Consider the following 67,956-nt stretch of genomic DNA (forward strand, 5'->3'; position numbering starts at 1 on the left):
ACGACTTTCAGAAAAAAAAATGCAGAATAAATTTCTTTTTACTATCAACTTTGCCTAATCAGACTTGATGAATTTAATTATATTAAATTTTGTATTAATTAATGATATTAAAAATAAGACTTATTTTTATTTTACAATTAAAAATATATTTTATTAATATGTAATTAAATTATTTTATAGCAAATGTAATTAATTCTAAAATAATTTATAACTATGCATTAATGACTAACAAATATTAAATCATATATGTGACGTTAATATACTAATGTAGTATTAACTTACAATTTTAAAATTTTATTAAAAAACAAATTTACTGAGTTGGCATCAAAATTTAATAAAAATGATTTCAAAAATGACATAAATAAGTAAATTAAAAAGGGAATTTGAAAAATTATAGGTTTATATATATATATATATATATTAAGATTTTATTATCTTTTATAAAAATAAAGAAAACTAATAATAACTTTGATGCTATTTTTTTACTGCAACTTTGATAACTATAATGATTGCGGTTCAGGCAAAAAGTTTATGAGAAATTTATTAGACCTATGAAAAGTTTATGAGCAATTTATTGGTCGGGAACAACTACTAAGAAAACGCTCATCTCCATAATTTCTCATTCGTTCTTCTTTTCTTTGATCTTCTGTATTCTTTCATTCTTAAAACAAATGTCCATTAAGATAAATGCACCTTATTAATTGATTGCTTCAGGTTCATTTTTTTATATTCAGACGGGTTTTCATTTTCTTATTAATAGGAATTAATATATCATAACGCTCAAATAATAATAATAATCATAAACTCAAATAATTACTTACTGCTTGAACTTTATAAATACTCCCAAACAAGTTATTAATAGAATTTAGTTTCTAACAGATTTTCAATACACATGTGATAGCTTTTTATTCTTTTGACAGAACACCTGAGTTAATAAATAATGACGCAAGAACAATGGCTACTTTCAACAATGATTAAGAAGAACTACTTACAACAATGATCAAGAAACAATAGTTCCAACTAATGAGACATAAAATTTACCAAGAAGAAGAAGAAGATTAAAGTATGGTGTATATAGCAATTTTCAATGCACCTTGAAACTACAATTATGAAATATAACCTTTATGTTTTATACTTCGTTCTTTTATGCTGCAATCGCACGAAGAAAAGTCACAAGCAAAAAAGATCTTTTACAAGTTGAAAATAGGTATAGCAATAAAATCCGTACTCGTGGGTATCCGTCTAAACCCGTATCGATTTTGACGAGAAATATCCAAGTTGACCGAGTACAGGTTTGAGAATTATCCGATTTTTTTAATCAGGGTCGAGGTCAAGGATGAGGATGTCACTACCCGTTCCATACCTATTCTCGTATTCGTCCCGATAATGAAATTATTAAAATTTTATTAATTACTTGTTAATTTTTTTTATAATTTTTACATAATTTAAAATTCTTTTTTGATGATTTTTTGTAGATAAATGTTTTGCAAATACAAATTGTTATAAATAAATATGAAACAATCAAATTTTTTTAAAATCAAATTTTCAATATAATTTTTTTCAAAAATTTTTTTTTTTAGAAATCTAAACCGGGGACGGGGATACCTGATACCCAACGGATACGGAGATGGAGTAACAAATTTTAACTCGTCAGGTATCAAGGACGGATACGGGTATATGTTGGAGAGTCGAGGTCGGGGATTGGGAAGACAATACCTGTCCCCGTCCCGTTGCCATGTCTAGTTGAAAATGAATAAAGATTTTAAAATAAATGAAAGCTCAATTGTTTTGAACTTTGAATTGTCAAAATGAGTTTTAAAAACCAAGATGGTTCCAAATGTATATAGAATAATCAATGTTGTTTTCGATGTTAAACTATAGAATAAGAATTAGATTTGATTTTTACTTTGAAATCTCTCAATTTATTCTCTTCAAAGGCATGACATATATTGTTTTTAAATATTTTTTCAAAAAAAAACAAATTACTTACAAAAAGAAATTTCAAAATTGAATATAAGATTACACAACTACAAAAAAGTCATTTAACGACGGTTCCAAACCATCTTTATAGTCAACGTCATTGAAAGCCAACACCATCAACAATAGTTTTAGGAAAAACCATCGTAGAAAAATCGATGATTCTAAGACGGTTGTTATAACAATCGTCTTAAAATGTATGCTGTCTGAAAGAAATTAATCTTCTAATGAAACATGCATCCTTACACATACGTGTACAACATTACAAAAATAGATCAATGGAATTAGAAGTAGTGGTTGATCGATTGTGTCCTAGGGCTGAAAATTAAACGGGTATCATTTTGTCTGTTGTAACGAATTTGATGTTTCTTATATATAAAATTTGCGTTTAGTTATATATATATATATATATATATATATATATATATATATGACCTTATTTAAAATGTATTTTATAATAAAACCTTAAAATATAACAATTACATATATTAATAAATAATAATCATCACCTAAGAAGAATAAATAATCAAGTTGATCGAGAAAGGGTTTTTTTAATGGTATATAAAATCTTGTATTTTTAATTAAATAAATTTAAAAAATACTTAATTTAATTTATTGAATAAAATAAATATGTTGGCGAGGTTCCCGTGGTGGGCTTACATACATATTCCAATTAGGAGTTCAAAGAATTCCTTGTGGAGATTCTACGGCAAGCTCTGTAGCTTCCTTATACTTGGTCTAAGCAAATAATTCTTGAAACCGCTTGACAACCTAAGAAAAAGGCAGAAACATGACAATCATTGAAGGTAAATTATAAAACCAATAGAAAAACAAACAACAAAAAAGTCATGCTTCCCAGTTTCCACTTTATCAAATCAACTAGGAAGAAAAAAAAGTTCATAAAGATAAATTATATGCTAATACAATTAAAATAAAAATCAGGTACCTTGAACTTAAAGCTGTAAAGTGACCTTTCTAGTAGTCCTGATTTTGAATTTTCTGGAAAAGAGACAAAGTATATCTCATAAGTGTACCAAAAAATTCAGTTTCATGGAAAACTTTCAATTGCACCATACATTAAAAATTAGGCTGAAACAAAAGACAAATGGTATTTAGTATGGAGGTTGGTTCCAGGACAGTGAAACAAACAGGGCACCAAACATAATGGAACTGAATTATGAAAGAAAGATATTTAGTATGTTGACAAATATATGTAGTCTTGAAGACTTGAATAATTTATGCTAGTATGTTGAACAACTGAAGGAACTATATCTCATTCCATGAGAATATACTCAGGCAACTTAGTAAGCATAAAAGATTTTTTTTTCAAATAAGTCATGATCAAACCTTTCACCTTAGCTAGGTACATTACAAAGTGTGAACCCATTTCTAGTTAAATCAAATATGTGCCTGACGTGTCAATCCTGTCAAAGCAACTTAAGTTACTACACAACAAGAGGACAATGAAGAGGCTTAAACATGTTAACCAAAACAAATGAAGAAAGTCAAGAGTACCAATCAGCTCGATACAAATTCACTTTGTAGTTCTTTTCAGGAAAATAGTTGAAGACTCAACAGTAACAAAAACTTCCAGATCTAATCAACCTCTACATATATATAGTTCATAAATAATATATAATCAAGTCCGATAGTCAACTGCCACACTTCACCACTTAAGCCAATTCTACGAAAAATTCCTTAGTGAAGATTAAACCTAGAAAGGTATTTGAATGTAACAAGAAAGAAAGGCTAAACAAAATTTAAATGCCGAACATTAATTTTGGAAACAACTGCATAGCAAAATAACCACCAAAAAAGTAGAAAACAACTTATAGCAACCAGAGAGAGACAGAGACAAAGCAAGCAGTATTTAATAATCTAGCGTTCAAACAAAAGCTTCCAGCTTTCAAAACTTGCAAAGCTGGCACTAGTAAACTTCAATAGGAATACTTTTAAGACCAATTTCAGTCCAAATAAAAATAGGTATGGTTGGCAAAAAGCTTGAATACCTTGCTATTAAAATAGGTATGGTTGGCATCCTCTCCCCCTTTCCATGTCTACATAAAATAAAATTCTCTGCACTAATTCAAAGAATGTAAAATCCAAACTAGTATAATGAAAGTTTTCCAAAATCCAATCATAAACATAATACAACACAATCATCTTCCTCAATGCATCACAATAACTTAGTAACAGAAACATAGACACACAATTCAAACAATCAAAACAATCAAGAAAAAATGAATGAATTAAGAAGCAAACAATTTTTTTTGGTCAAAAAGAAAGAAAAAAAATATCCAAGGTACAACACCACCAAACTCATGCGCAATCTAATATAATATGAATGAACATCAATCGTCTAAAACTCCATAAACAACAAATGCAACAGATTCACCAACAAAAAGAATTTCGATAAATGCAGGACTCGAAATGTGAACAAAGGAGCTAGCGGATCTAAAACAAAGCTTGGGATTTCGGAAACGCACTGACCTAAAAATCATGCACAAACTATTTTCAGCCCTTGAACAATGAAGCAGAAAAAAATGATGAAAGAAAAGAAGCAGGTGAAACTGAAAGTGAGGGTGCAAGAGAACGAGAAAACGCTCCCGAATGCAGAGCTTTCAATCCTTTTATTGGTAGAATAAACAATGAAAAGCGAAAGAGAGAGAGAGAATAAAATCTTGGTAAAGATAATCATCTTGAAGAGACCCTTCATCTGTTTAAATTTATTTCTCTGAAATCCCAAACACATTAGGGTTTCTGATTCGAGAGAGCAGAAGAAAAAGGGGGTAGCTGCGTGACTTATTTTCCTAATGTTTAAAAACAAAGACAGTCCTGTATAAAACCCGTCCTTGTACACAAATACATTCTAAGGCGGTTTTATGAATAACTGTCGTAGAACAGCTCATCGCTTTTGTTTTAAATCTCAATATTTACAAAAATGCCACTGCCATGCTTTCTAAGACGGGCCTATGACAATCGTTGTCAAAACCGTATCATAAAAGGTAGTTTTTTTAGTAGTGTTAATTATCTCAATATATTTGAACAGTTTGTCTTATTCCTTAATTTACTTCATGTAATATCATAACATGTGATGTTTGATTGCTATTTTTTTTTAATTTGAAATTAGCTTTTTCAAATCACACAAAAATGAAAAATCTTAATATCTCCCCCAAATCCAAATATTAATATGAAATATACTTTTTTCCTTAATATCTACAAACAAATTCAGCACACAGTCAATTGTATTTATTGTTGTTATTGAAGAAAAATCAAGGTATGTTCAATTCAACACACAATCTACAGCTGTTTGCCCTAACTTTCTACAATAGTAGTATGAGTAAATAAGCATTTTGGTCCCTGACTTTTGATCCCTTTTGCAAATTAGACCCTATCTTTTTTAAATGTAAAAAATAGTCCCTATCTTTGCATAAGTTTTGCAAAATAGTCTTTGCCGTTAAATTTAAAAGTAACGTCGTTAGTGAGGTGCATTGTTGGCAATTTTAGTGTCACATAAACTATTCAACGTGACAAATTGTCTCAGATTGTGACACGTAGACTGGACTTTGATGCAAAATTTAAAAAGTTATCAAATATTTTCTTCTTCACTTGTTTCTTCTTCCTCAAATTAGGGTTTCTAAAGCTTTTCTCCTCTAATATTATTAGTATGTAAAAGTCTCTAATATTATTTTCAAAAGGGGTAGCGGCTGGCGTAGCGGAGGAGGATGGAGGAGCTCTTCATCGTGATGGCGCGGCACTACTCCTCATCCAGGTAGTCCATGAAGCGTTGCTTTTTCTCAATGTCTCTCTCTCAGATCAACGCCCCATTGTGAGTTACGCTTCTCCATTCCACACTTCATTGTTCATGTTCATTCATTCTTAATCAAAACCAAATGCTTAGTTCTCTTCTTCATTTTCTTATTCTCCTTCTCCTACTCTCAGCATTTAGTTTATTTGTCAGCTCTTTACTACAACAGAGTGAGTGAGGCTGCATTCAGTTTTTTGGTAAAATGGGTACCATTCACCTCCTCTTTTATATTTTTATTGTTTTAATGTTGTCCCTTTATTAATTTCACTTCTAAATATGTTTTTGGTGGAAATTTCGAGTTGCGGTTTCTCATCTTTGCCAAAAACAAAAATCTCATATCAAAAGTTCTATTCTTTCTTAATGTCTCCGCGTTGTGATTCAGCATAGTTTGGTCTTATGAAAAACATAGAGGAATCTCAATTACTTGTTTCCCTTGGCCAAGTCTCTATTTTTGTTTCCCTTCTTAGACTTGAATACAAAGAAAAACATTTAACTTTATTAAACTTGATACATTTCATTTGGTTTGTAATGTTTAATTTACTTTTCTTTTTTCTCATTCCAATTCAATTTTTATTCCAATTCAATTTTCCAACAACAGCAAAAATCAAGAAAATATTTGACAACTTTTTAAATTTTGCATCAAAGTCTAGTCTACATGTCATAATCTGAGATAATTTGTCACGTTGGATAGTGTATGTGGCATTAAAATTGTCAACAATGCACCTCACTAATGACATTACTTTTAAATTTAACGGCAAGGAATATTTTACAAAATTTATGCAAAGATAGGGACTATTTTTTACATTTCAAAAAGATAGGGTCTAATTTGCAAAAGGGGTCAAAAGTCAAGAACCAAAATGTCTATTTACTCATAGTAGTAATTAAAATATGTCTGGCCTTGTAATTGTTATCCCTACCTTTAACAACACCAAGAGTATTTTGACCTCTTTCTTGGTCGAATGACCTAAAATTGTTGTTTCTATCTTAGTTGAAATTTTCTCGTCCTCTTCCTCTGTAAATTATATATCACATTAGAAATTATTTTCTATATATTTATTAATTATTACATATATTGAAATATATTATATATTACATTAAAAATTATTTTCTTATATAATTTAATAATTAAATTAATAAACACCAATAATTAAAAAAAATACATTCTCAGTATGGCACGAGATGATCACCAAACTAGTATCTTAATAAATAAATGTTATTGTCATATGTTGCCTACTCAAATGAGGGACACGAGTGATGCCAATAATGATGAAGATGATAATAACAACAATTATAATAATAATGATAGTGATGAGTGCAAAGATGATGATATTGATAATCATAATGATGATAACCATGGTGGCGGGGACATTCATCTTGAACTTGTGTCTTCTTTATATCAACAAATTGATAGACATGGTGATCCTATGAAAATGGGAGTACAAACGATCGATATGGTCATAGACCAAGAGAAGAGCATGCAAAACCAACTCATCAACAAATTGACAAGAAGACCACAATGCTAAAAAAAAAAGTCTACGTTGGACATCCTCCCACAAATAATAGTATTCTACACATATCTTAAAGATATTTTATCTTTATTTATATTTCTATATGATTCATATTTATACGTATTTGTTTTTTTTAGTTATTCTCATAATAAATTGATAACTTGTGACTATTTTTAGTTGTTATAATTTGATTTTTAATTTTCAATTGTTAGAATTTATATTTTAAAATTGTCATAAAGTATAATTTATCATATGCGGAACTAAAAAGTGCAATTTTCAAAATTTAAGGACTAAAAAAGTAAATTTAAATTTTAGGGATTTAAAAAACATAATTCCAAAATTGAAAGACTAAAACAATAATTAAGAAAAAAAATTAAACAAAAATGAAAAATACACGAATTCTTTTTGTGAATAATACAAACATTATTTGAAAAATTAAACTAATTGGACCAATGTTTTGATTAAAAAAATATGTTTTTAATCTCTATTGATTTTTACAAAACTTTTGTTTTGTTTTAAAGTTCAATCATACTTTATAGAGAAAAAAAGTTATGTAAAAACTGTATAATTTTATACAGTCATTTAATCACAATTCATCATGTATAATAAGTTTATTAAATTTTAAAATAATTATTTTAAAATAATTTAAACGGTGATTTATAATTAAATAATAGTATAAAAATATTTTTATATTATCGGTACATAGACATTAAATTCTATTTTATATGTGATCCTCCAATCATATAAATTTAGTTTTTTTTACTCATCAAAAATTTATTTTTTCTTTGTTAAAAACATAAAAAGATAAAGCTAAACGTCACTGAAAAAAACTAGTTCCTGAAAGGTCCGTCGGAAAGCCATTACAAATGAAATCATACAATACAAATTTAGTTAAACTCAAGAGTACACTAAAAAAGTTTTACACCGACCATATATCGAAATTAATTTAAAATAATTTCTATTTTAATTTTTCTTTTAATCTGAGACTCTAGTTAAAACAATATATAAATTATTTCAAAACAAGGGCTGAGATTTATTGGAAGCAATTATCGTGGATATAATCAACATCCTATTCTTTGTTGGTCAGAAAACTGACTGAAAAGGACAAAAAGTTGTGCGGTGCATGAACGTCGATGTAGGCGATGGATAGATACAGCGCAAAAGTTGATGTTGCCTGCATGTTGTTTGTTTAATTTGTTGGTTTGCAAGGTAAGTTCAAAAGCGAAATTTACATAACTTAGACTAGACTTTCACACCACGAAGCCCTATTCTTCCATCTTCACCTAATTCATCCCACAAAACTCAGATAGATGCACGCAGTTTGTGTGGCTTTGATTAATTATCTTATCTTAAAGGGAATTGATCTCACAAAGCTAAAATTTTATTGCGGGGAGAAAATGACATTAATTGTCCCATTAATTCCAATTATTAAGTCCACATACGGTTCTCCTCATGATGCAACACCCACGATTTTATTTTAAGATTTAGACAGTGGAGTTGGTATTTGGATGAAGCAAGCATGGTATGCACAATTATTATTTAAAAAAAAAAAAAGATTTGTCAAGCCTCCTTATAGTAAATTATTCTATTTTTCTTGATATAAACAAACAAGAATACTCTTATGAGACAAGAGATCTCCATGACCCCGCGATCTATTCATAATTTAAATAGTATTTATAAAATAATTTAATTTATATGTATAGTTAATATAAAAAATATATAATCAATCTATAAAAAATTATTAGATGATAATTATTAAATAATAATTTCAAAAAATTTATATTGTCACTACATTTATTATTTACTCTTTATAAAGAATACTTTAGCCACATCGATAAAACTTAAATAAGTGAAAATTTTGACAAGTGATAGGATTAGTGGGTGTTTTTTTAAACATGACATTAGTGTAAAATATTCATTAATTTTTGTAAACGATTAATCTTTATCAATTGGTCATCTTTATTAAAATCTCCTTTTTCAATTACTTTTTTCATTCATATTATTGGATTTAAAATTTTATTTAAGAAGATCAAATTCAATTTTATTGAGACAAATGAATTTTTGATATAGTAGGTTTTTGATAACCCAATATTTTTTATTTTTTAAAATTCTTCAGAAACTAATTAAAAAAAGTTATATTTTAAAATAGGTTAAAGCAAACATACATTGTAAAATCTAGATTTCAGTAAAACGTGCATTGAGATTTTAAGACTTATGCTGTACTTCTCTACTTGCATCAGTAGGCACAAATCTCATCATTCCATATATAATATGTTTTTTCAATTCAATTAAGCTGTACTTCTCTACTTGATAGTGGTAAAATTGATGAGAAGTATAAAGCACGTGTTAGTGGCACTCATTGCATAAAAATATAGAAATATATTGGGCATTTGTTGGATTCAATCAAAACATCAGAAACCTTTTTTATTTTCAGCGTTAGTTGAGAGAAGAACATCACTATAAATCTATAATAATTATCATACACACAAATTCGATCTTGATGCATGGCGCCATTATTTTTTGCCACGATGTGCAAAACATGATTCATAAAATCTTATACACCAACACGTACACGGATACAACTGGCCCTATAGAATGAACAAAAGAATAGTTTATCACCTACCATACTTTAAAACAACATCTGAACCAGCAATAGTGACTTAGATAGCATTAAAATGAGAAAAAAAATTAAAACAAAAACAAGTATAATTAAAATTGAAATCAGTGGTCATTTATCAGTCCCTAGTTTGAGATGAAATCCAAATCAAGTGGTGGACAATTTAAAAAATCTTATCAAACCAACCAATCTTATTCTAAAAGCTTAAACCCCATCAAACCAAACCGCCAAAAAAAAAAAGTGGGATCAACACAAAATGATTTCAATAACATTTTTGGTTTTTGGCACATAGCTTCCAAGATATCCTTGTGGGTTTGCGTTGAAATCTTCCTGGCTTAGCGTGAAGAGTTGGACTCCAATACGTGCTATTACTCCACGTCATCACACATACCATCCCACACCTTTAAACCCCCAAGAAGCCCTCTGTCCTCTCACCTTCAATGTCACAAACCAACTCCCCTAAAATCTTTCACTTTCTCTGTTTTCCTCTGTTTCTTCTCTGTTTTTCCCTCATTATCATACATAAAAATGGAGGGTCTAATTCCATTTGTGTACAAAGCTATAATGCAGTACAAGAATGGGAAACAAGGGCCTATCGGTTCATGGCTTTGTGAGTCACCTTCTTACTCATACATGAAACTTCCCGGTGACTCGGGTCGGTTTCATACCTCTGCTTCTTCTCTGATTGGGTCAGATTATGGTTTTTCAGCTTCTTCACCATCTTCTATGCTTGCTACTTCTTCAACCCAAATCATAGTCTCTTCCAGTGTTCAATCGCCGCACCGTTGCGTGAATTCACCAAGAGTTCCAACATGAACTTCTAGACAAACATGTTCTGGTACATGAATGTGGCTACTGCGTATGTTGTTAAGAGTTCAAGTTTGTCTTTTCAAATGGTTCAACTTTGGGACCTTGTTTGAACTTGCAAGCATGTGGATAACCAAAGGAGTCCTACGCTTGCATGGTTGTATTGTGCAATTGTAAATATTTATTATGATGTTTATGAAGATTTATGTGATTCATGGCCAAAGGGTCATTTATACTGTGTTGTTAGGGGGGGGAAATGTCAAGTGAATGGATGTGTTTCTTGACTTAAGGGGGTCATGGAAACTATGAATTTGTAGAATAATTAGATTGCAATTGTTTGTTCGTTTTATTTTGAGTTTTGATTTTTTTTTCTCAATTTTCTGGGGAGGATGTTTCTTAGATTTTATTGCCGTTCGAAGTATGATTCTATGAGAATTGTTCATAAAAAAAATAAATACGGACAAGGAAATTAGACTAAATTTCTGAGCACGTCATAAGAGGCAAAATGAGGGTATATTATTTAGGGAATATGTTGAAACTATCTTGTCATTCAGATAAATACTTTTTCTGCCAAACCCTTTGGGTCAATATCATCTAACAAGATTTGCATAAAAAAATGTTTCAACTATTTAAATATATCAGGTTTGGTGGATGATGGCGTGTACAAAGGGAAATTGTCTTCTCAAGCTGGCTCACTGTATAATACATGCATGTATTGAAGTTTCCACGAGTATACCGGATTTCACTTGAAATTTTTGCTTGTGATAATTAATATCCTGTTGCGTTTAGCTTCTTGGTTGATTTGAAAACTGTTTAGTCCAATAATCTTGATCTTCCTTTACTAATGCTAGATAAAAATTCGAATTCTTCTTCACGTAATTATCACTATTTTAGAATAATAACATTATGTGCAATCTGGAGCAAAAAATGCATATATTTCTGTCAGCTTTATGACTGTTTCTTTGATTATGAAATGATGTGGGAGCAATGTAATTTTCAGATAAACTAAAGATATTTTTATATTTCACAAAACTAACTTAAAAGTCAGCCAATAGTTAAAAAATATTAAATTAAATTCTTAAGTTATAAGTTTTCGGTTTAATTATATGATGAAGTAACTGAAAATTATAAAATTACATAAATGTATATATTTATATGATATTTTTTTATAAATTTTAATTTTATTTTACAAATAAAATATGTTGAGGTGTTAAAATTTTAATTTTTTAATTAATTTAATCTCTTTAATTTTTTATTTATAGATAAGTTATTTTTATTATATTTTTAGTTTCAATTATTATGTTTTTTCCTTATTTTAATATTAATATTATATTATATCTTAAAATATTTTTAATCAAGATTAAATAAAAAATATATAGTTAAGTAGATATTATACTTTTATTATGTTAGTTAGTATAATAGTTAAAATAAATCATCAAATATAAAATTATTCAAAATATAATAAAAAATAGGAAAAAATTTAACATTTCTCATTATTAATTTCTTGAAGTATAGTGTTGAAATAATGAATTAAATATTATAAATAGTATAATGATTAAAATAAATAGTATAATATAAAAAGGATGAAAATTAACGGTACAATGATTAAAATAATAAAAATATATTTTTTTTAAAAAGAGTAAAGAAAATTTAATAAATATTTTAAGAATAAAAAAGAAATAAAATATAAAAATTAGAATTTAAAAGCTAGTATTTTAAAAAATGTTAAAAAAATTTAAAAATAAATTTATTTATCAAACAATCAAACAAACTTTTTAACTAAAAAAATTAGAAAATAACTTAAATGAATTTCTAAATCGTAACCTTTATAAAAATTATTACTTAAATATGCTTGTAAATATGGTTAAATTTAATTATAGGCTTCAAAACTGTCTATTTAATTACGTTAGTTTTCATAAATTTTATTTAAATAGTCCCTACACTCACTTAGTGGTATTATATTATTTTACGTTAGAACTACGAACTTGGTTCCGACTAAGGTCGTGATGGCAAGTGATTATATTAAAGTGATATCTATTGTAACATGTTTAAATATATGCTACCTTATCAATAATTAGTAATAGAGATTAGAGACTATTTAAAAAAACTTTAAAATTTATGAACTAAGAGTAAAACTAATAATTACTTATTTTATATTTATATATAATTTTTTTACACTATCAATCAATTAAAAATTATCTTTAAGTATTCTATTTGATTATTACTACAAAATTTAACAATCTTTTCATACATGAAAATATATAATTAGATGATTGTATAAAAAATATTTACATTATCAATATATTCTAATTAAACTCTAAAACTTGTAAAAAAATTGAAAAATCTAAAGCCTTATTTTACTTAATAGTTATTTCCCTCAAAAAGTTATTTATGAAGTTTCAATCTCAAGGAATATATTTATAATATATTTTCAATATTTCCTTTGAGAATAACCGGGTGCATACCGGAAATTTCAATAAAAAGCTTGTACCAATTCTAAGAAGTGCCTTACTACTTAATCTTTTAATATTTTAATGTTGATACAATATTAATATTATTTTTTTTACACTAGTCATCAATTAAAAATCAACTTAGGTATGATTATTAAATTAATTATTACAAAATTCAATAATATTATCATACATATATAACAATGTATAATATGATAATTATATATAAAATATTTATATTATCAATAAACTCTAATTAAATTTGAAACTAATACAGAAATTGAAAAAGCTAAAGACATATTTTACTTAAAAGTTATTGTAATAACTGCCGAAGTTATTTATCAAGTTCCAATCATAAGGAATAATTTTTTGATGTGTAATCATAAGGAGTGTATTTCTTAATATGTTTTCAATATTTCCTTTGAGAAAAACAATGACTGTCCTATTCTAAAAGAAAAGGTTCAAACCAGAAATTTCAGTAAAAGCTTGTATATAATGCTAACAAGTAATAATTCGATCTAAAATAAAAATTAAAACTATTTTAAAAAATTTAAAATTGAATCAAATTAATATTTTTTTGAATTTATTTAGTTTGATTTAAATATTTGATTAAATAAAAGTGTTTGAGAAACTATTTTTTGTTATTGACTTATAAAATTTTCTTTTAAATATAACTTAAATTTATTATTATCATTTTTATTTTTATTTTTAATAAAATAATAAAATTTATCATTTATGATTTTTTCTAAAATTATATTATTTATTTTTGATAAAACTCATTCTTATCATTTATTAATTAAAAAAACTATGTTTTCACATTGATTTAAATAAGTTTTTCATACTTGAAAAATATGTTTTCAACTTATTACCTTAAAATTTATTTTTTATCAAATACCTACCTAAAAAAAAATCTACGTGTGACAGACAGAGTATCACATCATTATACCTAATCAATGACACATCATTATCATGTTATTCAATGTGATGACATTAGAATGAGATATCCGTGACAAGATGTGATGACGTGACACTCTATCAATCACGTCATTACTTAACGGAATGTAACTAACGACATATAATAAAATGAAACAGAACAAAAATTTCAGTGCTTAATTGAAAAAAAATATTAATTAATAATATAAAAACGATATATATTTCAGATATGAAAAACTTAATTAAAAAAAATCAAAAGTATTGCGGAGTAAAACCAGGTAACTATCGAGAAATTGAACAAGAATGTGTTAAGTCATTGGATTCCATTAGCCCCATAAAAAAGATGCTCTAACCCCAACGATCAATTTCACTTATTTTCATACAAATACAAATTAAATATGGTAAATTTTACAGAGACTAAACATATTTTAAGTTTATAGAAAGTTTCTACCTAAATTGATTCGATAGAAAATCTATCTTGAGACTATACTAAGCATGGATCATATTTTGTAATTCGAACTGTATATTTGCTAATGATATGATAAGGGATGCATTTCTTCTGAGAAAAAATCTTAAACATTTAACTTGACGTGGAATAAAAATTTAATAAATCTAACGATTAATAGTGTGTTTGGTTCTAAAATAATGAATTGGAGGCATTTGTTTCATAAATAATTTTTTTAGTTCTAAAAATAATATTCATGAAAATAAAAAACGAAAATGTTATTTTTAAGTACTTAATAAAATATGTTTGGTTAATTATAAAATTAGTAAAAAAAATATCCATATTGAGGCAAACAATGTATATGTGCGAAAACAAAACAATATGACAGGTGAACATACGAAAAACGATTTGTGTCTCAGAAAAAAATGAATTTTTAATTCTAATTTTATAGACATGAATATACATATTGCATACCTGTTGAAAGAGAAAATCAGACTCCTTCAATGATTTTTGTCCAGAGAAGAGTAGATTTATCTATTAAAAGAGGAGAAATGGAGGAAAAATGTAAAATTATCGTGGATAAAATTTATAAGATTGACAATAAATAAAAATTGACATATGAATAAAAAATTTAAAAGATAAAAAATAGAGAACATAAATGAAGGAATATATCGGTATTTTTACTCATAAGATTTTTGTCCCATGAAAATAAATATTTCCTACCCCTTACGCCAAAATTAAAGGTTGAAGGTGAGACGAGATTATTAATTACTCAAATAGAAAATATATTTGAAATTAATCATTTTATTACTTCCTAACAAACGCAACATTATTTTTGTCTTGTGTTTCTAGGATTAAAAAATTTACCCATGAAAGAAATGTCTCCATTCACTTGATGTTAACCGTGTGAACGAAAATAGGAATTGTGTGATAAATCAATTTTTTTTGGTAAAATTGCACTTTTGGTCCCTCACTTTAACTCCAATTTCGTATTTAGTCCTCCGGTAATTTAATTCACGAATTGGGTCCTTTATTTTGTAAAAAAGTGCAATGTCCCGAAACCGTTAGACAGTGACGTTGACCTTGACTGTCACGTGTCAACGTCTGATAAGTACGTAAAAATAAACATTTTTTAAGTGTCCCTAACTCTAATTAATTATCTTTAATTTATTTTAAAAATTATTAAAAACCAAAAGAACTTCCCTTTCTTGGAAAACTTGTTATTCCTGGTAAATCAATCCCCACCGCAGCTTCTCCAACCCCCACCGTCATTGTTGCCACCGCCATTTCTGCCGTCGCCGCAGCTTCTCCAACCTCACCGCCCCTCCACCTGCAATATATTCCCCATTTTGCATCTCAACAATCACTCTTATTACCACTCCATAACATATAGTGGAGCCTTCACCAACTCCAACGCACACTCCATTATTACTGATATGCATAAGCAGCAAGGGCACATGCATGTCAACAACAGCCTGCGAAAATTACGAACCAAAGACAAAGTTTTAACCTTTTTGATATTTTCACTCAATCAGGCCAAAATCCATGTTTCAGATTTGAAAATCACAACATCCCCAACAAACAAAATTGAAATAAAATTATATGGTACTAATTAATTTTTCATATTGAAGAAGAAAATTGATGACAGTGAAAAAGGGTGTGTTGTTACCGCAGTGCTATCCACCAAGCGCCACCTGTCCTCTATTCGTGTCCATGTGCTTCGTGCCACCAGGCACACCCTCACGGCACCACCCTCCGAGGAAACAATTTTCGTCGTCCTCACGGTGGGGCATGGCGGCTCCCACCGCCACCTGCGCGCGTGCATCGACTCTCTCATGGACCACCTCCACACCTCAAAAAATCACCGAGTTGACTCGTGAGTCACTGGGATGCGATGCGGACGATGTTCTCATGGTGAACTTCGTGTTCAAGCTGCACAAGATTCCCGACAAGACCGTCTCCACGGAAAACCCTCGGGACGAGCTTCTTCGGCGCCACCTTCTTTGACAGCTCCAAAATTTGGTAGTGATAGAGGGAGGTTTGAGGTTAGATTTGCTTTCACCTCGGCGTCACCTTGAGTTTTTTTGGTTGGCAGAGTAGATGACGCGTATGGCTGGGGTATGGCTGGGGAGGAGAGAGAGAGAGGAAGTGGGACTCCGACATCTTTGTTTTTTTTTAATAATTTTTAAAATAAATTAAAGATAATTAATTAGGGTTAGGGAGACTTAAAAAATGTTTATTTTTATGTGTCCAATAGAGGTTGACACGTGGCAGTCAACGTCACTGCCTAACGGTCAACGTCCAATTATGACGTCGGGGGATCAACATTGCACTTTTTTACAAAATAAAGGACCCAATTTATAAATTAAATTACCGGGAGACCAAATGCAAAATTGGAACTAAAGTGGGGGATCAAAAGTGCAAAGTGGGAGATAAAAAATTAAAAAATATAAAAAAAATATTATTTTATTAGAAATTCATTGTAAGAAAATTTCTGTCAAAGAAAAAATATAAAATTTAAATATTTATTAGAAATCAAAAACAACTTTTGTGATCTTGGAACAGTGCAATGAGGATTGAGCCACTCAGGAATGATTTTAAAGCACACAAGTGGAATCACATAGGAACAAAATGTGATTAAAATGCAAGGCTAATGGAGCCCACAAAAAAAAAGGAATTTGGAAGTAAGCATTTAAGCATGATGTTGAGGAATAAGGAAATGGCTTATTGGTGATAGAAGCTATTATGGTGTTTGTACGTAATGCAACTTCTAATTAGGGTCCACGTTCATTAAGGCCGAAGTGAATCCATGTAAGGAATGGTCCTCGTATCTAAGTAGGGAATAGACCTTTTAGGTAACATTTATATATGACAAACTAATGTCAGAAAAATAAATAATAAAATAAGATAAATATATTTTAAGTCCCTCTAAAATGATGAATATTTAAATTGGTTCCTCTAAATTTTTTTAAAATAATTGTCTCTCTAAATTTAGAATATATTATTTCGTCTCTCTAAATTTAGAATGTATTATTTTTTATCCTTAAAACATTTTAGATAATACTTTATACAATAATAAAAATGACTTAAACACTGCTTAAAACGGAAAAAAAAATATATTTCAAAATTAGAGGGATTAGACTAACAAGTTTTTTTTAAAATATATCAAATTCAAACATTAGTAATTTTAGAGGGAATTAAAACATAATTTATCCTAAAAATAATTAATAAGTGTGGCATTGAATTAAGACTTAAGAACCCTATTTAAGATACATGTTCAATTATATGGAATTGAATTCAACTGAATGAAAAGGTAAGATCATCAAAATTTTACTTCATGTCTTTATCTATTGAAACATACTAGAAAACTACTAAGGTGGTGAGATGCATATAATTGAAGACTACAATGACACACAAGGAGAACAGAGAAAGGTGTACTTACTATTGGAAAAGTCACTTAAATTGTGATCACTCTAGATAGAGAGGTGTGTTGAAAGTCTCACATTAACTAAAGATAGTGTCAATATAGATTATATAAGTGAGAAGTAATCCTCGTCTTACAAGTCAATTTTGTAGGTTGAGTTAGGCTCGTAACTCAATGTCTGTTAGTTACACATATGGAATGTGTTTGATGATACTAGCCCAACACATTATTCTGTCCACAACCAAGTCCAAACCTTGGAAATATATATTTTTGTATCATAGAACGATGCAATGAGGAATATTTGGAAGCATAAAGATTCCATAAATGCTCAATTTTACCCTATACTTCTAAAGAATTAAAAACAACCCAGTCTAAGTAAAATACTATAGGCAATTTGAGGTCTCTATTGAATCCAGGAAGCATCTCAATCCTATCCCAATTACTTGGCATCCCCTACTACAAGGTTGGATTAAAGTAAACTATAATGGGGCAACAAGAGACTCTCCTGACAGTTTCTTGGGAGGTTTCTCTTCACATCGTGGAGTGAGACACTTTTTCCATGCAAAATTGAATGGCGCAATGCTAGCTATCAACATAACCTTCCAAAGGGGTTGGACTTACTTATGGCTTGAGATAGATTCGCAGTTGGTCTTGAAGGCATTTAGCAATTCTTGTATGGTTCCTTGGTCTCTTTGTTTAGCTTGGACAAATGTTGCCTCCCATTGGGATTCTATCTCCTTTCGAGTATCAAACATTTTTTTGGGATGGGAACACGTATGTTGACATGTTAGTGATAGTTACTATACACAAGTACTTTTGAACTTCATTTAACACAACAATTCTATGTTTTTTCATTAATTTTTGCTTTGTTTAGCCTCAAATAGTTAGAATTTAGTATTTTATAGAACTCTAGGGTGAAAATGATACTTTAAGCTTTTTCTTCTAAGTTTTTGTGCCTTTATCAAGGTTTTTGGAATACCAAGAGAGGAAGGGAAAGTAGTCACAACAAAGAAGACTCGCTAAGCGAGCTATGCTCGCCCTGCAAAAGAGGTCATTCTGAGGAGGACACATGGTAGCTCAGGAATAGAGGAAGAGGGTCCACATTATCTTCACAAATATATTTGGAAGAAATAAATTAATTGCAACTTTTGGAATTAAGAAGAACTCGCCTAGTGAATACAGCTCGACCAACAAGTAGAGCAAACCAAAGAGTGACTTTTGGAATTCGCAAAGAACTCACCCAATGAATCTTGCATTCTCTGAAGTGATAAGACAAGGGCCTTAGGCCTATTATAAAAGGGACATTCCACCGGGATCAAGGGAGGATGGACCTAGGGCAAAGTGTGAGTGAAAAATACTATTCCATTGAGGGTTTCTTCCATTGTCTTCACCATTTTCTTTTCTTCCCCTTGTATTTGTTCATTGTGAAAGGTCTCTCATGATGTAATTATCTCTTCTGTCTATTCAATGTCATTTTCAATGTTAATGGTTTCTTTCCTTTCTTATTGTCTTGTTATGGTTTGGTCACCTATATGCATGCTTATATAATGTGGAAGTCATTCGAAAATGCTATCACTACTAAGAATTGAAAGTGGAATCTAATGAACTCATGTCTAAAGATGTAATGATGTTTATTAGCTCTATTTTTTTAACCTTTGTTATGATCCAAATCAATTGGCTTAACTTACTGAGGGATTAGGAGTTAAGTTGAAGTGATTAAGGCCCTTTTACTAGAGGAATCTTGATTAGGGTATTTTAGTGGTTAGAGTAGCACTTGAATTAGCATTGAATAGTGAAACATCATCAACATTGGACCAAGAGTGATTTAGTAAGGACAAGCACCTAACAACTTCAATATTTTGAAATTTCCCCTATTTTTCCTTTTAAGTGTTTGCGTTTTTGCTTTTGTAGCTTTTCTTTGTTTTTACTTGTTATTTAATGCTTATTGGTTGTATGGTACATTTAATTTCTGCACTTTAGTTTTAAAAAACCAATCAACATAATTTATTCCATTGCTTCGAACTTGGTTTGCACAAGCTATTTTACACAAACAAAGTTCTTATGAACACGATACTCGATCTTACCATGTATTTACAACTTGTGCAATTTGGTTAACTTCTCAATTATTTAACAAGTTTTTGGCGTCGTTGTCAGGGACTTTGTTCCTCGTTCTTGGTAGCTTGAGTGTCCATTTTCTAAGCTTTGATTCTTTATTTGAAATTTTGTTTTAGCATTCATCATGTGAACTTTGCTAACTTGGTTCTCTAGTTGCTTGGACTATGTATGCAAGGTAAAGTTTCCAAAGACAATCTTGTTCCACTTGATTGGGAGGTTGAAAGGACTTGTCGACGAAACAACACCTTGAGGAAAAAGAAAAAGCAAGAGGAGAGGAGAACTAGGCAACAAGCTCAAGAAGTTTCTTCATCTTCTCCACAACCACCATTGTCACCTCCTCAACGATCACCAATCTCTTCGCCTCCTCCTTCTTTTGAGGAGCCACTAATGGTGGAAGAGGAGAAAACCTAGGTGACACTTGAAGACTGCTCAACTCATGTAATCTTGTAATACTTCACAAGTATTACTAGGCCCAATATACAAGCGGCCAACATTTCTTATCCTCATTCTCTCATCCAATTAATCTAAGGCAACCTTTTCCATGGATTGCCTAATGAAGGCCCATTTTCTTACTTAGCTACGTACATGGAAATTTGCAACACGATCAAGATAGTGGGAGTGCCTGATGATGTGATTCCTCTTAACTTGTTTTCATTCTTTTTGGTCGGGGATGCAAAGAAATGGCTACATTCTTTCAAGGGCCATAGCTTGAGAACTTGGGATGAAATTTCATCCCATTTTTTGGAAATACTTTTCACAAACAAAGACTCTAGAAAGGAAGAATGAAAATTCATCATTCCATCAATTTTCAAATAAGTCCCTTCGTGAAGCTTGGGATCAATTTAAAGGGTTACTCCAAAAGACTCATTCTCATGGATTTCGTAAGTTGGTGCAAATTAACATGTACATTGATGGTTTAAGGCCTTATACTAGGCAATTTCATGATTCTTCTGCAAACGCAAATTAACATGTTCATTGATTCTTCCACTTCCAAAAGGAAGGCTCCGGAAGCCACCAAGCGGGGTGTTGTCATTACTCAAGGGACAAAGCTCAAAGTTCAGTAGGATTCCACCATATTCGCCACTCAAGTTTCTCAAGAACCCTTTGAGAATGTGACCATCAAGCGAAACTTGTGTCCAGAGGGGACTGCCTTCCTTAAATATGGGGAGATCGATGTTGTCTAGAATGAGATAAAGCGCAGAAAGTGGAATGAGACATTCACCACTCTTCCCAAGGACAATATTGATGAGGCATTGGTGATGGAATTCTACACCAACACCTATGACCCAGAGGGCACCTATCCCCCCAAGGTCACGGTGCGGGGGAAAATCATAAAATTTGACTTCTACATTGTGAATTCTCTATTGAAGACTCTAGTGAATCTCTAGCCAGTACCAGGGACCAACAACTAGCTCACACTGTATTACCAGTGGCCGAAAATCCCCAAGGACCACACGCTGATAGTGGCCAAATTGTGTATGTTGGGCAAAGGCTTCTAGATGTCGCATGGTACTCCATGGAGGATTTGGAGGGAGTCCGTGACCAACTTGACCAAGTCCTAGAATGTCTTTTCCTTTTGCAACCTCATGCCCACTACTCACACTTCTAATATTAATTTTGGCAAGGATGAGTTGATTTATGGTATCTGAATGTAGATGGACCTAGACTTAGGCTACATCATCTCTTCTTAGATCACTCAGTTGGTGAGGGCAGACACTGGGGTCCTTGGATTCCCAGCCTTGATTACTCTTCTTTGCCATTGCCAAGGGGTGCCACATATCTCTCCAATGTTGAAGCACTTTGGGAGGCTTATGGTTTTAGCATATTTCAAATGGTTCTATGAGGTTCCTAGAGACACCACCACCATTCTCCCCGAGGTCTCCACCAGAAGCAAGAAGAATAATGTTGTTGTTGCTGCTGAGGTTAGATCTTCTAATCAGGCTTGGGCCTGTGCCCAAGTTGTTGTTGGTCCTCAACCCTTCACTTCTAAGGCAACTTTCTAGTTCTTGCATGTGGGAAAGTTGTTGCTGCTACAAAACATGCACAACCTCTCCTTGCATCGATCATTGACTTCTTTAGAGGACTTTTCCAACTGTGTTCATTGGCCTAGGGTCAAGCCTACTTTTCTTGATGAGGAGGGTGTTGCAGCTACTACGAAGGAAGCTGGAGATTGAAGTGATGATGATGATGCAAAGGAATTTGGAGGAGATGGAGATGGACGAGTGTTGGAGTTGATCAGAAGATGGAAGAGGCCTCAGGATGGAGGAATTGACCTTAGGCTTCATTTGATTAGGAAACTTTTATTTTTTATTTCTACGCTTTTATTTCAATAATTTAGTTTTAGTTGGTACTTTCTAATTTAAGATTTATTTATGTTTAGTTTGTTGACAATACTTATGCATGTGCTCATAGCTTTTGTTACTATGGTTTGGGGTTTGAACTTGGATGTGATTAGTGCTTGGTTTGAGAAATAATGCATGTGTGTTGGAATTGTTTGTGAAAACTGCAATCTTGAGTGAATGTATGTTTAGTCCTTTGATGTGTTTATAATTTTTTTGCATGTGAGTGACCATAGTTAACTTGCATGGCATGAAGTGATTTGAATTAAGTCTTGAATGCTTTACATTTACCTGTGTTTGTTGTGTGCACCTTTTTAATGAGAGAACTGTTGGTTTTTCCTGCTCGAATTTGCATGATTCTTTGATTTGTTTGAATGCACACATGAGATGGATATGATCAAGACATTGTTTGTTTTAATCGTAATTTCAATCACTTAGCCAAAAAAACTAACCTTGTGTGTATCAATGATGAATCTCTTATCACCCCTTTGAGCCTAATGTTGAGTGAATTGTTCTTGAATCCTTGAGCTAAAAAGAAAAACAATATGTCCACCTTACCTTAGGGAATAGGAGAGCATAAATTATGGTTTGAGGAAAATTTGTTCCAAATTTAGGGGAAGGTGATGTTTGTAAATGATTGATATAGGGAAAGTTAGAAGAAAAAAAAAAAACAACACACACAAAAAGGAAAATGTTTAGGGTAAAAAATAAAGATAAAAAAAATCAAAATCATTCAAAAAGAAATTGTGGTGTTACTGCTATTTGTGAGTGTAAATAAATAAAGGTTTGGAATTGTGGGATATTGGTTGCTTTCTGAAAAGGAAATAGTGAGTACTCTCCTAGGACCTTTGGTGTTTTGAATTCTAGAAAAACAAAAAATTCCTTGCTAGCCCAGCCAAGTTACAAGCTAATAACGCCCTTAGTGATCTATCTTTGTGTGTGTAAGATTGCATTGAGTGAGATGATGTGCAAAGTTGGGTTGTGTGATTCTAATTGGGAAAAATGGAAATTATGCAGCCAAACACTTATGTGTTTGAGTAATACACTAGCGTTGTAAGGAATTAAAATATTCTTGGCTTGTTTGTTGAATTGTGTCATGCTTGTTGACTGCTTGAGCTCTGAGTGCAAATCTTGTATGATTTCATCATTGGTACTTTGACAAGTGTGATCTTGAGATTGTGTGACTAGTTGTGTTTTGGAAGCATGCTTGTGTCTTGAAGTGAATGTTGGTCATAATCTTTGTTCTCACCATCTATCTAACCTAGTTAGGGTTGTGCAACTTTTAGTCAATATAGTTTAGTTTTTATTTTGCTTGAGGGCAAACAAAGTTTAAATTTGGGGGAGTTTGATAATTTTTGTGCATAAGTACTTTTGAACTTCATTTAACACATCAATTATCTATTTTTCCAATAATTTTTGCTTTGTTTAGCCTCAAATAGTTAGAATTTAGTATTTTATAGAACTTTAGGCTGTAAATGAAACTTTAAGCTTTTTCTCTTAATTTTTTGTGCCTTTATCATGGTTTTTGAGAGAGGAAGGAGAAGTTTTCACAATAAAGAAGACTCGCTCATCTAGCTATGCTCACCTAGCGAGAGAGGTTGTTATGAGGAGGACATGTGGCAGCTTAGGAATGGAGGAAGAGGATCAACATCATCTTCACAGCTTGCTCAGTGAGTAGAGCAAACTGAAGAGTGACTTTTAGAATTCACGAAAAACTGTCCAACGAGTCTTGCGCTCTTTGAAGTGACAAGACAGGGGCCTTGGGCCCATTATAAAAGCGACATTCCCTTGGATCAAGGGAGGATGGAGTGTGAGCAAAAAAATATTGTTCCATTGAGGGTTTCTTCCATTGTCTTCACCATTTTTCTTCTCTTCCCCGTGTATTTGTTCATTGTGTAAGGTCTATCATGACAATGAGATGCTAAGCCACCCATAGTTGGGGGCTTGGTGCACTAAACACTCTAGATGTAATAATATCTTCTATCTATTCAATGTCATTTTCAATGTTATAGCTTTCTTTCCTTTCTTATTGTCTTGTTATGGTTTGATTACCCATATGCATGCTTGTACAGTGTGGAAGTCATTCGGAAATGCTATCATTACTAAGAACTATAAGTAACATCTAATGAACTCATGTTTAGGGACAAAATGATGTTTGTTAGCTCTATTTTTAAACTCTTGTTGTGATCCAAATCACTTGACTTAACTTGCTGAGGAATTAGGAGTTAAGTTAAATGATTTAGGTCATTTTACTAGAGGAATCTTGATTAAGGTATTTTAGTGGGTTAGAGTAGCACTTAAATTAGCATTGGATAGTGAAACATCATCAACATTGCACCAAGAGTGGTTTAGTAAAGCCAAACACCCAATAACTTCAAAATTCTGAATTTTTCAAGGGCTTTGCCTTCTAAGTGTTTGTGTTTTTGTTTTTACTTATTATTTAATGCTTATTGATTTTATGGTACATTTAATTTCTGCACTTTAGTTTTGAAAAATCAATTGAAGTTCCTATGAACACGACTCGATATTGTAGTGTATTTACTACTTGCACAATTTAATTCACTTTCCAATCATTTAATAGCTAGCCAATTATGGTTTTAATAATCACAGTTTTAATTGGTTGGGTTCTCCCCCTAGTTTTGTAAGAGGAGATATCCTTAGGAAAAAAATAGGACTCCGGTCTTATAGATTCAAATAATTGTTTGCATTGATTCGTTTTGGCCCCCTATATTTATTTCTTATTTTTTGTTTGTCTTTTTCATCAATAAAGTTTCTATTGGTTTGGATCCCTGGGGCCTGTGGTGCCAAACTAACCTAGCAGGGATGGCAGGTCCTCTTTGTGATGCCAGAATCTCAGTTTATTCAAAATAAAATAAATCATACTATAGGCAATTTGCATATATGGATTTTAAATTATAGTAACGTGACTACAGTTGCTTTCCATGTTTTACAGGCAGTAATAAATAAGAATATATGCAATCCCACTAGGATCGACCTTGTGATAGGAATTGAGTAAATGCATTAAGCTTTAGATTCAATTCTCATTGTTGTCATTATATATATATATATATATATACACACACACACAACCGCATGCACCCAGCACAAAGAGAACATCTTGATTCTTGGCTACAATAAGGAAGTTTACAGAATCATGTCCAAGGCTTACATTAAACCAGAATCTATATCTAGACTGAGAAAGGCGTGGCAAGATTGAAAAATGAAAAATCAATCAAAGTTTTGAGAAGGGACAAGAGAGAAAATTTTGCCCACATGCCATGACAAGTATTGATACAACAAAATTTACAAGAGCTATCAAAGATACTGTGATATCTATGGTGGTCATATGTCTAGCAAAGGAAATAAGTCAAGCTAGACTGAGGCCAAGATCCAGAACATCACATGCGATGACATTGCTGTGAGAACCCAGGTGACAAAAGCCATGGCCACAGAAATCTGGTATCTGTTGCATGTGAGATGCTTACTAGTCGCGCATGCAGTCAGGTCTCTTGTGTATAATACTACAATTCCTGCTGATGAGCATGCAGCGGCAAGTGATAAAGTCGCTGTTACCTGCATCTCATAAATCACCATGATTTTATCTCACCAGCTAGTCACCTCAATTTTCATCAAAACATAAAAATTGCACCATAGAAGAAAAGGGAAATATTGATTCCAATTCCATCATTATTACAACGTATAATTCAGAGATGGAAGCCCGATCTAGTCAATACTTTACCAAAGTTTTTTAAGTTTCACCAAGCACCGTTAACAAGATAGACCAAATAAGAAACACTATTCTGCATTAGCACATGGTTAATAGAGGAGCAATTTATGTTCAATTAAGTGATGATTATGTTTAAGCACATTATTGTCCTCTGAAATTATTTTTCCACACGAAAATAGGAAAAAGATAAAGGAAGTGGCATGATTATTACCCAATCACCCACAACAAACAGGCTGACAAGAATAGGATTTTGTAGGTCTCTCTTTCTCCTCAAAGCATAAATATCAAGACATGCAAGTCCAAAGCTCCAGAGCACTTGAAGTCCCATTGATGCAATTAAATAGCTGAAGGTGCAGGGAAGTACTAGAGTTATGTTTACAAGAAAATATGACAATCTATTTAAGACAAAATAGAAATATAAAAACAAAGGAACCACTTTCTACTTAATAGAAAAACAAAAGAAATAACATTAAGTAGTAAACAATACTATCTTAGAAACCAGAGCAGTGAACAAATGACTTAAACACTACTTACAAATTACAACAATGCCCATGGCATACACACACAAAAAAAAAAACCATTAGCATCTTACATGGCACAGTATTCCTCTCACTAAATTTAACCAAATTATTCTGTAAGGAACAAGCAATCAATTCAAATCCTCTTATTCCCAATAGACCAGAGCCCTTAGAATTCTTGAATCTCAAGGGACAAGGATTAAGACTAGAGTTTTACACTCATTCATTGCTCAACTTCAAAAAAATCAACTAAGCATATAAAAATAGAAAATTATCCCCATACCATTAGGATTTGGAACAAAACAAAACAATACAACTAATTTCCAGTGCAAATCAGAATCTGCCAATCTGGACATTTTCAAGAAGGGTAAACATATATTTGGTGAGAACACTGTACTAATTGAATTGAAAAAGCACCTCAGACATAGTCATATTAGAGATTAGATTTAGAGATGTTAACATGGGTCAGTGCCATCTCACCACAAGCAATAGATTTTCAAAATTTTATCCAGCTCAACCCATTTACAGGTTAAGTCAGCTGATCCATGAGCCAAAGGATGGTCCATGGGCAGCCAGAACTCATTTAGACACTCCCACCTAGAATATTCTATAAGAATTAAAAACACTAACAGGCTTGAACTAGTTTCTAACTTCACTATTATCAAAAAACATGCAATTGTTCATAATGTAATGCTTAATGTAGTGAAGCTCTTAAAGTCTTACTGTCTTTCTATGATGAGATGACATTTTTGAAACTGTAAAAAACAATATATATAGTGAAGTTGAAAAATTCTTATCCTCTTTTAGTGTGTTTGAAACATTGAAAATGAGATTCAATTCTTGTATTTGGATTTTTAAAAAATATGAACTGATTTGATAAGTAAAATTCCATGGATTTGACTCATTTTAGGGTAGAAATCCTATCAAATTAGTGGGATTGGATAGGATTTGGTTTTTAAATTTTATCATCCTTATTAACCTGTTTTGCCAACCACTCAATTTGATTTCCAGATTTATGAGTTCCAAGCATAATATTTGATTTCCAAATCAATTCAAATCTCACTCTTTCTTAATGATTTCCAAACATAAACTTTTATTTCTGGATCAAATTAATTAAAATCAAATCATTTCCAATTTTAGATGATTTCAAACACAACCGTAGTTTAAAACTTTAGATCTTGTTCACTAAAATTTTGAGTGTTATCTTAAACCATGAAACAAAAAATAAATTAAATAAGGAAGTGATAGAAGATCTTACGTAGCTTATGAAAATGGCTCATAACTCCAATTAACACCTTTTAACTGATTTCAATAAGTTCCGTGGTAAAACTTATCAAAATAAGCTCTTGCTATGCTAGTTTATTTCAATACATTTCATGGTCAAGTTTATAATATAAGCTCATTGTACCCTCCAGCCCATATTCAAGCTCGGAAACTCATAAACTAAGATCTGAGCTGGGCTGGTCAAGTTTATAATTTCATTGACTGGTCCAGGTCAGTTTACTCTCCCTACAACGATTTGGCTTCTGGGAGATCCATCTGAACAGCGTAGCTCAATTCGGTAAGTGGGAAAAAGTGAAAAGTGGAAATTTTGGAATAAACAATAATTGTTTTTATTTTTCAATTCGTTACAACCTAAAAACAAGTGCAACTCATCTTCACAGTTAAGAATCAGTTTGTCATTTCCTTTAATTTTTTTTTTCACGCAAAGTTCATCCGTGTATTTTCCACACACCCATGTTCAAGAATCAAGGAGACACCACCAAATCCTTCAATTGAAAATCCCGTTTTCATTCAATCCTCTATTTTGTCTGGTACCAACACCACTTACACCCAAGCGGCATCACCGTCACTAGCTGATTTCCAGGTACTAAACGCCAAAGCTTTAAGTTGCAGCCGCAACATTAAGGTTTTTGGAGTCTCTGCAATTGTAGCCGCATCAGCCGTATTTGTCCGCAATTTTCCGCAATGTCAAAGGTAGAAACAAAATCACAACCGTAAAGGTTTACCAAAAGCATTTTTGGAAGCAAACCCATAAAAGAGAGATTATCATGTAACCTTCCACCAAAGGCCCCTCATTCATTTCTAGAAACAAAATACTAACCCTCCCTCCCCCAATCTAAACACGCCCTAAACAAACAAAATCCCCCAAAACACAAGCATCGGTTTTAATTTAATTTAACTTTTTTTTAAAAAGAGAGAGGGAGAGAGAGAGAGAGAGAGAGAGAGCGAGGGGAATAGTGGATTACCAGAAAGCGGTGTAGCTAGAGAAGCCAAAGGAAGTGACCATAATAGCAATCGAAGCGGCACCAAATGCGCATTGCCCAAACCTCAACAGGAACCCGCTAATCGTCCCGGGCCCACCCAACAGCCGCTTCATCATCCCCTCCCTCCTTCCTTCTTTTTTCTTCTTCTCTCCCTTTGGGGAAACCAAACCCTAATTTCAGAGTTTTTCCATTAGAAGGGTTTTTCTTCTGCTCCTCACCCTCTTCACATGGGTGGGTGGTTGGATTTGATGTGTGAGAGCAGGTTTGAGAGAGAGAGAGAGAATGGGAATTGAAAAGGATGGAGTTTTTGCGGAAGATCACTTTTGAGCAGTAGTGGCAGTGGTGAATGGAATCGTTGGGTAAAGTTTGTGCTAGAAACTAGGATGAAGATGGGTTAATGCTTGCTTACTGTTACTGTTACTCAGAATCTTTTTGTTAACTTGGCTTAATTACATAGTTAATCCCTTCACTCTCATCATTTTACAAACTTTACTCTTTAAGAGTTTTTTTTTTTTTTGGTCATTTTACGATATTTTTATTTTTGACATAAATATCAAATTGATCCATCTGAGTTATCATTTTTTTACCCTGACAAGCAGCATCTAAACTTGTTCCATTGTGTTAGCACACTCCACCAAAGAAAATATAGACTGACCAATCTATGTTGAGTAATGCCATGGTGTGGACAACTTCTGATCATCTCTTTTAACCTTTCCTAGGCTTCAGGTAGACTCTCTTGCTCCCTCTGCACAAAGTTTTCAATGTCCCTGATGTATTAATCCATCTTCATGGGAGAGAAATACCTTCGTAAGAAAGCACTTGTGCATTGGTTCTGTGTAATGATATTGTTCTTAGGTAGTAAGAACAACTAGTCCCATGCCTTCCATTGAGAGAGAAAGGAAAGGTATAGAGTCTGATGTACTCTATTGGTAATTCTATCACACTGTGTTGATCAACTTACTCTATTGGTAATTCAATTAAATTTATTTCCAACCACACACATATCGAGAAGTTGGATGATGTTGGCTTCCCCCAAGGTAGGGGTGAGGTAGTCCATAAGTATCTAAGCCTAATTAGCTTCCATTGCTCTTTCTCTCTCTTCACGGATCTCTACACAAAGTTTTCATATTAGCTTATCAATATCAAGTTTGTATTGCAATGGTGGATTCTGGGACCTAGTTTGCATGCACTACAAAATAGAGGAGAAGATCAAGTGCAACGGGAAATAAAATAATAAAATAAAAATAAATAGAAATACATTAAATAAATAAGAAAGGAATTTCTATAAACAAAATTGTTTGGTTTAACAAAATTAAACTAGTTTGGAATTTCGCAACTAGTCTCCGACAACGGCACTAGAAACTTGATGCATAGAATTTGTTAGGCTTGCACAAGGGCAAATGTACCCTATGCAATAGTAATAGTGGAATCGAATGTTTGGATATTGAACCCAAAGGACCAGTTGTATAATCAGTTAAGTTTATTAAACTAATAGTAGAGACGATTAAATGCAACAGTTTATATATTTTTATGATTATGGTTTTCTTAAGAAAGCAAATGTCAAGCGAGGTTTCAGTGATGATTGTAGAAGCAAAAACTTTGACTTTGATGTTTTGATGATGCCATGTGATCATGCACTTCTCAAGTTTAATTCAAGACAAAAATCCAAGAAATTCAAGATACATCATCAAGAAGATCTCTAGTGATTTAGGAAATGAATTCCAAGTTGAAACAGCAAGAGGTTTGGCCAATGAATTTAAGCAAAAATGTTTTTACAAGAGATTTACTCTCTGGTAATCGATTACCAGAGGATGTAATCGGTTACCAGTGGCCAAAACACTTCCTGAAACATTTTTAAAATAATTTTGAATATTTTTGAAGGCATGTAATCGATTACATGAGGATTGTAATCGATTACCAGTAGCTGAAAATGCTTACAACAGTCATTAGAAATTTGAATTCAAAATTTATAATGTGTAATCGATTACACATGGATGGTAATTGATTACCAGCAGTTATTGAACATTTTGATTCAAATTTTAAAGCCTGTAATTGATTACACAAATCTTGTAATCGATTACCAGAGGAGAATTTCAGAAAATAATTTCCAAGAGTCACATCTGTTCAAATGATTTTTTGATGGCCATCAAAGGTCTATTTATATGTGACTTGGAACACGAATTTGCTCAAAGTTTTTCAGAACAAAAAGGTCTTATCCTCTTAAAAGCAAAATTATCTTATGCTCTTAAAAAATTGCTTGGTCAATACACTTGCAATTCAATAAGGAATTATTTTGAGTGCTCCATTGTTCAATCTATCTCTTTCAAGAAAGATTTCTTCTTCTCTTCATCTTATTTCTGAAAAGGGATTAAGAGACCGAGGGTCTCTTGTTGTAAAGCAATCTGAACACAAAGGAAGGGTTGTCCTTGTGTGGTTCAGAACTTGTAAAGGGCTTTTGTAAGATAGTGGAACTCTCAAGCGGGTTGCTTGAGGATTGGACGTAGGCACAAGGGTGTGACTGAACCAGTATAAATCTGAGTTTGCATTTTCTCTTCCCTTAAACTCTTTTATTTATTATTGCTTATTGCTTCTATTCAGTAAGTTTAATTTGCATAATTATTTAGGAATTCTTTTTTAAAGGAATCTTGGGTTTTGGGTTAAAATCAAAATAGAATTTTTAATTAAGAAAAAGTTTGTGATATCTTAATTCAACCCCCCCCCCCCTCTTAAGATATCTGAGGCCACTTGTCTAACAATGATAAGAATGACCAGGGATTATGACTAACTAGTACCAATTACCCCCAATCCTAGTCCTAATGAAATTCATTTCCTAGTTAATTATTGATTTCCAAAATCAACTGAAGCCTATGATTAAGGTCAGAAGATGCTTTTTGCCTTAAGTCAATACCCCAATGATAATAGATTTATCAATTTAAGTCAAAACATAAAATCAATTCTAGGGATGTTTAATTAAAGACTAATTAGTCTATCAAATGTTAGAGACAAGGGGAGCAACATGAAGACTTAGCCTCGAAGCATAAAGAAGAGCTTGAAGAAGTTTTGTCTTTTAAATGCTCAACTCTCTTGAGTGGCACTTTTATTGATTGTTATATTGAATGTTGCATCTTAGTCTCTATCGTATCATATGTGCATCATGCATCATCATGTGTGAGTAAGAAGAAAATTTTCGAAGTTAGAAAATTTCTTTAAAAGGAAAAACTCTCTGTTTTAATCAATTCCAGCCTTATAGTAATCGATTACACAAGTTGTTTTAAGCTTGTAGAGTTATGTCTCGTATCGGTTTAATCGATTACAGTCTTATCATAATCGATTACATAGTTATTTTTGAGACAATGATTGATTCATTCAGAAGTCTCTATTTAATCGATTACCATGTGATATAATCGATTACTTTTCTTTCTATAAGTGTTTCAAAAGTGATTAAGAACTCTTTAATCAATTAGATTGAGGATCTAATCGATTATATTGTTCTTGAGTTGTTTCCAGTTTTTGGGAAGAACACTTTAATCTATTAAAAAGATAATCTAATCGATTACTTTGTTGAATTAATCGATTACATTGTAGATTTAATCGATTACAAGCGATTATAAATGTTTTTTCTATAAATAGCCACCTTGTATTCTCACTTCTATGAAGAACAAGAATAACTTCTAAGTGAGCTTGAATCATGTGCTGATATTAGTAAAAGAAAGAAGAGAAGAAAAGTGCTTATAAATAGTGAGTCATAACTTCTAAACTTTTGATTATGAAGATCCTTTTGTGATAAGTAAATTGTGATACTTTCTTGAGTTCAAGAAGACACCTCATTTAGTCAATCAAGATTTTGCGAAAAGGATTGATTAGGTTGTGCCTATCTTTGACTATAGTTTTTCGTGTATGATTTTACACATTACTTGTTTGTGCATGAATTTCTGAAGGCATGCTAGAATATGTGTTTCTAGTTTGAACTAAGGGTAGGTTTCTCTTAGGCTCTTATTCATAGAGGACCCTAGGGTTGGGTGCCTATGTCTCTTTTTCTGAGTAGGAATTGAGATTGCTTGTGATTGTTTGTAAGAATTTTATATGCATAGTGAAAATCTAATTCGAGTTTGGATTAGCTTCTTTAGTGATAGAGAGTGAACCAGTATAAAGAGTTATGTACTTCTTCTCTTGATCTTATCTTTCTTTCTTATTCTGGTCTTAATTAATTTACTAAAGGTTCAAGAAAATATCTTTTTGAAAGAAAGAACTTTAACAAGGATTTTGTGTAAAGGGTGATTGATTTTGTATCTCTGGTTTTAAAAGTCTGTTTTTATTTTGAAAACCAATTCACCTTCATCTTGGTTTATGAGTTCCATCATCTTTTTCATCAGAGATTACCTAAACAGTTTGATTATCCAATTTGGTGCAAAATATTCTCTACCTAGATCTACCAATTACATGTAAATGATCACTATTATACAATTGATTAAGTATTAGAATGACGAGTTCCAAATAAATATTAAAATAAGGAATATAATTAATTAACAAAAAACAATGAGTAATTTCATTAACAATAAGAATAAGAGTACATTTGGGCAGTTATGATCAAAGCAAATAACAATGAGTAATTTGATTATCCAGACTAGGGGTACTAGTCACTCATGATCAAAGCAAATAACAATCCTATAAAAAGTAAATATAGACATACCAATAAGAAGGAATGATGATCATGATTTATTGTAGTGGTGTTGCTCACACTCTTTAGCTCTCAAAAGCCCTAAAGATTTTCCCAAATTCGTAGAAAGATAAGGATAAAAATAAATATTTTTTTCCTTACCCAAAAGAGAGGCATCATTCCATATTTATAATATTCTATGGAAGTTCTCCTTCTATCTTTCTTTAATTAAAGAATATTATCAATTAGAATTTAAATCTAGCAGATGATCCTTACCATCTTTATACCATCTTTAAGTGATTGGTGATGTAGGTAGACTAAGGACGTACAAAATTGCTACACGTGTACAAAATTATTGCGATCATACAAAATTACCATGACCGGGGTCTTCTGATTAGCTCCAAAAATTCATGATATTTAGTTTTTTTTTCACATGAAACCTCTTAAGCACCTGTCTTTCACAAACTTTCACTAAAGCGTGAGTTTTGTCAAATAAAATATATCTAAATGCATGAGTATAACTTGAAAACTCACATCAAAATACAATATCTGGGTTTATCAGAATACGGTGGTATGAGCTTTAAACACCTCTATGGATTCAACCTTTCCATGCTAGGAAAGCAAAGGTGGAAATTCTCCACCCAAGAAGATGCTATGGTTACAAAAATTTTCAAATCCAAATATTTTCCCAATGGGGAGATTCTTGGAAGCCAAATTAAGTCTCAATCCTAGCTGTGTATGGTGTAACATCCATGCCTCTCAAGTATTGATCAAGGAAGGTCTTCAATGGAAATTGGGAAACTATCACAAGATAAATGTTTGGTCTCAAAGCTGATTCCAACACCCCCACTACCCTTTCATCACCACACCACCTCCACCTGGACTCAAACACATCCCAGTAAGTGTCCTCATTAATCATGCAAATTCTTCTTGGAGGTTTGAAATCATTAATCAAATATTCAATCCACACGATGCTCAAGCCATTCAAGCAATTTCTCTTCTCAACACTAATTTTGATGATGCTGTAATTTGGAAGCATAGCACCAAAGCATAGCACCAATGGGCAATATCTAGTCCGCTCATCATACCACCACTTAATGAAGCATATGATAAATAACGATGATCTAAAAGTGCCTAGAAATTGGTCTCTTCTTTGGAATCTCAAAGTCCCCCCAAAATTCAAACATTTTTTGTGGAGAGTCCTTCGAGGTTGTCACCCAACACGGGTCAAATTGCAAGACAAGGGAGTAAGCTATGAAAATTTATGTTCTTATTGTAATACTAACTTGGAGAACTCTTGACATATATTTTTTGGCTACAAGCAGGTTCATGAATATTGGAGAACTACTAGGGTTTGATCTTACATATCCAATGAAGTCCAAATTGCCAAAACCATCAAAGGTTCGGTGTTCAAACTCCTCCATAAGCTCTCTCAGAGTATCCAAGTAAAGTTTGTTATGCTTCTTTGGAACATTTGGCATCATCGCAATGATAAGATTTGGAACTATATTGATCCCCAATACCAAGTTTCCATCAATCTTACCATGTAGCATTATCATGAATGGACTCATTCTCGTCAGTAACAAGATGACAATATCATAAGGCCAACCCAACCAGAAGACTTAATTTGGCAAAAACTTGATGTTAACTTCTTCAAGTGCAACATTGATGTGACTCTTTTTCAAGATCAAAACAGTTTTGGTGTGGGTATATGCCTTTGAGGAGACAAATGAAACTTCGTTTAGGCCAAAACTTTCTACTCTAATGGTTTCCCAGATCCAAGAACAACAAAAGCATGGGGGCTACTTCAAGCAATGAATTGGATGGTAGATCTTTGTATGGAAAATGTGATTTTTGAAGTTGATTGCGAGGCTATATTGAAAGCGATATTGAAACCCATTAAGGGTTATTTAGATTTTCATTATATCATCTCTAAATGCAAAGACTATCTTTCGAATCACACAAACTCATTGGTGAGTTTCAAAAGGAAGCAAACAAATCAAGTTGCTCATACTCTAGCTAGGGCATCTAGGTTTTTCACTAGCATCCACATATTTCATTATATTCCAAGTTGTATTGTTCCTCTTATTATGATTGAAATGAATGAAGTTTCTTCTCATAAGAAAAATAAAAAATTATTGTTGGTATGATTTTCAAGATAATTATCATACATGATGATTTATAATTAGATGACAATGTAAAATTATTTTACATTGTAAGTGCATAGCTTATATATTGTCAATGTAAAAAAAGTTCACATTGTTGACCAATAAAAAATTATTGTGGGTATGACTTTCAAGGTAATTATATTAAAAGTTGATAAACTTATCATATATGGTGAGTTGTAATTGAATGACAATGTAAAATTATTTTTATACTGCATAGCTTAGTTTGTACAAAAGAATATAAATAATTAAAAATAATATGAGTTCAATGGTTATACATTATCAATGTAAAATATTTTATATTGTAAACAATAAAATATTATTGTTAATATGATTTTTAAGATAATAATTATTAAAGTAAACAAATACATTATTTATAATCTATAATAATATATAATTAAATATTAATGTAAAACTTCTATATATACAGTGTAGAAACTATTTAAGCATACTATATAAGACTCATACATTTATTTAATCACAAACATTATATATATATATATATATATATATATATATATATATATATATATATATATATATATATTAATAAATTAACTTTTATTTAAAAAAAACTATTAACTTTTATAATAATTATTTTAAAAATTATATTTATATGATTTTTAGTTGATTGATAATGAAGAATATATCTATTGAACTCACTTAAATATACAGATAATAATTAAAAATCATATTGTTGTCCCATGAAAAGTTTACATAAATAATAAAATTATTGATTTTTTACCTCATAAAATTATTGACTTTGATAAAAAAATTACTCTCAAATGTCATGTAAGAATGTAAAATAATTTTAGTTAAATGACAATATAAAAATTTATACATTAGTAATATATAGAAATTAAACTCTTTTAAATTTAGTTTACCAGGGTGATTGTTTTGAAGTTAAGAGGTCACAAATATTTTTTTTATAACACACAATATTATTCGAGTCAAGTAAGCAATACTCAATTAATAAAAATATAAATTTCTATTTAAAGTGTGTGCTCATTAAAAATATTTTTATTTTATTTTTGGTTTTAAATTTGTTCAATGAATTTTTACATAGAATTTTCAAATAAGCCAGTAAAGTTAGCTAATTTTATTATGCTATTGCTAAGTGAATTATGCCATGGTTTTTTTTTCTTGTAATTCTAATTTTTTTTATATTAATTTTTTTATTTAAGTCTCAAGTAAGTTAAACTATAACTATTAAAAATATTTTCCTTTTCAGTGTTTATGTGTCTTTTGAGTTATTTGATTTTTAAAGTATTATCTAGCCTTTTTTATTTAAAAAGTAATAATGTGCCTTATGTTTATAGTTTACCAAAACAGGCTAAAATTGTACATAATCATTGAGTTTGAATATGAATAATCATCTAATATAATATGAGAATGAAAATGATTAATTTTAACTGTTAGATTAAAAATAAAAGACAAAGATTAAAACATTTTAAATTCAAATTAAAAACTCATTTAACTATAAAATCTCTATAATATTTATTAAATAAAAAATCAAACATCTTAAAGATTTTATTTATATCAAGATCGTCACCACAATTATCACCATCGTCACCATTACTACCGACCACCATCATGATCACTACCATGATCACTGTCGTCGATACCAATACGATTGTTGCCAGTTCAGCCACCTTAGCGGTAGCTGCAGCCATCGTGTTGGTGGCAACGAGCGACAACAATGACGATGGTCATAGAAACGATCACAATGATAGTGGTGGCAATAACAATGACAACAACCATGTTGGTAGTGGCGGTGATGATGGTTGACGATCATGGTGGTGGTTGTGATGACGGCCATGGGAATTGTGATAGAAACAATATCACGGTGGTGATCATATGTTTGAGATATTTTAGGACATGATAAATTAAATGTTAAATTATTTGATTTTTTATTTGGTAAATCTTATAGAGATTTTATCATTAAATGAGTTTTTAACTTGAATTAAAAATGTTTTAATCTTAACCTTTCATTTTAATCTAACAATTGAGATTAACCATTCTCATTATTCTTACTTTAGATGATTATTCTCATATGATATGTTATTATATATATGTTAGGTATTTGTAGTAACAAAATTGATGTGATTTGGGGAAAATCTCAATATAATACAGTTGTAGTAAAAATCAAAAATGGGAAAGAGTTGGATACCGACATTGCACCCATTTTTTTTCTTTCTTTGACAGGAATGTACATTAGAATCAATCGTAGAAAGGTACAAAGTATTGTTAGGACATTGATATATTAGTCTATAAATTGAAGCAAATTAAAAAAAGGGAAAAAAAATATGCTTTTATTCTTCTATAGTTTCCAAAGTTTTATTTTACTTCCTCTAAAAAAATGTTAAATTAGTCAAATATATATTTTTTTCATCATACCTGGTTCTCATCTCCAACAATATAGTCGATAAATCTTACATAGAATACAAGTCAATCACAATCTTATCTATCTATAGGCCCTTTATTCAGGCTTTGCTAGGGTTTTGACTCTGGCAATAGTGACATAATGTTTTTGACCTAAGAGATGTTACGTCTTCCTGCTTTAACCAAGAGTTTCTCTCTTAGACTTACCCCCCTTTTTTGTTTGGACTCTTGCTTTTCAAAGTAGATAATCTTTCTTCACCCAGAAGGCTTAGTAGGGAAAATGATGGGAAAATGGAAGGCCGTTGAGTTTACGGTGGAGGAAGAGAATGTGCTACAGATAACAAATGATATAGTGGATGGAAGAGATTAGATGAATGAAGCTTGGGTGGTGGCAAAGTTGCTTATGAGCAGGATGGTGAACTCGAGAGCTTTCAAATCAACCACTGCATAAGCATGGAACGTAAAAAAAGGTGTGGAGATAAGAGACGCAGGGAAGAACTTATTCATTTTTCGCTTCTTCAATCACAAAGATAAGGACTAGGTACTAAATATGTGGCCTTGGAATTTTGATCGCCAAATTCTAGTGCAAGGGGATATTAAAAGGCATAAAAACTCAGAGGACGTTGATCTCAGGTTATGACCTTTCTGGGTTCAGGTTTTTGACCTACCCATAGGGGTAAGATCTAGGAAGGTAGCGAAGGTGATTAGAGTGTTCATATCATGGGATGAATGAAAGGAAAGCATATTTAGGAATGCTACACGCATTAGGGTTTCAATGGACGTTACAAAAACCCTTAAGAAAAGGAATGCATATAAGATTGGGGAATCAGTCCCAAACTTCCAAAATTTTCTTCAAGTACAAACACTTGGTGAATTTTTGTTATGCTTGTGGGAGTTTTGATCACTTGCTAAATGAGTGTGAAACCCATAAAAGAGGGGAAGAGGATGAGGACAACTTAGTGTTACCGTACAGGGTATGGATGAAAGCATCTCTCCAAAAGAACACGGTTATCACTGAATGTAGGAAGGAAGTTGTTGTTGGGAGAAGCAGAAAACACCCATCACTCCAAGAAGATAACAGGGTGATAGAATAGGGGAGTAAGAACCATGAGGACATTGTGGGGGAGATGACAACAACTTTGATGGAATGCAAGATCACTACTAAAGGGGGAGGGCACATTCGTGAATACTAGTAATAATTGCCACATGGCAGAATGAGAGATAGACCATCAAATAACAACTTAAACAAGAGAGAAGGAACATGAAGAGAATGGCTCAGGGGAAAAGGGGAGTACTGAGCACCATGAACATCTTATTAGGGGGAATAACCTAGTCATCCAGTGGCCAATTGAGGGGGTTACTCTAGGAGCAAAGATGGATGGAGAGGCTAAGACCATAGGAGGGAAAAATACTAGAACCTGGAAGAGAACTGCTAGAACATTCGTACCCCACAAGAGAAGATGGATGAAAACATGGGGAAAGGAAAAGAAAGGGGGGAAGTTAAAGAAATGGAAGCTTAACCCTATGTGAACTCACTATCCAAAAAGTTAATGAACAAAGAATCAATGGGGCTGCTAAGCAATGAGGCTCCTTAGTTGGAATTGTCGTGGGCTTAGGAACCCCCAATTAGATGATGTTTTGAAAAAAAAATAAAGAAGCTGAAAAACATTCTTAACTCTTTGCTGGAAAATGAAGGAGTCTTTTGGGCACAAAGGTCTCAGGCTTCATGGCTAGAGGAAGAAGATAGAAACACTAGTTTATATCATCAAAAAGAAAATTAGAGACAGAAAGTGAACTCCATCCAAAGGATTAAGGATGATGTTGGTAACTTGTTCACAAATGAAGAAGACATAGGGGAGGTTCTTATAGGTTTTTTCTCTGACCTCTTTACCTCACCCAATCCCTCTAATATGGATGATGTAGCGAGTATAGTGGACAATAGAGTTGATGCTCATGGCAAGAACCACTTAACTCGAGATTTCACTGAAAAAGAAGTAAAGGAGACCCCATTTCAGATGCATCCCACAAAGGCCCCAAGGGAGGATGGTACGCCAACAATATTTTTCTAGCACTATTGGGAGATAGTGAGCAAAGATGTCATAGATTTGGCATTTGGCTTTTGAATGGAGATGGTGACCCACCAACTATGAACAAGAACCTCTTTTTTCTAATACCTAAGTGCAAAAAGCCTATGCATGAGAGTGAGTATAGACCAATAAGCCTTTGTAATGTCATTTTCAAGATCATTACGAAGGCTATTGCTAATAGGCTTGAGCCAATTCTTCCCGACATTGTGAAAGAGAATCAAAGTGTGTTTGTGCCAAATCGACATATTATGGACAATGCATTGATTGCCTTTGATATCTTTCATTGCATGAAGAAGGAAAAAACGGGTAAGAAAAGGACTATGTCTCTGAAGGTGGATATAGCCAAGGCCTACAATATAATTGAGTGGCCTTTCTTACAAAGAGTGCTCCAGCACGTGGGTTTCCCTGAAAGAATGACTAAGCTTATCATGAATTTTGTCTCAATTGTCTCATTCTCAGCCAAGCTAAATGGTTTCCCTTTCAAAAATTTCAACCCCATCGTGGTCTCAGACAGGGAGAGCCACTCTCCCTATATCTCTTTATTTTGTGTGTTGAAACTTTATTTGCATTGATTTCAAGATTGGTGGAAAGAAATTATTTGCATGGTGTTAAAATATGTTTGTGAGCATCCGTGATCTCAAACCTCTTCTTTGCAAATGATAGCATCATCTTTGCAAGGGCAACTTTAGAGGAAATAACTCATCTCTTAGCTATCCTCAAGACTTATGAAGCAGCCTCAGGAAAAAAGGTGAACCTCAACAAGTCAAAGCTCACATGCAGCCGAAACATTCCTCCTACCAGATAGATCCAGCTCCAGTAGCTGCTTAGAGTTAAGGCGAGAGAAGGATCGATGACTTATTTGGGTATACTGACTATCATCGATCGGTCTAAAACCCAAGTGTTTAACTTTGTCCTTGAAAGAGTGTGGAAGAAGCTTAAAGGATAAAAGGAAAAGGTTCTATCTTAGGCAAGGAGGGAAGTTCTTATTAAAGTAGTGTTCCAAGAAATCTTGTCTTATGTCATAGGTTACTTTATACTTCCCTAATCTATCTACAACCAGATTGAAAGTATGACCGCCAGATTCTATTGGAGTGGGGATGCTCAAGGAAGGAAGATTCACTAGACTAGTTGGAGTAAGTTGGGCCGACGGAAGAAGTAAGGAGGGTTAGGCTTTCATAGTGCTTCTACCTTTAACAAGGCATTGCTAGCTAAGCAGTGGTGGAGGATTTTGACTTGTAGCGATTCCTTGATGACAAAGGTATTTAAGGCTAAGTATTTCCCTCATTGCCAACCTTTAGAAGCAAAAAAAGTCCATGGTCGAGCTGCACTTGGGATAGTATTTTCTCAACCAAGGATCTCATGGTGCAAGGTACCTTTTGGAAGGTAGGAGATGGCATAAGCATAAAGGTTTTTTCAAGCAAGTGGATTCCTGAAACTTTTGACAATAAAATCCGTTGGCAAATATGAACCCAAATGAAAGCATGATAGTTTTTGAGCTTATTCACAAGAAGACTTGCATAGTTCACAAAATTAGAAGTATTTTTCCATAGAATATAGACGATTGCATATTAGTTATTCCTCTAAGAATCATTCCCACTAGTGATAAACTTGTTTGGACAATACAAAGGATGGTAGGTACACAGTCAGATCAAGATATCATGTGGCTATGGATGAGGGGCACTCTCATGTTGCCTCTATCAGCTTAGTCTAATAGTCAGTGTGGCATAATAAGGTCCTTGTAGCTCCTAAATGCCAAAACCTAGCATAGAGAGCTTGCAGCAACATTATCCTTGTAAGGAAGAACCTCTAAACCAGAATGAGAGACATGGACCCCATGTGTCCTAATTGTGGGGAAGAAGAGAAGACTTTGGAACATGCAATACTCACGTGTAAGGAAGCTCAAGTAGTGTATTTTGCTAGCCAATTGGGGAGGGGGCATTTCAGACCTGCGTAGGGGGTGGTGTTTACCTATTGGTTAGAGGATTGCTTTCGGGAATCTGATGTGGGTTTTCAGCAACAAATTTATGGTCTCCTATGGTCTATATGAAAGAAAAGAAATGATTGGGTCTATGAGAAGAAATGGGGGATTTGGAATCTATCTTGGCTTGTGCTTTTTGGGTCATAAGGAAGGAGCCTAGTCCAACGTTGGCACCGCCTAATTCCCACCCTAATAGCTGGTCTTCACCATTGGAATCCCAAGGAGTCAAGATCAACTATGATGCGGCCATCAAGCATGGAGTATAATGTAGCTCCATGTAGAGCTTGTATGCCTTGGATCTTCTTCATCAATGAAGTTCTTTGCTTCTTGAAGATCAATGGCAATAGAATAGAGAAGGAGGAAAGGTGATTAGAGACACCACTTCAAGGAGAAGATGAGTCAAGAACAAGCTCATCACCATAGGAAGCCATGGATAAGAGCTTGAAGGTAGGAGAAGATGAGTGGAGGGAGAGGGGGAGAGGGGAATGAAATTTTGAGAGAGAGAAGAGTGAGAATGAGGTCTGAACTTTGAAGTATAATTTCTCAAAATCAAAGTTGAAAAAATATACACACACAAGGCCTCTATTTATAGCCTAAGTGTCACACAAAATTGGAGGGAAATTTGAATTTTTATTCAAATTTCACTTGAATTTAAATTTGTGGAGCCAAAATTCCACTAATTATGATTAGTGAATTTCAGCTATGGTTCAGCCCACTCATGAGGCATGTAAAGCATGAAGGACATGCACAAAGTGTGATTATATGATGTGACAATGGGGTGTAGCAAGCAAATGTTCACCTCCCACTTAGGTTGGTCCGGAGTTTAATTGGATTGAGCTTCTTCCCAATTCAATTAAATTTATCTCCCCACACACACATCAAATAGTGCACTTAATGCATGTGAAATTACAAAACTACCCCTAATACAAAAACTAGTATAGGTGCCCTAAAATACAAGGACTGAAAATTCCTACATTACTAGGGTACCCTCCCTACACTATGGATCACTAAATACAAAGCCCAAAAATAATGAAATCCTAATCAAATATTTACAAAGATAAGTGGACCCATACTTAGCCCATGGGCCCAAAATCTACCTTAAGGCTCATGAGAACCCTAGGGTCTTCTCTTGCATCTTTGGTCCAATCTTCTTTGAGTCTTCTATCCAATGCCCTTGGGGATAGGATTGCATCAGAGTAGGCTCAGGGTTTAGTATAATTTACAGGGATCACCATGGAGACACCCTTGTTGTTGCTACTAATATTTTGTCCCATTGCTACCCTTTTTCTCATAGCTGAAGCTCTAACCCTTAAATGGGCTCTCTAAGTAGCTTTTGACCTGTCTTTCCTAGTGGTCATAATGGAAACAAATTGCCTCAGGCTTCACTAGGCATGGAACAACAAGGACAAATAATGCACATCTCTCCTTCAAAGCATTATTTCTATTTGAAAGATATTAGCCATGAGGCTACATACTGTTAATTTCTCCTTTGTAAAAAGATTTGGAAATAGGGTAGCTGATTCATTAGCTAATATAGCTCTTAATTTCAAGGAAAGATATTTGATTAATGAAACACCTCATCAAGTGGATTCTCTCATCCTCTCTGATGTACAAAGTTTTTCTATTGGAATTTAATCCCTTTTCTAGTGTAAAAAAAAAGTCAATCACAATCTTGCGACTTATCTTGGAGTGTAAAATGACCCAATCATACATTTAAAGATTACTTAAACAACTTGTTATGATGAATTTGAATATTATAAACATCGTACATGACCATATGAACTACAACATTGATTTAGTAATGACAACTTATCTTGATTTGTAAAAAGATCATTCATACATTTAATAAAAAGAAAATTATAAACAAAGGTTTACTCAAATAACTTGTTATCAAATGCCTAAAAAATCGCATAATACAATATTAAGGATATATTTGACAAAATTAGTTGAAAGCTAGCTGAAAGCTAGAAAGTTAACTGAAAACTAGCTCGAAGCTAAAAAGCTATCTTATTGAATCACAAGTATTTGGTAAAATTATCTATTGAAGCGCATGAAAAATATAAAATTACATAAATAGACATAAAATTTAACTTAAATAGAAAAGACTAAAAAGTAAATCTAATAAATATTCAAGGACAAAAGAGGAATAAATATAAAAAAGCTAGAAGTTAGAAACTAGCATTTTATAAAACGCTACTTCAAGTAATGTTTCAAAAAGCGCTAGAAGTTATTAAAAATCTCATTTATCAAACAGTCAACCAAATTTTTCAACTAATAAAAAAATTTAAAAACTAACTACAACATCTTGTCAAAATACTCCAGATATGCTCATTGATTTATCTAATTTTTTTACAATAGACAAAAGAATCATATGCTCATAAACCGCCAAGACGAGTGAATCAACAAACATGAGATTGTTCAAGCTTAATCAAAGGTCTCAAATTCGAGTCCTAACTCTTAAGTATATAATGCATTAAATAATTAAAAGAAAAATTTTATCATTCATAATAATCCTACTCAACTAAAAAAAATACTCATAATCTTAACAAAATGTAATGTAGCAAGTCATACCATTGAAATTAAAGTCCAAACAATATACCATGTCTCCTTGAAATTAAATAGACTGAGCCAATTGCAGTATTGTACATTTTCTATTCTATAGATTTTTTATCTTTGTTTCTCAATGATAAACAATGATAAAAATATAGACTTTTCACCTTTATCGTTATCACACGTATATTGTTGAAGAACTCAAGGGACTGTTGCGCTTAAAATTCAAAACACAAATACAATTCTAATATCACACAAATTCATTTTTAATCAATTTAACAAATCCCCAAGGAAATAATAGTCAAACATAGCGACAAATCTAGGAACTTTTAGTGTGAGCAAGAAATAATTTTTAATATTTTCATAAAAATAAAATATCATAAGGTATTATAAAATATATAATATTATGATAAAAGAAAGTTAAAGTAATTAAGTTTCTATATATTATAACTGTCCTCTACATATTTTCATACTTTGAATATATTCTATAATTTTTTATTGTCAATACTATCAAGTAATTCAAATTCTTCATTATATTTGTCTCAACAAAATTTCTTTACTTTTTTTCCTTCTTTTTAATTCTTGAACAACTCACTAATGTCAAAGAGATTATTTATGTGTGATTCTAAGAAAAAGAAATTATTTATCCTTATATAAGTGTTGTATATAGTTTGAAATTATATCTTTTAAGATTTTTTTAACTCATCTTTCTTTATCTCTTATTTTTATTATCATTATCCAATCTAATATATTATTATACTAATATTTTTTTAAATATAATAATATAATATATTAAAACAATTTAATCTATTTTTTCTTTTACTAAAAGATATATTTAGATAATTTTTATCTAAATAATTATTGAATTATTTTTTGATGTTACAATATGCTCTATGGAGTGTGGTGTGTGTGTGTGTTTTTTATTATTCTAACAATAATGAGAATTGTAAAAAAAAATAAAAACCTCAGTTCTGTTCTGTTTCTATGACATTTATGCCTTTGCTCACAGATATAACTGCAACAATATTTGAATTATGATGAAAAAAATAGATTTAAATATATTTTTGTGCCTTTAATTTGGATCACTTTTATTTTAGGTTCCTAAATTTAAATTTACTTTTTTAGTTCCTAAGTTTCAAAATTATTCTTTTTAGTCTCTTTGTAAAAAACATCTGTCATTGCAAAATCAATCTAAGAAATTTTCTTTTATGAAGAGAGATTAAAAAAAATAATTTTTGAAATTCAGGGACTAAAAAAATAAATTTGAATTTAGAGAATCAAAATCAAGAGTGACCAATTTAAAGGAAAGAAAAATATTTAAGTCAAATAAATATTACTTTTGAGATGTATAGCTAGCTCTGGATATGCTTATTTACATCAGAATTTAAGTACTTTACTAATTCATTTTACTTTGATAAAGCTCAATGTCTGATTATAGCCATGAACATTTTGTTTAATTATACAATGTTGGTTTCTATATATTGGTTCTGCTCTCAAGAAGTTTTTTGACAATGGTGTTGTAAAACGTAGACTTGTGGATCACCACCAAACTCTGTTTTTATTGTCTTCTCAACTCTTCTGAAAACTGTGTTGTTTCTTTGTGTTGAAAAAATATGTTTGTATTTGGTTCCTGAACAGAGATCCTCTGCTTTCTTGACTACATCCAGGTGCACAGATCATGCTCCAGAAGCATTAGATAGAGCTTTGAAAGAATTGCAACTTGACTACCTAGATCTCTATCTTGTATGTGCTATCTCCTCTTCTTGCTTTTTGAATTTCTTCTATTGACGACGTCAAACATTAAACGCTCTAATGTTCAAACCATGGTTTCTAAATTCAAACCATGGTCTCTAATGTTCAAACCAATGTTTAGATACATTTTCCAGTCCGCATGAAAAAGGGATCAGTTGGATTAAAGCCTGAAAAAGTTATACAACATGACATACCAAGTACATGGAGAGCAATGGAGGCACTCTTCTACTCTGGCAAGGTTAGAGCCATAGGAGTGAGCAATTTCTCTTCAAAGAAGCTTCAAGATCTGTTGGATATGGCAAGAGTTCCTCCAGCTGTTATACAAGTGGAATGCCACCCACAATGGCAGCAGCCAAAGATGCATGCATTTTGCGAGTCTAAAGGGATTCACCTAACTGTAAGTATAACAAATACTAATTCAATGAAAATAGTTGATATTCCTACAAATACATGCAGTGAAATTGAAATTTTTTTAGGGTTCAGGGAAAAAAAAATTTGCACTTTAGCAAAATTGTTTAGAGCCAGTTGAAACTGATTTTGCTATACATGAAGGTAAATCAAAAACCACCCATGACTCTTATGATATATTAGCAACTGTTGGGTTAGTTACTGTTTGGTTAGTTAGTTACTATTTAGTTTTTTTTCTCTATTTATTTATTAACAAATGAATTTTATTACTGCTAGAAGATTTTATCCATAGCATAAGATATGCCAAAGATAAAAAAAAAAGGTCTAATACTACTCAGTTAATGCCTATATATAAATGACTTGATGTAATTACCTTTTCCATTTCAGTTCTCTACATTTAACCTTAATTCTATTCTTCCTTTGAGTTGTCTCATAACAAAAACTGTCTTTATCATGAATTTGTGTTTAGGGATACTCTCCTCTGGGATCAGGAGATGCTAGTGGTGACATCCTTAAATATCCAGTTCTCAAGGAAGTTGCAGAGAAATTAGGGAAGACACCAGCACAAGTTGCCCTTAGATGGGGCCTGCACGTAGGTCATAGTGTTCTGCCTATGAGTAGTAATGAGGTTAGGATCAAGGAAAATCTGGATGTGTTTGACCGGCCCATTCCTGAAGATTTGATGGCCAAATTCTCTGAAATTAAGCAGGCAAGTACTTAGTTTTTCTTCTTAAATCTTAATTGCCATTGAAATTTATTTCCTCTACATCACTTTCTGAAGTGGATCACATTACCATGCATGTGTGGCATAACAATAATAATGCTAGATATGCGTAGAAAGCTTCATTTTTTTTTTTTATTTACATGTGGAATTTATACATGCAGGAAAAGATAATTGGGGGTGATATTTTTGAATATGGGACCTGTGGTGTCTATAAGACAATTGAAATCTGAGCAGCATGCATCATCGAAATGTTGACACCAATTCTGCTGTTATCTATTACCATGTTAATTATTGGAGCCACCAGTTGTAGTGGTTCGATTATTCTGATCTGAGATACAGTGAAGTGCTACTATTGATGATAATACACAATACTTATATTTCATATATAATTATTGTATCTTTTATAGGTTTATTTAATACGATTAAACGAGGGGAGTGAATTTGAAAGATCTACCATGGCCAAACGAAATTGATATTCATATTTCACTTTCTCTTATCACAGATTTTATTTGAAAATGCTGAAATGCCTGTACATCTGAAGTTATAAGACGTGAGATTTGATGAGTAAATATCGTTCATCCAATAGTTATCACTCAGAAAAAGACATCTTTGCTAAATTACCAATGAGTTTAGTACCCGATAGTCTAACAAAGGATAGGTGACAAGAAATCAGTCTGCTGGCAGCTAGAAAACAGTTATCAAGCACTCCTTGAAAGTAGTCCCTGGAATTTCGCTTTCTCCCTTTGATTAAGGTTGTTGCTAACTATTGGTCTTAATTAAGGAACTAAAAAAAATATTTGTTGTAGAGATTATAAGAAAGCCAAAAAAATTATGAACAATGTAATTTTGTGGCATCTCAATAATAAAAATAAAATCTTTTTTCGTTTGTTAACTAATACTAAAGATATTAGTTAATATTTGTTTTTAATTAATTAATGATTATTAATTTCAAAGCATTGTATTTATAATTATGTGGTATATTTTAGAATATGACTTGAATTTTTTAAGTAAAATTTTAAATTTGAGTATTGTGGATTAAAAAAAATATAATTAAGAAGAGACACTTATACACTTGGAGCTTTTAACAACATTTAATCACTTACATTTTTATAAGTGGCATTATTATAAGTGGAAATCCGGATGGTTCTGCTTAGTAATTAAAATTCAGTGCTTTTGACCACAAATATCAATATAAAATTTGCTATTCTTTGACGGGAACTACCATGAGAGGCTGGACTTTGTGTAAGGTAATTCCAAATTTTTCAGTCATGTCCATGTCTTTTTCCCCATTAGCTAACTTCCAATCAAAATGGTAAAGAAGTGAGGCTAGCATGGTATGCACAACCCTGTTAGCTATTGTAACGCCAACACACATTCTTCTGCCAGAACCAAAGGGAATAAATCCAAAATCGTCTCCTGTAAAATCCTTTTCATTCTCCAAAAACCTTTCAGGTAGAAACTAATTTGGGTCAGTCCAAATGCCTGGGTCTCGCCCCATGCTCCATACATTAACAAGAACTTGTGCATCTTTGGGTACCCTGAAGCCACATATGTCCACCTCAGCCACTGATTTATGGATTAGAATTGGGGCTTTTGGGTGTAATCTAAGGGTTTCTCTTACAACGGCTTGTAGGTAAGTGAGCTTAAAAATATCTGAATCTTTAGGTTTTTCATCTTTGTTGAAGACTTGTTGAAGTTCCTTCTTAATTTTCATCAATTTCTCTTGGTTGCGTAAGAACTCTGTCATAGCCCATTCTACTGTGGCTGATGTTGTATCCAACCCAGCCACAAATAAATCCTACCACAAAAATGTGCAATAATGAAAGAAACATTAAAATTGACATCTTGACTCATCTAATTTAAGGAGACATTAGCTTTTTTTTATACATATAAAAAGTTTATAATTCTCATGTATCTTTTTTAACCAATCCAGTTAGATATTCTTTGTAAGAAATGATTTTGTTATTGGTACGGAATACTCATCAATTTTATCGATGACTAATTTCTATCAGAAAACTTAATTGATCTCTTTTGGTGAGATTCTTTTTTCTTGTTTTTACAATAATATTGATACAAAGTAATCCCTGTTAAATTTAGTAATTAATCTTCATTAGAGACTAGACTCAAGGTGGATATTCTCCTCCCAATATAATTTATTTCGAGTTCAGTATCACTGAGAACAAAGACTTATTAATCTTGAGTTTAATATTCTAATATTTTTATTTGTGTCTTTAATTTCTATTTCTATGCAAGGAAAGTATTTTCATACTCATTATTTTAATGAATCTATCATTTAGACTAAGGGGGGTGTATTGGATTGGGATTTTGAGAGAATATTTTGACAAAAACAATCTTGAAGATTTTAAAAGATTATGTGGGATTGTATTGATTTTGTGGGATTTTAAAAGATTTTTTTTAAAAGACTTTTTACAATCAGGATTCTTAACCCAAGATTTTAATGGATTTCTAACACAGATTTTTAAGATTTCAAAGTACTTTATGGATTTTTAAGATTTTGAAAGATTAATACATTTTAAACAAAAAAATAACGGAAGTTACAAAAGTGAATGAAAAAGATGATAAATAAATTATAATGTTTGAATAAAGAAAATAAAAACGATAGAAATTTTAAACCTTTTAATAACAAAGTCATTATTGCCTAAAAAAATAATAACAAAGTGATTCTCACTTCATGTTCGCCTAATTATTAGCATTTCTCCACATATCTGAACCTATATTAGTCCTCCAATTATTAGCATTTCTATACATAATACACTAACAAGTGTCTTAAGGGCACATGTTAGCATTTTCCATAAAAATAATACTCATATATCATAAAATCATTTAAAAAAAAACTATTAACAAAATAACAATAATAATAACACAATAACAATTAAAAAATTATTAACACAATAATAATAATAATAACACGCTGTCAAAAAAATAATAATAACACATTAATAATTAACATTTTAATAATAACACAAGAAAATAATAATAATAATAATGGACGTTGTAAAAAAACAAGTTGAAGAAACAGAAAAAAAAAAAGAGTTTTTTATTTTGATTTGCATATACAGTACTAAAAAAAAAGCAATATGAAATCTTGATGCATATTAATTGCCATTCTTTTGATGCATATTCATTGCCTGGACGTTGAAAACAATATGAATACGAAATCTTGAAGCATATACAGCACCCTTTGCTTTTGATTTGCGTAATATACATATAGTATGAACAATATTGACTATCGATTGCCATTAAAAAAATAGGTAAAATTGATTGAAAAGTTGTAAGAGAATGAACCTAGTAGTGGTTTGTGTCTTGTTCGGCAGGAGAAGAAAAAGTCTTTGGAAGATTATGAAAAGTCTCAAGGGTTTGGGTGAGATTGTTGGAGGAGTATTTTATGTGTATTTCTAACTAAAAAGTCTCTCAAAATCCATTCCACAAAAGAATCCATCAAAATCTATTTACTTTTGAATACCAAAAGACATTTTAAAAGTGGTAAGAAATCTCAATTGAATACCAACAGATTTTGTTGCCCTGAAAAAAAAAAATCTTTATTGTCTTAATTGAATACCACAAGATTTGTTTATATTTTATAAAAGTCTTGATTGAATACCACAAGACTTTTTAATCATAAAAAAGTCTTTTAAAATCCTTTGAAATCTTAATCCAATACACCCCCTTAAGATTGTATTTAGCAAAACTAGCCAAAAACTAAAGATTACTATACTAAATTATAAGTGTTCAATAAAACTATATGTTGAGGTAATTGAAAAATATAAAATGAAATAAATGAACATATTTATATGATATTTTTTTTTATATAAGTTTCAACTTTATTTTATTGATAAAAATATATTTTAAGGTGTTATAATTTTATTTTTTAATTAATTTTAAACTCTTGCAATTTTTTATTTAGTAGATAAATTATTTTAATTACATTTTAGTTTTAATTATTATATTTTTCACATTATGTATTCTATTATTAATTTTATTCTATATCATAAAACATTTTTAATCAAGTTTAATACACCTAAGTAAATATTATACTTTTATTATGTTAATTAACGTAATGGTTAAAATAAATAATCTAATATAAAAATTATTCAAAAAATAATAGAAAAATTAAATAAATCTAACATTTACCATAGCCAATTTCATGAAGTATAATGTTGAATTAATAAATTAAATATTATAAATATTATAATTAAATAGTGTTATATAAAAATGTACAAGAGAAGAATGAGTAAAAATAAATAATTAAACCAATGTTTTGTTTAAAAAGGATAGTAAGCAGAATTTAATAAATACTTTAAGAATAAAAAAATGAATAAAATATAAAAAGGTATAAGCTAAAATTTAATTAGTTACTTCAAATGATATTTTAAAAAATTTTAGAAGTTACTAAAAAAGATTATTTGTCTAACAATCAAATAAATTTTTTAACTAATAAAAAAAATTAAAAGTTGCCTAAAATAATTTGTCGAGCATAACCTAAAAGTGTTTCTCGTTACCTGTATAACTATAAATATAGAATTTCTTTTTTAAATATAATTTTTTATACCTAATTTTATATTTTTATGACTATTTATTTGAGTAAATTTTCTGGAAACTTATGAAATTTTCACTTATTACAGTTGATATCCCTTGTTCTGTAATCCTACCAAAAATCTCCTAATTTATTCTATGGTATAACATTGGTCAACCATCAGATCCACTTGCATCCCATGTGTTTTTTGTGAATTGCACCTAATATTCTTTTGTTAATTTGTCATGTCATAGAGTTAACTAATAATGTAATAATGAATTGGTAACCGAATAACTATCACGAGGAGACTGATGGCACATGTGGAGAGAGAGGGGGGCACGGAAGGGTCATGACTCTCCTATTTTATTTTCAAAGTATACTTAAAATATTATAAAAAAAATTATAGCCTTCCTAAAATTTATAAAAAAAGATTATTGAAAAAAGATACAAGAATTTTACAATGTTAGTTAATACTTAGGCAGAAAAATAGGAAAAGGAGAGAGAAGTGTAGAAATAATAGGTAGTATAATGTGATAGAAAGGATAAGATAAAATTCCCTTGAAACTTGGTTGAATAAAATCAAAGATCCGTTGCAAGTGACCACTATCGAAGTTGAGCCAGTAATTGTTGTGAGAAAAATGACCGATGCAATCAGTTTCTTTGAATTGAACACAGGAGCCAATTCAAGATACCTTCGACTGGATTAGGCACGTTTAGCGTTGATCCTGCTATTGTCACCACTGCCATCAAGGTATAGTGGAAGTGAATTTTATTTTCTAATTTATGGGTTTGTTTTTATTATTATAATATTTTCAGAGATTTTATTTTAGATTGTCCTTGGTTTAGTTCTGTGAACCTCAAACAATTCTAGTTTGTATTATTGTATGTAGAAGACCTAACCCAAGAGTAGTTTGGCTGACTATTGTATGTGATCACTGATAATTCAGGTGGGGTACAGGCTTATCGACTGTGCTGAATCCTATTTCAATCAAGCAGAGGTAATTTGATAATAATGAATCATAATTATATGGTAGCATATAATAATGAATCATACCGTTTATTTTCTTTATTTATTTTTTGTTTGTGTCACCACCCTTTGCTCACTAGCTCACTGCTAGTACTACAAAGCTTATGAATTTTATTATATGGTAAGGAGTTACTAATGATATGTCTTAGCATATGCTTACTTGCAAATTAGAATTTAGTCCATTTACTGAAAATTCATTTTGCTTTGGTAAGTTCAATGCCTTATTTTGTTTGATTATAGAAAGTTGGTTTCTATAGATTGGTTCTACTCAAGAAAATTTTGAAGATGGTGTTGTGAAGCGTGAGGACTTGTGGATCACCTCCAAACTCCGGTTTTATTGTCTTCTAACTCTTCTGAAAATTGTAATGTTTCTTAATGTTGGAAACATATGTCTGCATTTGGTTTCTGAATAGAGGTTCTCGGCTTCTTTACAATACATAGGTGCACAGATCATGATCCAGAAGATGTATCAAAAGTGCTAGAAAGAACTTTACAAGAACTGTAATTTGAGTATGTTAGAGTACAAATGTGAGGTAAAGTCTCACATTGAATAGAAGTGAAAATGTTGAGTACCATATAAGTGAGGAAAAGACCCATAAACTTGAGTTTAAGGTTTTGGGTTAAAGTGTGATATCAAATTTCCTCATGTGGTTGCTCATATTTCACTCTCTAGTGAATTTCAATTGAAGATGGGAGACAATTAATTCAGTTTTTGGTTTGGTTTTATACAAATAAGCTATAGTTATAAATACAACAAAAACAATAATACCTTCTTGGAGGGTTCATGATGAAATTATAGAAACTTGGACTAAGTTTGATCAAAGGTACAGGAACAAAAAGACATTTTTTTCCCATAAACTTTTGTACAGCAAAATTATGATTTTGGTACATATTCAAATGGTGGCATCTCAAAAACCATTGTTCTTACTACTAATTATCTATTATGATAAATTTCTTTTTTTTAAGGGATTTTCTCCATTGGGATCACAAGGATTTCTCAACAGTGATGTGCTTAAGAATCCTGTTATCAATTTCGTTGCTGAGAAATTGGGGAAGACACCTGCACAAGTATCCCTTCGGTGGGGCATACAAACAGGACATAGTGTTCTGCCAAAGACCTCTAATGAAGCTAGGATCAAGGAAAATTTTGATGTCTTCAACTGGTCTATTCCTGAAGAGCTGATTGCTAAGTTCACTGAAATTAAACAGGCAAGTAGTTAACTTAACTTTATCTTTCAAAGTTTTTATTCTCTTTTTCATCTCTTGATATTTGTCTCCTCTAATATATTTTGGTGAGGGAGGGAGAGGGTACAGTTTTTTTTTTTAAAGAAGACTTATATCATTTCATTAAAAATCAAAGAACTGATACTGATAGGGAAGCATAGCAGACAAAAAGGAGTTGTTACGAACACACTTAGAATGCCATAAATACAGGAAGCACCAGCATCAATGGTGTAGAAGGGAGAAGAGACCAGGAGCAAGAGGAAGGTACTAAAGCCCACATACCTTGAAGACTACGTTTGAGGGCAGTTTCGGAAGAGAAAAATAGGAAGATCTGCACAAAATCCTACTTGAGGCATTTTGCTCCCTCATGGGCAAATTTGCAAAACGAGTTCTGTTACTTGAATATTCCTAGGATAGAATTGTACAAAATCTGTTAGAGGAATTTCTATATAAGGCTATGTAAATAATCAAGCAGGCATGAGAAATAAGAATCCCCTTTTCCTTACCTTGTGTTTCCCTTCCTTCTCTTCTTTTTGGAGGTCGTTGCCCTCGAAGCCAGCCTTTAGGGTTCTTACCCTAACAATTGGTGCTCTCGTTTGTCCTCGTGGCCTTCCGCAACCTCGACGAGGCCATTGCTCGTCTTGACAATCACATGCACTCTATGACCCTCAACATGGACAAGCTTTTTCACTGCCATGCTTCTGTGCCTTTCGCCACCACACCTAAACCCACACCAGTTCCTCACCACTCCACCTTTGTTCCTGCAAAACCCTAGTTTGCCCCTTCATCGTTTGAGGACCCCGCCGGTGCCCTGTTCAAACTCACTCAGACGGGTTCAGTGCTCACATACCTGAAGGAGTTCGAAGACTTGGTTAATAGAATTATCGGCTTGCCGACCCCCTTCCTGTTTCCGTGCTTCATCTCAGGTTTGAGGCCGGAGATCCGCCACGCAGTCCAGGCCCATCAGCCTATGACCGTGGACCAAGCCGCCGGCCTTGCGAAGCTCCAGAAGTAGCAGTTGTCGGACCTTTGTCTACCTCCACCGTGGCCGCAAACCCCACCGCTGGTAGCTCCACCGTCAGCCCCTTTGGTTTCCCCTCGTATCACGCCCTTGCCCCATTTGCTGCCTTCTTCGCCGCCACCGTCACAGGCTCCGACCGTCAGGCGTCTCACCCCGGAGGAGTTAGCCTCGCGCCATGAGCACGAGCTGTGCTTCACATGCAATGAAAAGTTCCATAGAGGCCATCGTTGTGCCTCTAGGGTTCATCTCTTAATCGCAGAAGATGAAGAACCCACAACCCATTGGGTCTTAATACAGCGTAACCTAACCCGAAGCTAGCCACACCCGTATCCGAAGGACCAGACCCAAAACCCACACCTGACCCAAACCCAAAACCCACACCTGCTCTGGACCCAAACCCCACACCCGACCCAGACCCAAACCCTAAACCCGACCCGGAACCGGCCCAAAACCCATTACGCGTGATGTTCTTTCATCACGGACGCTTCGTGGAATTGCAGGGCGAGAACGCCATCACTTTGCGTCTTCTTCCCCAACACTAATTTCGCCACCTCTATCGGCACAATAAGGGTGTTTCGCGCTTGCCTATTGCTGGATTTCCTGAAACTCCTCCTTACTCACTACCCATTGAAACACCTAGTACACTTCATCGGCATAAGCCTTGGGACCCCGATATTGTTTTTGAAGGCCTTAGTCTGAAAACCCAACGCCTTGCGGACAAGGTGTTTTTGATGGGGCAGGGAGTGATAGGGAAGCATAGCAGACAAAGAGGAGTTGTTACGAACACGCTTAGAATGCCATAAATACAGGAAGCACCAGCATCAATGGTGTAGAAGGGAGAAGAGACCAAGAGCAAGAGGAAGGTACTAAAGCCCACATACCTTGAAGACTACGTTTGAGGGCAATTTCGGAAGAGAAAAATAGGAAGATCTGCACCAAATCCTGCTTGTGGCATTTTGCTCCCTCATGGGCAAATTTGCAAAACGAATTCTGTTACTAGAATATTCCTAGGATAGAATTGTACAAAATCTATTAGAGGAATTTCTATATAAGGCTATGTAAATAATCAAGCAGGCATGAGAAATAAGAATCCCCTTTTCCTTACCTTGTGTTTCCCTTCCTTCTCTTCTTTCTGGAGGTCATTGCCCTCGAAGCCAGCCTTTAGGGTTCTTACCCTAACAATTGAAATTGTTATGGGTGCTGGTGTTTCTGGAGTTCGAGGCCCAGAATTCCTCCAAAGAAAGGGATAAGATAAGGAAAGGAAACTTTGATTTATGCTTGCAAATTCATTACATGGATTATCAATTTATAAGCTTAATTTGCTAATTATTCGTTCCTTTTCCAGGTTCTAGAGAAAGCTAGCAATAACAAAATTGCAACAATTATCCTAACAGAAAAAGCATATTCCCGACAGGATCATCCAAGGGCCCAATCCCGCAATGCCAGCTCAGCAATCCTGCTCCTATTCTGTTAGCGCTTGCCTCCTCATGGTTAGGTTTGTCTGATGGTTGATTCATAACATTCCCACGCCCTTCAAAAACACCTTGTCCTCAAGGTGTTGGGACCTCAAATTCATACCTCGAAACAACACAGTTCAAAAATAAAATAGCTAAAACATGAGGTGAGTTTAGAAAAAAAAAATAATAACACATGAATGAAAGTTGGGCCATAGTGAATTGGGCTGAAACAAGCTGAAACAGGGGGTGAATATAGAAAGAAGAAAGGTTCATGAGTGAAGTTGCTGAGCTGGTTGGGGCCTGACAATAATAATCCTCTAGGGTTACCAACATCCTAAAGGTGAGTGGGCTGGGTGGTGACCTGTGCCGTAGAGCATCAATCCCATCCCTGCGCCTTTCCTCTGCTTGGTTGTGGCTCGTGGAAACACCAGCAGCTCTAGCTGCTGCTCCAAGAGGGAGTGATAGTTGTGAAAAGCGATTTGCACGGCCAAGACCTTGACGGCCGAACATCACGGTCCACAAGGCGCAAACCCGCGCCGACCATGCTCGTGGTGGAGGCGGTGGTTTCAGAGGTGGTGGGGGTGACGACGGCGGATACAGTGGTCGTGGGAGAGAGGCAAGTGAATATCTAGTAGTGGCGCAGGGGCCGAACGCGTTAGCAACACCGCTATGCCAGATGACGCTGCCGTAGGGGGACCGTGTTGCAGTGGTCGTGGCCGTGGCGGTAGTGTGGGTGGTCAATGCGAAACACTTCCGACAAAACCACTGGCGCCACCATGTGTTTCGTCACCAGAGGGGGCAACTTGGCCGAGAACTCCGACGTCGATACGGGTCGCGACGGCAACCACACCGCTTGCGCCGCACCGTGTGTTATGGGCAGAGGGGGCACCTCTGAAGACAACTCTGACGAACCCATAGAGACAAGTTCCTCCACAGTGTCGTTGGGAACTTCCTCGTCAACGTGGTGACTGTTGATCGATGAAGAAGATAGGATCGAGATATGTCGTTTCAGAAGAATGGCATTGAGTTTGGAGACTATGGAATCGAGAATCACGATGGAATGGAGTTGGGCGGCAATGAGGTTGGCAATGAGAGCTTCGAGACGGTCCAAGCACTCGAAGGAGAGTTTGTCGTCCGCCATCGGAGCTAAATGAAGGCACCAAATTGTTATGGGTGCTAGTGTTTCTAGAGTTCGAGGCCTAGAATTAATTCCTCCAAAGAAAGGGATAAGATAAGGAAAGGAAACTTTGATTTCTGCTTGCAAATTCATTACATGGATTGGCAATTTATAAGCTTAATTTGCTAAATATTCGTTCCTTTTGCAGGTTCTAGAGAAAGCTAGCAATAACAGAATTGCAACAATTATCCTAACAGAAAAAGCATATTCCCGACAGGATCACCCATGGGCCCAATCCCGCAATGCCAGCTCAGCAATCTTGCTCCTATTCTGTTAGTGCTTGCCTCCTCATGGTTTGGTTTGTCTGATGGCTGATTCATAACAGATACAATCAAGAATGACTTGAAAAAAATGCGGGCTAACATACAATCTAGACGCCCTTGAGAGGTGATGAGTGACTTGATTTGCTTGTCATTGAATCAAACTCAAAGATGAGTTGTTAATTGAACTGAGATAATGCTTACAAGGCTTAACAATACATCCTTTACTTAGAATTCTTATGACGATTTGAACGGAGGCTGTCATACAGTTGTGTACAATCCAGTTTGAATATCACGTGCGTGAGCCCCATTTGTGAAACCCAGTGGGCAGCTGCGAGAAAGCTTGAAGCTTCAGCTTCAGCTGCTGGAATGTTCCCATGACTAAAGGAAGTTCGAGCTAACATGAATTCACCATTGGAGTTGCAGATACAACCACCCAGCATAAATTGTCGTGCTTCAGAAGAAATGGACGCATCTACATTGCACTTGATGAACCCTAACTCAGGTTTCATCCAGCGAGGGATTGTGTTATTCGGGAGAGCACGAGTAGTGGTTGAAGAATGAAAATGTTTGCAGGCTACCTGCGATTGACGAATGTACCCAGTTGCCATGTTAAGAGATAGTTGAGGAGGCTTCTCTACATTATTCCAAACATTGTCATTTCTGCGTTGCCACAAGCACCAGAGAACAGAAGCGACATTGGCAATCTGATCACCATCTAGGGTTCGAAGGAGAGAAAAGATGCAGTCATTGAGGCTTTCGGCATCTGCAATAATAGGACTGACGTGGTGCCATGTATTAGAGCACGTCCACACCTGAAGCAATGAGGACAGGGGATAGGACATTACACTCCTTTGGTAACAAGCCTCGTCCTAGTAGGTAGGCAATTTCTGAGCACTGGGGAATGTGAGCTTCTAAATAGAATTCCAATCCCCGGGGACGCGTAATTGGGAACTATCAATAACATTTTCCATAGTGAGGCAGTAAGCAGATTTTACCGAATAAGCATCTTTCCTACTAGCATTCCAAATCAATTCACCATCACTCGTGATGAAGTGTATTGGCATGCCTCTAATAATCTCAGCTTCTCATTAAAAATGTCTTTTATAATGCCTTGCTTCCAAGTGTTGGTCGTGGCATCAATGAGGTCACAAACCCTCAACTCTTCCGAGCCGTCAATGGGAGCACTTTGGACATAAGGGTTATCACTAGAACGCAAGCAGGGATCGTTCCAAACGTTTATCTTCTCACCATCACCCAATGGCCATCTAAGACCTTTCTTAACCACCACCCTAAAGAATAGATGAGGCTGGATTGTAACCCAATTTAGCTTTCAAGAAATCCTTCTTAGAATAATATTTGGCTTTGAACACTCTTTACTATAGCATTTTGGTCAGTGAAAAATTTCCAACCTTGCTTCCCCAAGGAAGAGGACAACAGGAAAGCACTCATGTAATAGGAGGGGATTGCTTGAGTAACAGATTTGATGAGAATCTCTGTTCCTAGTTTTGAGAAATGTTTTGAGGACCAGTGGTTGATTCCTTCTAAATGTGATCCCTCATATAGTTGAAAATTCTCTTCTTCTTTTTTCCTATCATGAATTTTGTTATGTGATACAAAATAAGTGTTTAAGTATGTAAAATTTTACACCATCAATTAATCATATATGATTATTATTATTATATAATTTGTAAGATAACAGGGACGAAGACAGGTAAGGGTCCTAGTCCTTTTTAGAACTTTTCATATATATATATTAAATTAATTGGTATAAAATCACATAAAATGAATTATGTACTTTATTATTATTAAGTTTAGTTAGGATAAAATTAATTATATGTGTTGTTGTTATTATTATAATGATTAAGGTGACGATCACGAAAAAATCAATTATATATTTGTTGTTATTATAATAACAGTTTAAGTTATTATTATTTAAAATAAATTTTAATTTTAATTTTATATGAAAATAATAAATATTTTTCAAAATTACTTTTTATTAGAAATTTGACGTTTAAATAATTATAAAAGAAGGAAAAAAGAATTAGTTACCCTTTACTAGATTTCTGGATTCATCAACGCATAACCTATTTTTTCATTGGACAATGCAACACGGTATGTAAAAGCTTCAACTTTTGAGTAACACGTGGAATTTACTCACGCGGGGAAGGCTTATAGACGGTACTGGATTATTTGTTCAAGAAAATGGTGTCTATAAGACTGTTGAAGAACTCTGGATGGCGAATAATGTGCTAGACGCAACACATGTAACAGTCCACTGCTCCAGAAGTTTGTATTGTAATATTATTCTGCCAAGGACACACGTTGCAGCCATGTAACAAGTCCACTGCTCAAGAAGGAGTTTTTATGTTATTAGTAATTAGTTATTAGTGTAATAACTTATGACAAGAACACGAGTGGTCAGAGTATATTGGATTCAGTTAGTGTTGTTCGTGCTAATCATGCTCCATAAAAGAACCATCTAAAAATAATCTATTTATGAATGAAAGTTGTGTTTCTTAATCATTTTAAGGATATTTGATATTTGATATTTTTAATAAGCAAAAATTGGTAGGAGCATTTCTCTTCCCTTTGGTATAATAAATTAGTGGTGGAAGCCAATGTTGAACAAGCGGTCTCAGCAATATTAAGATGGAGGGAAGTTGAATTAATTATGAATATGCCTTTACTAATTAAAATTTTTCCTTCTTAAAGTTACTAGATTTAATTAGACTTTACTACTAAGTTATGAGAAAGTAAAAAACAAAAACAATAACTTAGACAAAAGTAAAGCGAAAATAAAAAGTGCACAGCGGAAAAGTAAAGAGTGTAGGAAAGAAGAAAGTAAACACAAGATTTATACTGATTTGGCAACAACCCGTACCTACATCCAGTCCCCAAGCAACCCACGGTTCTTGAGATTTTCAATAACCTTGTAAAATCCTTTACAAGCAAAGAGCCACAAAGGATATATCCTCCCTTGTTCTCTTTGTACAACCAAGTAGATGTACCCTCTACTTGATGCGAGCCACAAAGGATGTACCCTTCCTTGTGTTTACTATTACAATCAAGAAGCCACCCGCTTCTTACGCAGAATTCTCAGACGGTTAGTTCTTTGAATTCAGTGTTTGGGCAAAGAATTCTCAGGCGGTTAGTCCTTTGAATTCTTTGTTTGGGGAATCAAAAGAATTCTCAGACGGTTAGTTCTTTGAATTCTTTTGGCAAGAGGGAGAAGGAGAATCAAAAGAATTCTCAGGCGGTTAGTCCTTTGAATTCTTTTGGCAAGAGGGAGAAGGAAAGAATGAGAAGAAAATAGAAAAGCACAAGTTTTTGTCCTTAGAACTTTTCTTAACGAAGAAAATGTTTGAACAAAAACTTAGCTTAGAGAAAGATGTTGAGAATGATTGAAAAAGAATCGTTGTGAAATTCATGTCATGGTCACATATTTATAGTCATTTGATGGCTCTTGAAGAAACCTTGTTAAAGGTTGTGACTCTTGGTAATTTCTTCAAAATTAGTCACTTTAAGAGTTATAACTTTCTTTTAAAACTAGTCACTTTAAAAATTGTGACTTTTGGATATTTCTTTAAAAATCAGTCACTTTAAAAATTGTGACTCTTAAAAATCTTTAGAAACTAGTCACTTCAAGAATTGTGACTTTTGGTAATTTATTTTTCTAAAACCAGTCACTGGTAATCGATTACCATTATAGTGTAATCGATTACACATCACACAGATGTGACTCTTCATGTTTAAATTTTAAAAACCAACATTTAGAAACATTGGTAATTCGATTACAAATATTGTGTAATCGATTACAAAAGTTTGAAAATGTTTTATCACAAGTTGTGACTCTTGAAATTTGAAATTCAACGTTCAAAAACATTGGTAATCGATTACATGCCCATGGTAATCGATTATAACTTTGTAAAATAGTTATAAAACTGTTTGGGCTTCTGGTAATCGATTACTGCCTTATGGCAATCGATTACCAAAGAGTAAAAAACTTTGGTAAAAGATTTTTCTTTGAAAAATTCTTTTGGACAAGTTGTGCTATTCAATATTTTCTTTTGAAAAAATCTTTTTATACTTATCTTGATGATTTTCTTGAAGTTCTTGTATATCTTGAGTCTTCTCTTGAATCTTTACTTGAATTTTGATTCTTGATTGAACAACTTTTTGATTCTTGAAACTTACTTGACTCTTGGTTCTTGCCTTGAGTCTTTGGCATCATCAAAATAAACTTGGAAAGCTTTGCTTCCACAACCAATGCTCAAACTTTAAGCTTTTAAATGATGTACATGAAATGAAATGGGTTGAGCCATCAAAATGGTTTGGTCTGATCTGATTTGATCTTGTTTAGTATGGGTCAAGGTAAAAAAAAATATATATATATATAGGACTAAAAAGCCTCCATTAAAATGTCAATAGGATAAAAAAGTCATGTTCGCTAAAGTAGGTTTATGGATCTTTAAGTTTCAATATTATGACATTATTTTGAACTTAAATATAAGAAAAAAAAAGTTAAGCTTAAATATAAGTAAATTTTAATTACTTTCACCTTATTTAATGATACTATCACAAAATACCTTTCAATTTAATTGAGTATCTATTTGTAATGATTGTTTTTTATTTTTAATATCAAATTTCAATGAAGGATACTTTAAGAAATTTTGTATTTCTTAAATGCAAATTAGAATAATTAAATTATATTAACTAACTTTCTTAATTAGCATAAAAGTTGATAAATTTTACTTATATTTAGGTTCGGAGGAAGTACTTTTTTAATACTCAAGTCAAGGTCAATCAAAATTAATCCTAACTTAGGTTGGTCAAAATTAAACCTAATCAAGGTGGACCAGAAATAACCCTGGGCAAGGTCGAATGAAAATAACCTTAGTTGAGTTTACTGAAAATAATCTCGATTGAGGTCAGCTGAAAATAGTCTTGGTCGAGGTTAGTCAAAATTAACCTTGGTCGAAATCGACTAAAAACAACCTTGCCTAAAATTAACCAGAGCTAAGGTTGGGAAAATTGGCCTTGACAAAGATAGACTAAAAACAACCTAATTGAGGTCGGCCAAAAATAGTATTGGTTGAGGTCAACCAAAATTATCCATGGTCGATGTCAATAAAAAATAACCTCAGCTAGCCGAGATTAACCAAAATTAATTCAAACTGAGATCAACCGAAAATAGTCATAATTGAGGTTGACAAAAAATAACCATAACTAAGATCGATAAAAAAATAACCTTGTTAAAATCGACGAAGAGTAATCCCAATTGAGGTGAATAAAAAATTACACCAATTGAAATCGAAAAAATTAAAAATATATGTTTTTGACAATTGAATATATATATATATATATATATATATATATATATATATATATATATATATATATATATATATATATATATATATATATATATAACACATAACACCTGGACTAACTTTAACCTTGGCCCCTGTTAAGTGGGATTGTATTGGGTGGGACCTTTTAGAACTCCTTATTAGGTGGGCTAAATGCACAAGGGCAATTAGGAAGGGCAAGTGAATTGGCATTATAGGACCAAGGTGATAGCTCTAAAAATAGGTTGTTATTTATGGAAAAATAGGTGTTAAGACATACATCATACTTTAAGGTTTTTATGACATGCTTGTCAATGAAGCCTATGGAGGCTACTAAAGTGGAGGTCAAAATCGGTTGGAGTTTTCGTATTGTACTTATCATATTTAGCTAGCTAGGCAGGATTTTAACTAAATAAATAAGTGATTAGGTGAAAGTTGAGCAATTATGATATGATTAACTTGGACAATGGCATATATCATTTTTATAAAGTGTAAATGAAACTTTAAAATTAACTTGGGTAATCAAGAATAATTTAACAAGTTTAGATAAATTTTCTTCATTTATGGAAAGCTTTATTTTGTTGATCATCGACTAATGGATCAAAATAAAATTATCTTAATTATCGATGATAAAAATAATTAAAATTAATAGAATTTTATTCATAATTAATTTCATAGGTCTTCTAACTATTTAGTCACTTTCTCAACACATGAAGCAAATCAAATAGATAAATGAAGGAAATCGAGCAGCATTTTTTTTCTTTTTGAACAAGATACTATCAGTATAGTTTTATGATTCTTTTGTTAGGAATTTTATAATTCCTAATTAATTAATATGGACTACATATTATATTATAACATTTATATTAGTTATTTACATTTAAATGAGTTCAATATAAAGTGATCTATTGAAGTGAGCTCATTAGACTGCCAACAGATACTTGATATGGGCTTAATGAGCGGAAACCAGTTTGGCCCATTAGGGGATAAGGTTTAAAATATAAGGCATGGTTATGGTCCCCAATACACCAAATCAATAAACAGTTTCTCCTCTCCCCATTTGAAGAGAAAACGAAGGTCTCATAAGAAAGAAGGTGATTTGGTTGAGGAAGATCATTAAACCAATTGTTCGTGACCGCTGTAAGATTCCGCTGCGTGTTAATCAAGCTCTATGGATCCAGGTATTCCTTAAAACCTCTTGATAATCTGATGCAATGTGTTTTGGGGCTCATTTGGTATTTTATAAGGTTTATTGAAAATTCTCAACAAGTGGTATCAGAGCCACCATTACTGTTAGATTATTAGGATTTAAAACTGCTGTTTGATATGTATTATATCTTGATCTTTTTTTGGGTTATATGAATCCTAATTTTATTTTGGGGAGAAACTATTTTGATCAATAAAATTGTTAAACCCCTAAATTCATGTGTTATGGCCATAAATTTTTTCTCCTCTTTAGAATTAATAAAAGGCCTCTACATTTGATTTATGGGATTGTACAATTTTTTGTTTTGTTTGTGTTGCATCTGTTGACATATTATTCTATTTGGGATAAAGGTTCTACGTATCTGGTGTTGGCATTTAGTACGTGACACAATTTCATAAATATATTTTTTTTGGGCCAACAATTTTTTTTATGAAACGGTGATCAGCTGATAATTTATGTTATTCATGCGGTTGGTATAAATTTGTGATAGTATCGTGATATGTTTGTTTCAGGTGCGTAATTAATTTACCATGATGTAGTTTTTCAAACATTTACTGCTATCACAATTGGGTGCAAACTTGTGCAAATTTAACCATTACAGATCTTTTCCATTTGATTGTGTGTCTAGTAATTTTAATTAAATTGATTGAACCATTATGTTGCCAAAGTAACCTCTATTGTGTAAATTGATTTAATTAAATTGCATGGATGTTAGTATGGAATTATTTATGCAAATTGTGTTCAGCCCAAAGGAAGACGCAATTTGACCAAATAATAACATACCTGCGATGATAAATATGTGATAATTATTAAGTTTTTTTTCATGAGAATAATAGTCGGTCCAAAGAAAGGCTATTATTTGTCAGAACTAATTGTCAATATTTGATCATTGCGTTGAGAGTACCAATTACAAATTAATTTCTCTATCCAAAGACTAGAATTAATGTTGTGCTAGGTATCTTGTGATGGATCTGTTATGGGAAATATTTGCATGTCATGTTATATATATTTTATATGACTTGCTTGATTATTTGTGAACATCTTATTATTTTGTTCTCTCTTTAGTTAATATTACCAGTGCTGCAAATGTTGCTCAAGTGAATTCTATCCCAATGATGAATGGGACAAATTTTAAAGTCTGGAAGGAAGCCATAGAAATTGTTTTTGGTTGTATGGATTTGGACTTGGCATTGAGGACGGAACGACCCATTTCCACTCCGGAAACCTCTAATGAGGTAAAAATTGAGAAGTGGGATCGGTCCAACCGAATGTGCCTTATGATCATGAAGCGCTCTATTCCAGATGCGTTTCGGGGCTCTATTTCTGAGGGTCAAAGTACAAAGAAATTCCTTGAGGAAATTGAGCAATACTTTGCCAAAAATGAAAAGGCGGAGACGAGTAACCTTTTGGCTAAACTCATCTCCATGAAGTATAAAGGAAAAGGGAACATAAGGGAGTACATTATGGAGATGTCCAATCTCGCATCAAAACTCAAGTCACTTAAGTTAGAGCTTGGTGAAGATCTGCTCGTGTACTTGGTTTTGATCTCGCTTCATGTACACTTTGGGCAATTCAAAGTGAGCTATAACACTCAGAAGGACAAATGGTCCCTCAATGAGCTTATATCTCACTGTGTGCAAGAGGAGGAGAGGTTGCAAAGAGATAGGACTGAAAGTGCTCACTTGACTTCGACCTCTCAGAATAAGAAAAGGAAGAAGACTAAGGGTGCTGTGGAAGGGACTTCTCAGCAAAAGAAGCAAAATAAGGATGAGGAATTTACCTGTTACTTCTGCAAGAAGTCGGGACACATAAAGAAAGAGTGTCCCAAGTATGCCGCATGGTGTGTGAAGAAAGGTAAATTTCTTACTCTAGTTTGTTTAGAAGTTAATTTGACTTTTGTACCTAAAGATACTTGGTGGGTAGATTCTGGTGCTACTACTCACATAAGTATGACTATGCAGGGTTGCCTGTGGAGCCTACCACCAAGTGATGATGAAAGATTCATCTTTGTGGGTGATGGCAAGAAGGTTGCAGTGGAAGCTATTGGAACTTTTAGATTACAGTTAAAAATTGAATTTTATTTGGTTTTATTTGAGACTTTTGTTGTACCGTCTTTTAGACGGAATTTGATTTCTATTTCTAGTTTGGACAAATTTGGATTTTCTTGTTCATTTGGAAATAATAAAGTTAGTCTCTACCAAAATTCAAATATGGTTGGTTCTAGTTCTTTAATTGATAATCTTTACATGTTTGATGTTGTTAGTTCCTATAATGAAATACTGCAAATAAGTTCACATGGTACAAAATGAAAAAAAAATTGAATGAGAATTCAGCCACCTTATGGCATAAGCGTTTGGGCCATATCTCTAAACAAAGAATTCAGAGACTTGTGTTGGATGAAATTCTTGACCCATTGTATTTATCAGACTTTGAGGTCTGTATTGAATGCATAAAGGGCAAACGAACAAACATAAGGAAATTAGGTGCCGAAAGAGCTAAAGACGTCTTGGAACTAGTGCATACAGACATTTGTGGTCCTTTTCCTACAATTTCTTGGAAAGGTCAAGCATTAAACATTTGCATATTTTGGGTTGTCCAGCTGAGGCATGGCCTTATAGGCCATATGAAAGAAAGTTGGACTCAAGAATAACTAGCTGCTATTTTGTTGGTTATGCTGAACGCTCTCAAGGCTATAAATTTTACAATCCCACTTTAAGATCTTTTTTCGAGATGGGAAATGCGAGATTTCTTGAGGAAGTTGAGTTTGGGAAGGAAGAGAACATAAAGAATGTTGTCTTTGAGGAAGAACCTGTTATTTACAGCGATCAAGTCCTCATACCTATTACTGTTCAAGACACAACTCCAGTAATAGAAGACAATGTTCAAACTATTGACATTGTTCCGGAACAAGATAACAATGAGGTTCCCCCTCAAATACCTTTAGAGCTACCTCAACAACCTCAAGAAGTGTCATTAAGGAGATCCATTAGAGAGAGGAGAAATACAATCTCAAATGATTATATTATATTTCTCCAAGAACATAAGGATGGTCTTGGTTTA

General features: G+C 32.8%; 3 protein-coding genes and 2 pseudogenes across 3 annotated transcripts; 3 read left to right on the plus strand and 2 right to left on the minus strand.

Annotated features, from left to right (window-relative positions):
- Positions 1-10,325: 10,325 nt before the first annotated feature.
- On the plus strand, positions 10,326-11,091 carry LOC100305924 (uncharacterized). Its single transcript, NM_001248084.2, has one exon. It carries the CDS (start codon positions 10,439-10,441, stop codon positions 10,724-10,726), a length of 288 nt encoding a protein of 95 aa, NP_001235013.1. The 5' UTR covers positions 10,326-10,438; the 3' UTR covers positions 10,727-11,091.
- Positions 11,092-25,530: 14,439 nt separating this feature from the next.
- LOC100306188 (MARVEL domain-containing protein) lies at positions 25,531-29,307 on the minus strand. Its single transcript, NM_001248210.2, has 3 exons — positions 28,918-29,307; positions 26,362-26,494; positions 25,531-25,996 (listed from the first exon to the last, which is right to left on the minus strand). Exons 1-3 carry the CDS (start codon positions 29,049-29,051, stop codon positions 25,796-25,798), a joined length of 468 nt encoding a protein of 155 aa, NP_001235139.1. The 5' UTR covers positions 29,052-29,307; the 3' UTR covers positions 25,531-25,795.
- Positions 29,308-42,305: 12,998 nt separating this feature from the next.
- On the plus strand, positions 42,306-47,868 carry LOC121174670 (NADPH-dependent aldo-keto reductase, chloroplastic). The gene is made up of 5 exons (XM_041014434.1): positions 42,306-42,464; positions 46,285-46,497; positions 46,628-46,903; positions 47,384-47,623; positions 47,800-47,868. Exons 1-5 carry the CDS (start codon positions 42,306-42,308, stop codon positions 47,866-47,868), a joined length of 957 nt encoding a protein of 318 aa, XP_040870368.1.
- A 971-nt stretch (positions 47,869-48,839) lies between these two features.
- On the minus strand, positions 48,840-51,805 carry LOC121174671 (cytochrome P450 76C3-like; annotated as a pseudogene).
- A 1,005-nt stretch (positions 51,806-52,810) lies between these two features.
- Positions 52,811-55,623, plus strand: LOC121174672 (NADPH-dependent aldo-keto reductase, chloroplastic-like; annotated as a pseudogene).
- The last annotated feature ends 12,333 nt before the right edge of the window (positions 55,624-67,956 follow it).

This window comes from Glycine max, chromosome 1 (assembly GCF_000004515.6).
Source record: "Glycine max cultivar Williams 82 chromosome 1, Glycine_max_v4.0, whole genome shotgun sequence".
Taxonomy (NCBI): domain Eukaryota; kingdom Viridiplantae; phylum Streptophyta; class Magnoliopsida; order Fabales; family Fabaceae; genus Glycine; species Glycine max.

Bases quoted from the DNA above. Each gene is read 5' to 3' on its own strand.
- LOC100305924 (NM_001248084.2), top strand. From the start codon at position 10,439: ATGGAGGGTCTAATTCCATTTGTGTACAAAGCTATAATGCAGTACAAG.
- LOC100306188 (NM_001248210.2), bottom strand. From the start codon at position 29,051: ATGATGAAGCGGCTGTTGGGTGGGCCCGGGACGATTAGCGGGTTCCTG. The intron at 26,495-28,917 runs GTAATCCACTAT...CTGCACCTTCAG, and splicing joins TCTAGCTACACCGCTTTCTG to CTATTTAATTGCATCAATGG. The intron at 25,997-26,361 runs GTAATAATCATG...TATGAGATGCAG, and splicing joins TGTTTGTTGTGGGTGATTGG to GTAACAGCGACTTTATCACT.
- LOC121174670 (XM_041014434.1), top strand. From the start codon at position 42,306: ATGGGGGATTTGGAATCTATCTTGGCTTGTGCTTTTTGGGTCATAAGG. The intron at 42,465-46,284 runs GTATAATGTAGC...TGTAAAACGTAG, and splicing joins ATGCGGCCATCAAGCATGGA to ACTTGTGGATCACCACCAAA. The intron at 47,624-47,799 runs GCAAGTACTTAG...TTATACATGCAG, and splicing joins AATTCTCTGAAATTAAGCAG to GAAAAGATAATTGGGGGTGA.